Source organism: Myxine glutinosa, chromosome 8 (genome assembly GCF_964187855.1).
Source record: "Myxine glutinosa chromosome 8, kmMyxGlut1.1, whole genome shotgun sequence".
NCBI classification, from domain to species: domain Eukaryota; kingdom Metazoa; phylum Chordata; class Myxini; order Myxiniformes; family Myxinidae; genus Myxine; species Myxine glutinosa.
Genome location: NC_136268.1, coordinates 148,747,689 through 148,819,777, shown reverse-complemented (window position 1 = coordinate 148,819,777; position 72,089 = coordinate 148,747,689). Strand labels below are relative to the sequence as shown.

The window sequence follows — 72,089 nt, the reverse complement described above, 5'->3', positions numbered from 1 at the left end:
GAAAAGGGATCCCTACCTCAACAATCAACTGAACAGACCAGGTAGGCTCTCATATATAGCTGAAGTGAGTTTTTAAAGATACTCCAACTTTAGCTTTGCATGTAGCAGATGGGACTGACATTTTTTCCCGTGCCATCCCTACAGAGAGAGTACCAGCGTACTCTCTGATTAAAGCGTAATATACTGTCGTGTGGCCGCCTGTGATGAAAATCAGGCGGTCACGGAAGCCGATCGCGAAGGCCTTAGCTCTCGAGGCGAAAACTCAATGGCGGATTCGAAGACAGAAAGCTATACGAATTTTTGCGTGGGGTGGAGGGGCAGCGCAAGACCCCTGCAGTCTTACCTGTTCTCGGGGCATCTCCAATGCTGCTGCAAATTAAATAAATCACGTGGAAAACTGCGTTCAAGTATATACAGAAAATAATACAACGATTTATTAACGGTTCCGAGAACAAAGAAATGTGATGCTCTAAACCCCCTATATGGAGTACTCCCACTCGACAGAGTTATTAAACAAACAACAGGACAGACACGAAATGAACAAAGAGTGTGTGTGTGTATGTGGTGCGTTCTTAGCTTTGCTCGCGAGCGTGGCGTGGAGATAGAGCAGGCCTCAGACAGCTAGGCCCCGACACGTGGACGGGAAGGGGGTCTCCCCGACGCGACTCGCTCGCCGGCCCCGGCCCTCTCGCACCGTGACTCTCGAATGCTCACCCCGTCTGAAGGACCACGGTTCCTGGGGCTGTCGTCTCTGCTCGGCGCTCTGGAGATGGTGGGTGGTTGGCGATGGTACACACGAGGCCACGAACGCAGCCACCAACGGGGCAAACCTCGGCACAACAGCCACCCACGCAAGCACGCGATCCGATCGCAGGGAAGATGGGAGGGAACGAAGGCAGGAAGGAACGAGAGGGAAATGTCCAGCGCACTCGATCACTACTGAATTCTCTCAGCTCCCCGGAATGGCGTCTGCTCTGCCTCGTGTCCAACTCTGAACTCTTCTTCTTCTCCTTCGTGTCGTCACTTCCCTCACGTCCCGGTCCCGCCCTCCCGTGACGTCCATTGGTCCGCCCTCCCATGACGTCCATTGGTCCGCACTCCCCCATGACGTCAAAAGATCCGCCCCCTTTTTATCGTGTCTCGGAAGGGCGTGTCTCAGCCTGCCTGTTTTGGTGGGTGTTGTTTTATTGATGTGAAAGGGAAAGGAATTAATTAATGTGGGTGCTCTAGGGGCATGAATTCCTACTGTCTACGTGCGGTGCCGAAAGGGACATTGGATTGACCACAGAGGTGGGAAAACACACAAAGTTACCCTTATCGCCTTGACTACTTAGCACTTCCTGTCCCCGTACAGGAAACACATACGCAATTATCCCGGCATATGCCTACACATACTAACTTAAAGGTACATAGTGGGTTCTAGCTATCGCGACATCCCGGAGCATTCGACCTACACAGATCTACCTCCATCTATGTATTCCTCTACCCCCCTGACATAATACTTATGACTTTGTTGTTATCTAATTCATGAAGCTCATTCTAACCACTCACTCACCGACTGATATTAATGCTCGGTACCTTTCTGGTGACGTAGAAAGCTGAAATTTGGAGTGCCAACGGACATTGAAGCAGCTACACCGGGAAAAATCACAGAAGCATCGGAAAGCATTCGGAAATGAAAATTTACATAAACAAGACCGATAGTTTCACAACGGCGTGGCCAGGCCCGTTTGATAATGAATTTTGGGGTAGAGTGATACATAGATTCAGGTAGATCTGTGTAGGTATCATGCTCCGACTGTCGTAAAGAAGAAGAACCATCTCACTGTACATACGCAGGGACCTGTCTAGCCCGGATGTCAGATTAAGTGTATCTTTGTGATCATACAAGGATGATCCTTGTGCTAACGAGAGTAGGGATTATGCTCATTCCCCTGTTCGTGAGACCTGTGATCTATCCATTGTCCCTAATGGCACTACACCATAGACACCAGGTAGGCCCATTAGCACGCACACTAATTAAATCCCCCCCCCCCACAACAAAACTCACCAGAAGCCAGTTCAGGGCACTGCCGATGGAGACGCTGCCAGCTACATCACCAACTTGCATAGCAACACTCATTGCACCGGCAGGCCGGGAGCCACGCCCAGAGGGACTCGCTATTGGGCAGGAGTCGACCAACCAAAGGCTAAAGTAAGGAAGGACTGGTGATTGGCCAGCGGCAGGGCAAGAAGCTTCCCTCGGATTGGTGGAAGGAAGGGAGCAAGAAGCGACATACTGATTGGCCACCGACCGATGGCATGAGGAGAGCGTGAAGCGCTCGGACAATGGTGAGGGACTGACGCCAGAAGAACATGCTAGAGGTCGAGAGGCGACGGACTGATTGGTATGGAGGACTGGTGACGTCAGACCACGAGCAATAAAATAACTCGCTGGCCGGCATTTTGTCCCTTTTTGTTATGGTTCCCTGTCGTTTGGACTTCTTCTTCTCGTTTTGGATCCCTTTGTGCCCGGACCTCTTCCCTCTGCTGCCTCTTGGATTCCTTTGCCCTCGACCTCTTGCTCCTCTCGCCCACCTCTGCCCTCGGCTCTTGCTCTGGTGCCTGCCTGCGAGTGTGTGTTGACGATCTGCTCCTGGCATTCTGGACCTAGGCGCAAGTGGTTGTGTGCCGGCGTCGTCTCCTCGATCCCCTGACATTCATTTGACATCTGGGATTGAAACAGCTGATGGGAGAGGCGGCACGTGGCGAGAGTACAAGCGCTGCAGCGTGTGAGGACATCGAGGCCTGGTTCCCGCTAATGCAACCTTCACATACACGGATTATTCTTACGAGTCCTTACGGATCGCCAACTCGTAGTCAATCACAAGCATCCGTAAATAACTCGCTGGTATCCGTAGATAACTCGTCACAACTCGCAACAACTTTTGACATGTCAAAAATCATCTTCCGTTATTTACGGATGCTTGCGATTGACTACGAGTTGGCGATCCGTAAGGACTCGTAAGAATAATCCGTGTATGTGAAGGCACCCTAACAGAGGCCTGTTTCGCGCCAACGACTGGAGGTTCCCGCCAATGCCACGGACGACTTTTGGCGACCCTGATGAGACCCCACAAGCCGCTCGCAGCTAAATCACACATAAAATCCTAACCCCTACTTATTTTCTTCGTTTATCCCCTGTGCATGTGTGTGTCTGTAATAGGAGCGCTCCAGTTAGAGGGATTAGTCCACCGCATTTGCCTCGTTGTTACCGGCCTTCCATTTCAATAAAGCCGGCGTTTATTTTTGTACATAAAATCCGGTTGGTTTGACTTTATTTCCTGCAGGTTTTGAAGGCTGCCGCCGGACTGACAGGTAAAAGCTTCCCGCTTCTTCTTCTTCTTTCTTTTACCCGCACGTAGATATAAAATCCGTATTTGAACTTCTTTTTTATTTTTATTTTTTTTGTATACTGAATCGAGGCTCGTGAAAGAGCTAACATTTACTTCACAAACAAATCAACCAGACAAACAAAATATATAAAAAGAGGGAGCGGAAGACAAGATGGGGAGAGAAGGGGAAGCACACAAACACAACATTTGAGAGCAGGGAGATGTGTGGAAGGCAGAGGGCTTGGGGGGAGGAGGCGTGGGAAGGGGAGGGGGGAGGGGGGGAGGGAGAAGTATAAAACACAAGGACACCAAGGACTTCCAGGACAGAAGTTGCTATTTCAAAAAAGTGGAATTGGGGTGAAATTAGCGGGGGTAGAAAAGATCAAGGTTTTGGATGGGGGAAGATAAGAGATGGTGGTGAACAGCTGTTTTAAAGACCTGGAGGGTGGAGTGGGATTGAAGAGAGTGAGGGAGTTTGTTCCAGAGGCGGGAGAAAAGAGGAATGAAGGAGTGAAGGTGAGCAGAGAGTCTTGATTTTGGCAGTTTGACCATAAGAGGGTTGCAGGCAGATCTTGTGCGACCTGTAGGAATATTTGCGGGACAGAGCCCAGAGAGAGCTGGGGGGGCACGGCCAGAGAGGAGTCGGTAGAAGACGGAAAGACCACCAACCTGCCTGCGGTGAGTGAGTGAGAGGCCCTTGGAGTTAGCTTCATCGCGGGAGATTCCAATGATTCTGAATGCTTTGGTTTCAACAGCGTGAAGACGAGCTAGGTGTGAGGCAGGAGCACCAGACCAGAGGGGAGAGCAGTATTCCATTGAGCTGCGGATGAAAGCCTTGTATGTGGTGAGGAGCTCAGGTGTGCCAAGGAAGGACTTCGCATGACGGAGGATGCCCAGTCGGCGACTGGCTTTGGAGGCCAGATTTGAAATGTGGTTTTCCCAGGAAAGATCGTGGCAGATAGTGAGACCCAAAAGCTTGAGTGACAGAACTTCTTGGAGAGGATTATTCAGAAAGTGGATGGGAGGGTTGTCCAGTCGGTCTTTTCGGAGAGACATCGTAAGAGTGTGAGATTTGTCAGGATTGAAAGACATGTTCCACTTGTTTGCACAGTCTGTGATTTTGTCCAGGTCTGCAGAGAGTGAGGAGGCTGCAGACTGCCGATCTGAGGGATGAAGAATGGAGCGACAGAGAGTAGAGTCATCAGCAAAGAGATACAGAGGATTTTCAAGAGAGTCAGAGAGATCATTGATGAAGACCAGAAAAAGCACAGGGCCCAGAACACTGCCTTGTGTGCTGAACACACTGAACTGAACGCCTTTCGAGTTAAAGCTGGCTTTGACATCCGTGATTTCCCGGTCTTCACCGAGGGGAATCACGCGACAATACTTTAGTTGAAGAGGATAGTATGACTTGGGTGGGGATACCAGTTAGCAGTTAGCAAATAATGTATTTATTAATTTTTCTTGACTTCAGGCATGGACAGTCAGTTCGTGAATGACTTGGGTGAAAAAATCAGCGAATGGCAAACGATGAACCAATAAATTCCACATTCCTGTGCCGCCATCAGTCGAACATCATGCATTGACAGCACGTTCTCTATATTTTCATTCCAAACAGCATCATTCATCATTCCAATCACGATTAATACTATATTATTAATCTATCTAAATATAATGTTAAATCACGATTGTATTGAGATGTATATTGCCTCGTCCTTCTCTTCCCCAGACCTAATATCCATTATCGCCCTGCGTCACGCTCCCCGAGGGAGTAAGTTCAACTCACTGGTTCGCTAACTAAATGCTCGATATCCACTAGAGGAGTGAGCCGAATCACTCGATACCGAAAGAACCAGAAGCACCCTTGACCTTAGCGAGCCGTCCCCCACACCGAGACCTACTATGCGCCTACACCGTACCTGTGTACGTATTCATAGTGATGGTCTTTTTGATCTGCTGGTAGGCCCGCCCATGATATGCGATGATAAAAGAGCTGCGAGCATGTCTTGCGGCTGCTGTGGTTTTGGCTTCAGTGCCTGTCTGGTCCTGTGCTCTGTTTGAGGTGTTTCAAGGGATAACGAATGGGGCTCGAGAGGTGGCACTCATGTTTGGCGGGTCAGAGCTCGGAGCTGGAACGGTGGGCGGATGGGGCAGATGCCGTGCGGAGCGCATGTTCGGGCTGAGCCAAGCCACATGCTGAGCCAAGCCACATGCTGAGCCAAACCTCATGCTGAGCCAAACCACATGCTGAGCCAAACCACATGCTGAGCCAAGCCACATGCTGAGCCAAACCACATGCTGAGCCAAACCACATGCTGAGCCAAGCCACATGCTGAGTCAAGCAACATGCCGAGCCAAACCACATGCTGAGCCAAGCCACATGCTGAGCCAAGCCACATGCTGAGCCAAGCAACATGCTGAGCCAAACCACATGCTGAGCCAAACCACATTAAGGCATCTTGCTCGTTATTTTTCTTTCCTTTCTCTGAATCATTCTACTTGAACTCAGGAGCAACAAAGATTAGAAAAAGCATCAACAAATTGTGGCTTTACTCCTCCAGAGAGGCCAATACTGATACGCACCTCTTCACAGTCCTCTCACACCACCCGCACCACAGGCACCCCGCCGCACTTCTATGATCACACACCTGAGACACCTTCAGTATTCTTCCTTTTAACCCCTCCCTTTAGCATTTGGGTCACGTCAGCACGATGGCCTCCACCGGTAAGACAAGAGGCTGATATCCAACGTCCTTTCTCTATCTTTCTGTTCTTATCTCCCTTTCATGGATGTTTGATTTGGGTACCCATGCATCGTGTTTAGATGGTCGGAAAAGCATAGAGATAAGTTCTGCACCTCGTCCATTTTGCATTTCTATACATCGCTGCACTCTCAATTGCTTGCGGCTGTCATTCTTTTGTACATTATCCTTGAATCCCCCTTTTTACCTTCGCAAAAGCGGAAGGTTATGTTTTGATCGCTGTGTATTTATTTGTATGTCTGTGTGTGTGTGTGTATGTTATTCGCATAACTCAAAAAGTATTCAACCGAATTGCATGAAATTTGGTGGGATGATTGGTTATTATACGGGACACATTTGATTAGATTTTGGGAGCAATCGGGTCAAAGGTCAAGGTCAAGGTCACGAAAAGGTCAAAATCGTATTTTTGTTGTTCTGTTCCCTACACTCCCATGCCAAGTACAGAACAGTAGCTGCGGCGAAGGTATGCGCTCTACCGAGTGCCCGTTCTAGTTTGTACATTAAAGTCCTTGAGTTCACTTCCCCCCCCCCCCCCCCCTTCCTTTCCTGCACATTTCGCATTACACTTTTGGTTTGTAAGTAATAAATTCCCTCTTGTTGATCATTTCCGATGTGTCTGTGTCCGTCCCTTCCTACATTGGTCCAGCACTGTCTGCACCTAGGTTAGCTTGGGAGGTTATAATTCCTCAATTGATTCGCTCTCATCCAAGTCCTGTATGCACTAGCGGTTGCTCGGCCGCCCCAATTAAGTTCTCTTCAAGATAAACAGTGCATAACTGAGGCCGTGTCCACCCGGCAGGAGACCATGTGACCTCCAGTTAAACGGCAACTAGCAGAAGACACTGGACCACGTGCTTAACTATTTGGCTTTTGTGGTTGCCTAGCAACCCACCCTGACAGGGTTATTTGTGCTCAGTGGTGGCATCAGGCTAGGTAAGTCTGAGGGGATCCGAGGATCCCCCTCATAGTAGACCCGAAACCCGTCTCTGTAACAGTATATTGTTTTCAAAGCAAAATGTTTTATTTTTCATATTGTTACGGATTTATGTGAATTTATGTGAATTACTATTCCGGTCATTGCTTATGAATGTTTATTCTATTAAAGCTTGTTGTGGTTAAATGGTTAGAGGCGCTCTGGATAACAGGAGACCGGAAACGGGATGGTGAACCGGAAGGAAAGAAGAAGACAAGGTCCGGGGAGAAGCAGCCATCTTCTTCCTCGCCGAGCTCCGACGCGAGCGGTGTCGATATTGAGCAGCGTGGGGAACGCTGCGTTTGAAAGCCCGTCTGGCGAGAGGAGTTACCTGCGCGGGGTAATTACCGGTTACGCGTCAAGTTGCCGTGGGTTCGTGCACGGAACCAAGCGTCCGGCACAGTTCGCCTCAACGTCTACAAGGACACGTACGGGTCGCAGCTTGGGCCTCGCGCGCTTTGCGAGCCCGCTTTGCTTTGCCCGCTTTGCTTCGCAAGGAGGTGTGCGCTGCAGCAGCTGTTCCCGGTACGCGACGTGCACATTTGGAGCACGTCAGCCAGGGGTTCGTTCAACCGTCCGTGTGCGGAGAAGTCGACCTTCACCTTGGTCTGGAGGGGCCCAGAGACATTGTGAGGGACATTGGCCATTGAGGGGTCGTGAGTGGGGAAAGGGGGGAAATATATGAGATGGCCATCTGAGTAATATTGTTGATTGATTGTTGAGTGTGGTTGATTGATTGGGAATATATTATCCATTAATCCGGATCCTTGGTGTGGTGGTTTCTTCTTGACTTGAATTGTTGTGTCTTTCATATTGATTGCGTTACGAAAGCGTATAAATCATATATCTTTCTGGCGGCGTCCCTCCCACGGTCCGGGGGTCACCAAGACCAGGTAGTTACCGGGAGGACCACGTAACAGAATTGGGGGCTCGTCCAATTGAATTCCGGGATCTAAAATTGTATAACATAATAAAATAATAATTTTTAGTAAAACATTTATTAATTAATTATTAATTGGTAAATTTTTGAGACATTGTGGTAAAGTCTTGGGTGAAGGTTAACAGGTGTTAACGATAGTCACCATGGCGTTTGTTGCACAGAACTTTGCGGTAACACCTAGTGAGGCACAGTTCCGAGCGTTACTAAAAGCGGACCTCTTGAAATTGGCCAAACATTTTAACTTGGAAGTCCGAACTAATTTGAGGAAGGCAGAGTTGCAGACCACGGTGATACAATCTATGGTGGGATTAGGAACATGGGACGAGTTAGCCTGGCAGTGGCTACCCGAAGAACCAGAAGACATTGAACTCCGGAAACTGGAGTTGCAATTACGGAGCCAGGAACGGATCAAAGAAGAGGAAAGGAAAGCAGAAGAGAGGAGAGAAGAGAAACAAGCAGAGGAAAGGAGAGTGGAACGAGAACTCCAGGAACGGATCAAAGAAGAAGAAAGGAAAGCAGAAAAGGAAAGAGCAGAAGAAGAAAGGAAAGCAGAAAAGGAAAGATCAGAAGAGGAAATGAAAGCAGAAAAGGAAAGAGCAGAAGAAAAAAGGAAAGCAGAAAAGGAAAGAGCAGAAGAGGAAAGGAAAGCAGAAGAGAGGAGAGAAGAGAAACAAGCAGAGGAAAGGAGAGTGGAACGAGAACTCCAGGAAAGGTTAGAAAGGATGAAAACAGAGGAAAGGAAAGCAGAAGAGAGGAGAGAAGAGAAACAAGCAGAGGAAAGGAGAGTGGAACGAGAACTCCAGGAAAGGTTAGCAGAAGAAGAAAGGAAAGCAGAAAAGGAAAGAGCAGAAGAAGAAAGGAAAGCAGAAGAGAGGAGAGAAGAGAAACAAGCAGAGGAAAGGAGAGTGGAACGAGAACTCCAGGAAAGGTTAGAAGGGAGAAAAGCAGAGGAGAGGAGAGCTGCCAGGGAACTCGAAGCAGAGGAGAGAAAAGCCGAAAGGGAGTTGAAGGAACGTGATCTGGCGCTTCAGCAAGAAATTAAATTCAAGGAGCTGGATTTAATGAGAGAACGGGGAGAGGTACCACCCTTGCTGACTGGGCCGACACCTAGCCAGAACACCTGGAATGTGGGCAGACATGTGAGGCTGGTTCCACCCTTCAGTGAAAAGGAAGTCACTCAATTTTTTCCACACTTTGAGAAAGTGGCTCGACAGTTAAACTGGCCGGAGGAGGCCTGGACCATACTAGTGCAAAGTGTGCTGGTGGGTAAAGCTCAAGAGATTTATTCGGCGCTACCAATGGACCAATGTGCAGATTATGAGGTATTGAAGAAGCACATCCTCAAAGCCTATGAGTTGGTTCCGGAAGCTTACCGGCAAAAATTCAGGAATGTCAGGAAGAGGGAGAGTGAGACCCATGTGGAGTTTGCCAGAGTGAAAGAAAACATGTTTGATCGGTGGTGTGAGTCAAAAGGAGTCGGGAACGACTTCGAAGCATTGCATGACTTGATCCTGGTGGAGGAATTTCAACAGTGTGTCCACGAGGACATCAAAGTGTACCTGCAGGAAAAGAAAGTACCGAAGTTGTGGGACGCAGCCACCATGGCAGATGATTATGCCTTAACCCACCAGATAGGGGTCCACGAACCTAACTCCTCGCCTAGATTTCCGCAGGGGAGTTGTGGAACAGCAGGTGCAGAGAACGACAATACATGGCGGCGGCCTCGAGATGATTATGGGGACAACGCTGATACCCGAACTGTTCGAAATCAGAGGGCGACGGGCCCAGGACAAACTTATTTTTCGGGTGGCCCGAGGCAGACCACGAGTTTTTCCTCCGGACCTACTTGCGCTTTTTGCAAGAAACCTGGACACTTGATGTCCAGTTGTTACCTCATGAAAAGGGAAAACCCAGAGCGGAGTCCGACTATTACAACTCCGAATGCGATGGCAAGCGTAAGAAATTGCCCACAGAAGAGTTACCAACCATTTATTTATGAGGGGTTGGTCTCACTCGAGGGAGACTTGACTAACCCAAGACCTGTTAGGGTATTGAGGGACACAGGAGCCCATCAATCCTTAATGCTTGAAGGCATTTTGCCATTGTCAAAGAGTACCGCAACTGGTGATAGGGTTCGGTTACAAGGGATCGGTGGCTGTGTTAGTGCCCCACTTCATGCTATCCATTTGGAATCCGATTTGGTGTCAGGACCGGTCACCGTCGGTTTACAAGCCACGCTTCCTGTAGAGGGAGTATCTGTGATTATCGGGAATGATTTGGCCGGGGGGCAAATGTATGGTAACCCAAGGGTGGGTAAAGAGCACCGCAGGGGAAATAACACCACCCCAGCTCGGGATGGCGACAAGTTCCAAGTTATTTGTAGGGGGACTGAACTTCAACACAGAGGAAGAAGTTCTGACCTCTGTCTTCAACAGATATGGGCCGCTGGTGGAAGTGCGGGTGGTAAAAGACCGGGAAACGCAACGGTCAAGAGGGTTCGGCTTTGTCACGTTTGCAAGCACAAGAGACGCCAGGGAGGCAGAGAAGAATTGGAATGGTAAGGATTTGGAGGGTCGGACCATAACAGTAGGGAAGGCATTTCGTAGGCGTCGAGAGGTCTACAGAAGAGGACCACTGGGCGGTAGTTTTGGTGTTGGCAGCAGCCGATATTACTATGGAGGCTCCCAGAGTTACGGCATCTCCCGAAAGAATGATTGGCAGAGGACTGGCCGAGAAGGAGACCGCCAGTCTGGTGACTGCTGGGACAAGGGGTCCCACCGTAACTGTTAGGAGTCCAGAGAAGTTGAAGCACTCTATATACGGTGGAGCCGCCGAGCCTGGGCTCCTACACGGGCTAACCGTGAACGCCACGTTCTTAAAAGGCGTCCCGGTAGGGAACGTTCCTACACGGACTAACCGTGAACTCCACGTTCTTAAAGGCGTCCATGTAATGAACTTTCCTCCCCGGACTAACCGTGAACCCCACATTCCTTAAGGCGTCCATGTAGTGAGTACTCAGCTGGGCCTCCATCCAAGAGCAACTAGAAGTTGTTGACGCTTTGTCCAGAGTGAATTAATCTGGGGGTTGTGAAATTTTGTTGCTTTATTTTTAAGTGATAATTGTGCCCGGGGGGAACTGAGGATTTGGGGGTGCGAGTTATCGGGTTTGTTTATCAAAGTTGGCCGGCAAAGAAAGTTTTCGCTGGGTTCAAACTTTCTTTCTTGAAGGGGGGGAGTGTTACGGATTTATGTGAATTTATGTGAATTACTATTCAGGTCATTGCTTATGAATGTTTATTCTATTAAAGGTTGTTGTGGTTAAATGGTTAGAGGCGCTCTGGATAACAGGAGACCGGAAACGGGATGGTGAACCGGAAGGAAAGAAGAAGACAAGGTCCGGGGAGAAGCGGCCATCTTCTTCCTCGCCGAGCTCCGACGCGAGCAGTGTCGATATTGAGCAGCGTGGGGAACGCTGCGTTTGAAAGCCCGTCTGGCGAGAGGAGTTACCTGCGCGGGGTAATTACCGGTTACGCGTCAAGTTGCCGTGGGTTCGTGCACGGAACCAAGCGTCCGGCACAGTTCGCCTCAACGTCTACAAAGACGCGTACGGGTCGCACCTTGGGCCTCGCGCGCTTTGCGAGCCCGCTTTGCTTTGCCCGCTTTGCTTCGCAAGGAGGTGTGCGCTGCAGCAGCTGTTCCCGGTACGCGACGTGCACGTTTGGAGCACGTCAGCCAGGGGTTCGTTCAACCACCCGTGTGCGGAGAAGTCGACCTTCACCTTGGTCTGGAGGGGCCCAGAGACATTGTGAGGGACATTGGCCATTGAGGGGTCGTGAGTGGGGAAAGGGGGGAAATATATGAGATGGCCATCTGAGTAATATTGTTGATTGATTGTTGAGTGTGGTTGATTGATTGGGAATATATTATCCATTAGTCCGGATCCTTGGTGTGGGGGTTTCTTATTGACTTGAATTGTTGTGTCTTTCATATTGATTGCGTTACGAAAGCGTATAAATCATATATCTTTCTGGCGGGGTCCCTCCCACGGTCCGGGGGTCACCAAGACCAGGTAGTTACCGGGAGGACCACGTAACAATATAAAGATGCAAATTGAATTTGTATATAACTAAATTGAATATGAAGTTGAATGATTTTGAGTTTATATACAGGTAGTGGACAAAAAATAGAAACACCAATGAAAAGTCTCTTAATAGAGCATTGGGCCACCACGTGCGGCCTTTATGCGCCGTGGCATAGCGTCCACCAGTGTCTGGAGCATAGCGTCCACCAGGAGGGACGAGGCACTATTTTTCCACGACAAAGTCAATCAACTCACCTCCATCAAATTTGATGGATGTGTAAAATGCTGTCTCAGGCGTCGTTCCAGAATATCCAATAAATGCCCGATTCGGTTCAGATCTGGTGACTGAGAAGGCCATGACATATGGATAACATCAGTGTCATTCCCATCAAACCATTGGGCTCTATGGATGCTCTGTGGATGGCGGCATTGGGTAGGGGTCTCCTTTTGCAGCCATGCTATCGGCAACCAAACCTGTGCAACATTTTTATGCATGACCCTAAGCATGCTGGGATGGTATTTGCTTAATTAACACATGGGCCACACCCATATGGAAGCCGTTGCTTGGGGTCCCTCATTTATTCATGTGTTTCCATTTTTTTGGTCCACTAGCTGTATATTGTTCCAACTCATTTGTAAACTTGCCTTCCAATTTTACTTCTGCTGTGTACCATGTGTGTACACAACCCTTTTTTCCGTAATTATAGAAATGTAAGAAATGCCAAACCAGTCTATTGACCCAGTTATAATAGAAACTTTCAGTTTATTACCATCAAATCATTCATGTCTAACATTTCTATATTTCTGGTTAGAGTTGAGGTTTGATGGCCTCGCCTTTTGAAGGAACAATGTGAACAAAATATTCGAACTCCATACACAGCTGTGAATCGAAAACAAACTTGTTTTTTCAATTTCAAATACAGTAAATGCAGTAAATGCGTGCATGATGTGAGTGTTTCTTTTCCTTGGAATAATTCATCAGAGTCGAAGCGATACCACAGCATGTTGACGTTTCAGGAGCCTTTTATCAAAACAATAAATCAAAGGGTTCATCTCCATATCATACTGATGTCTCGTTCAAGGAACATTGTGATGGCCTTCTCATCTAAAGGCAAGGAAGATTTCAGCATGTTTAGGCCCCATCTACAAATTGCCAATGCCAAAATTAAAATGGAGAAACAGAGAATAGAGGATGACGGAGAGTGAGAGTATGTTGGGTAAAGGGGAAGGAGTAGGGAGAAAAGGGAAAGTAGTTTGGGAAAAGATAGGTGTAACAGGAGGATGTAGGAAAAGAGCATGCATTCTAGGGAAGATGGCAGAGTAAGAGCAAAACTTTATGCCATTCATCCTAACATAGAGAGGCCCCTAAGTTTTTACAGTACTACTGCCACATACACCTGACCAAGCATGGCCGTGCGTTTAAACAGAATGGCAGTACAGATGAGATAAAAGAAGCAAGCACACAAAAGGAGTGTCGGGAAGAAGGAAAAGCAAAATTGGCAAATGAAAGAAAAATCAGACTACCCAAGGAGAGACAGACATGAATAATCAAAACCAACTACCCAAATGACAGCAAGCATACATACCAGCAATGCACCAACAATAGACTATTTGGTATTCCATATAGAATGTCGGGGAGGAGGAGAAAAGCACATATTAAAACAGCAATTCAAATTTTTCATTTCCATAATTTTATTTATATCTAATAATTCGATTTATATCTAACAATTTGATTTATATCTAATAATTCGATTTATATCTAATAATTCGATTTATATCTAATAATTCGATTTCTATCTAATAATTCGATTTATATCTAATAATTCGATTTATATCTAATAATTCGATTTATATCTAATAATTAGATTTCTATCTAATAATTCGATTTATATCTAATAATTCGATTTATATCTAATAATTCGATTTATATCTAATAATTAGATTTATAGCTAATAATTCGATTTATATCTAATAATTCGATTTATATCTAATAATTAGATTTATATCTAATAATTAGATTTATATCTAATAATTCGATTTATATCTAATAATTCGATTTATATCTAATAATTAGATTTATATCTAATAATTCGATTTATATCTTAGAATTCGATTTATATCTAATAATTCGATTTATATCTTATATTTCGATTTATATCTAATAATTCGATCTATATCTAATAATTCGATTTATATCTAATAATTCGATTTATATCTAATAATTCGATTTATATCTAATAATTCGATTTATATCTTAGAATTCGATTTATATCTAATAATTCGATTTATATCTTATATTTCGATTTATATCTAATAATTCGATTTATATCTAATAATTCGATTTATATCTAATAATTCGATTTATATCTAATAATTCGATTTATATCTAATAATTCGATTTATATCTAATAATTCGATTTATATCTAATAATTCGATTTATATCTAATAATTCGATTTATATCTAATAATTCGATTTATATCATAATTCGATTTATATCTAAAAATTCGATTTATATCTAATAATTCGATTTATATCTTATATTTCGATTTATATCTAATAATTCGATCTATATCTAATAATTCGATTTATATCTAATAATTCGATTTATATCTAATAATTCGATTTATATCTAATAATTCGATTTATATCTTAGAATTCGATTTATATCTAATAATTCGATTTATATCTAATAATTCGATTTATATCTAATAATTCGATTTATATCTAATAATTCGATTTATATCTAATAATTCGATTTATATCTAATAATTCGATTTATATCTAATAATTCGATTTATATCTAATAATTCGATTTATATCTAATCCCACAAGTCAAATTCGAATTTGTTGTTTCTAGCACGTGATTGAGAGAGAGAGAGAAAAAAAACGCTTTATGTTACAAGTTCTTATCTACATTTTTATTTCTTTCTTACCAACTAGTTTGTTTCGACCAATCAGCTGTCTTTGTAAATATGGCATGGCCAATAAGGTTGGTTCCTACTTCAAAATCACTTCACTCAATATCTGACTATACAGGTGTAATTTACTCTTTTGTATTTTCGTGTGTAATTAGTAACATAGGTAAACACTAAAACAGGTGGACTTCGGGATATATCAGTTCAATAGTTCCTGCATTGATCGTGCTGGAATACCGCTACACGTGGTTGTTAACTTAAGGTTTTGCTTGCTGACATCTGTTGAACCGAGGAGGTGTCCATCTTCAGAGGTGTCCATCTTCAGCCTTTGGTCACACCTGAGACGACGTCCTGTTTAACCGAAACGATCTCATCATTCACAATCATCTGGGTGATCACCCTTACTTGCTTCTTCCTGGTTAGATCTGCGGTGGTTTTCAAGCAAGAGAAGCAATATCCACATTTTACACATCGTCGAAGATCATGGATGAGTAAGGAAACAGCAGAATAGAACAGCATGGAAAACTGGGAAACGCTGACAACAGGGTGGCAGGACATGGCAGAGGGGGACTGCAATGGAAGAGTGGATTTGGGGAGGGTTAATGACGGTAGAAAGGATCACGAGTAGTATATTAGCCGGCGAAGCTGGTGTTGTGAATGAACGCGTATTATGTTGAAAAGCCAGATTTTGCTGGATCCTTTGAGAATTTCGAAGCTTTGACGCACCAAATCGCTCCATGCAGGCCGCCATCTTGCGGATGCGGAAGTATGCATAAACAATAATTGTTTATGCATACTTCCGCATCCGCAAGATGGCGGCAAGATGGCGGCAATTATTGCGAAAAGGTTCAATAGAGGCTTTGGCTTCGCCAGCTCATTGCGGCTTTGCAGTAGGGTCATATTATTTTAAAATGGCCATCTATGAGGTATGATTGTCCATTTTCATTCGCTTACATTCATTTTTCCTTCCCCGAAGTGACCTTGAACAGCTCAAACTTATCTTCCCCCATCCAAAACCTTGATCTTTTCTATCCCCGCTAATTCACCCTAGATCCACTTTTTTTTTGAAATTCCGACTTCTTTCCTAGAAGTCCTAGCGGTGTGTACCCTGGTTTAGAATAGGTACACCGTACCCCTGCGTGTCGTAAGAGGCGACCAAGACAGTTGGCGTCAGGAAGGGCATCCGGCCATAAAAATATTGCCTCAAAAAGAGAACCATGTTGTTTCCTGGAAGTCCTAGCAGTGTCCATGTGTTTTATACCTCTCCCACCATCCCCCTCCCTTCCCATGCCTCCCCCCCCCCAAGCTCTCTCCCTCCCACAGATCTCCCGATGTCCCTGCTCTCCATCTTGTTCTCCCGCTCCCTTTATCATATGTTTTATGTGTCAGTTTGTCTTTTTTGTGATTGATGTTAGCTCTTACACGAGCCTCGATCTCGTACACACAAAAAAAAAAAAACATCAAATGTTATGATTAAAGGTGTGATGAAATGTTAACATTCATTAACATATAGACATTTTACACCAATTCCAAGACAAGCAATCTGTATTCAAACGTATTCAGGTGGCTCACAATGCGATGCGTAGCTCACACGGTGATGCTATTGCTACCTTAGCAATGGCGGCCAGTCACGTGATGCGCAGTCTATACCTATTATTCGCCTCGCTACTTCCTGAAGTGTGTGTGTGTGTGTGTGTGTGTGTTCGCATACAGATCTTTTATATAGATCATTCATTCTCAGATATAGACTGCAATCTATATATGCCACTAAGAGACTGCATTGTTAACCGTTCAGACTTGTTATGTCAGTGATGCCGATGATCTTTCTTGAATTGCAGTAAAGGAAGGGAGCAAGAGGAGGGAGGAGGGAGGTGTAAATTTTGATGCTGATAACATAGCGGTTTGTTGAGGCAGCGTTGTATTTGTGAGAATGCCAAATTATACTCCACCTGACTGTTCGTCATCATCCTCTCTATCCGATTTGTACTCGCCATCCAAGCAAACAAAATGGCCAGTTGGTGAAGGACTTGGACTGGTCATGAAAAAAAAATTGGTATAGGTCAAAAAATAAAGTAAAAATAACATCAGTTGTATGTCGATGTAATAACACCAACGGGGGATTTTAAACAGTGATCTCGAGCCATGTCATCGCTGCGCTACAATATTTTTGCACTTTCAACTGAACAGTCATACTTTGATATCACTGCTATGTCAAGTAGATATGTATATCCAGAATGTGTGTGGATCAAACACCAACAATGGCAGGAATTTTTATGTATTCACATCCTGATTAGCCATACACTGTACGATGAATTACCTGAAGATGCTCAGATGCAAGATAGGTCCACCAGGTTTTACCCATATTGCAAAGTTTACTCACAAAAAGCATCTCGTGTTTAACTTGCAGGACGCGCAACTTGCATCCCAACCAACCCAACACTTTATAGCCAAACATTCTAAAGGAAAGTTACAGTATACAACTAGAAGGGCACTCGGTGGAGAGCATACCTCCACCTGGTGAACAGTTTATGTTTGTATCCACTGATTGGCCGGATCTGGATTCGGACCTGAACCAAAATCTAATCGGCTTGTTCTTGTCCCCTAACCAACTCGTCCACCAAGTTTAGTCCATAACTTTTTTTTTAATATCATGATACGGTATGCGCTTTTCACCTGATCTTCCAATGGTGAAGAATCACTTAAAAATTAAATAATTCTCGTATCCGAATCCATATTCAGATCTTCACCAAAATCGAATCTCTTTGTCCTTGTCAGACACATAACTGGTCCACCAAGTTTCGTCCAAATCCATCCATAACTTTTTGAGATATCCTGCTATTTATCGTTTTTGGCCCAATCTCCCAATGGTGAAGAATCACTTAAAAATTAAATAATTCTCGTATCCGAATCCATATTCAGATCTTCACCAAAATCGAATCTCTTTGTCCTTGTCAGACACATAACTGGTCCACCAAGTTTCGTCCAAATCCATCCATAACTTTTTGAGATATCCTGCTATGTATCGTTTTTGGCCCGATCGCCCAATGATGAAGAATCTCTTTAAAAACTTATCTTAGCCGGATCCGAATCCCGATCTTCACCAATATCTAATCATTTCATACTTGTCACATACGCTACGTCTCTGCCAAATTTTATCCGAATCCGTCCACAACGTTTTGAGATATCTTGTTTACAAACAGACAGACAGACAGACAGGGGTGAAAACATAACCTCCATCCACCTTTGGTGGCGGAGGTAACTAGAACGGTACTCGATAGTGTGAATACCTCTGCCACGCTAAACAATTTACGTTTTGTATCCCACTGATGGGTCAGATCTGGATCCGACCTGAACCAAAATCTAATCGGCTTTTTCTTGCGACTTACCCAACTCATCCACCAAGTTTTGTCACAAGTCGTCCACAACTTCTTGAGATATCGTGATATATATGTATATATATCGGTTTTGGCCCCATCACTACAGTGAAGAATCACTTAAAAACTTCACGAATCCAGATCCGAATCTTCACTAAAATCGAAGCATTTTGTCCTTATCACACACCCAACCCGTCCACGAAATTTCGTACGATTCTGTCCACAACTTTCTGGGATAACGTGTTCACAACCAAACAGAGAGACAACAAACAAACAAAATGACAGACAGACAACGGTGAAAACATAACCTCGGCCACCGGAGGTTGATGGATGTTATGTTTTCACCGTTGTCTGGCTGTCTGTTTGTCTGTCTGTCTGTAAGCAGAATAACTAAAGAAGTTATGAGCCGATTCGGACAAAACTTGGCGGACAGGCTGGGTGTATGACAAGGATGAATTCATTCGATTTTGGTGAAGATCCAGAAAGGAGAATTTGAAAGTGATTCTTCACCATTGAGAGTAGGACCAACAACGATACACTGTACAGCACGATATCTCAAGCAGTTGTGGATGGATTCAGACAAAACGTGGTGGACGAGTTGGTTAGGGGAGAAGAAGAATCCGATGAGATTTTGGTTCAGGTCTAGATCTACATCCTATCAGTGGGATACAAAACGTTAAATGTTCAGCCTTGCGGAGGTATGCGCTCTACCGAGTGGTGTTCCTAGTTTATAAAATTATCAGCGCCACGTCTTACCTGAGAATGCGATCTTCCTTCATTCCTGAAACACAAGGACAACGAGACATACTGATGTCGTTACCCAAACATCAAACGATTTCCTTGGAAAGTTGCATGAATTTATTTGCACATTGAAGTGATGCAGTGAGTGTAGCAGGGATTTGCTTTAAAGCGAATCATCGGCGTGCAAACGATATACAACTCGGTCGCAGATGCCACTTGTCATTACTAATGGGACGCCAGCTGTAGTCGGTGTCTATGGGACGAGTCCAAGCTTGAGCAGAGCATCACACAAAGCTTTAAAGATGCTAGTTAAAGCGGTGCCTTGTGACTGCAGGGTTGACACGCCGAGAGATAAAACCCAAAGGTCTCGGAATTCCTATGCGGTATTAAATGAGGGCACAAACAATTTGGAATGCATCTCCTGTCTTGAGTGTAGTTTGATCATTCAAGGCTGCAAGACTGGTGGTGGCTTAACGGTTAAGGTACCGTGAATTGGGGTGAATACGGACAGCAAGGTGAATAGGGACAGCAAGGTGAATAGGGGCAGCAAGGTGAATAGGGGCAGCAAGGTGAATAGGGGCAGCAAGGTGAATAGGGACAGCAAGGTGAATAGGGGCAGCAAGGTGAATAGGGACAGCAAGGTGAATAGGGACAGCAAGGTGAATAGGGACAGCAAGGTGAATAGGGACAGCAAGGTGAATAGGGACAGCAAGGTGAATAGGGACAGCAAGGTGAATAGGGGCAGCAAGGTGAATAGGGACAGCAAGGTGAATAGGGGCAGCAAGGTGAATAGGGACAGCAAGGTGAATAGGGACAGCAAGGTGAATAGGGACAGCAAGGTGAATAGGGACAGCAAGGTGAATAGGGGCAGCAAGGTGAATAGGGACAGCAAGGTGAATAGGGACAGCAAGGTGAATAGGGACAGCAAGGTGAATAGGGGCAGCAAGGTGAATAGGGACAGCAAGGTGAATAGGGACAGCAAGGTGAATAGGGGCAGCAAGGTGAATAGGGACAGCAAGGTGAATAGGGACAGCAAGGTGAATAGGGACAGCAAGGTGAATAGGGGCAACAAGGTGAATAGGGACAGCAAGGTGAATAGGGACAGCAAGGTGAATAGGGACAGCAAGGCGAATAGGGACAGCAAGGTGAATAGGGGCAGCAAGGTGAATAGGGGCAGCAAGGTGATTAGGGACAGCAAGGTGATTAGGGACAGCAAGGTGAATAGGGACAGCAAGGTGAATAGGGGCAGCAAGGTGAATAGGGACAGCAAGGTGAATAGGGGCAGCAAGGTGAATAGGGGCAGCAAGGTGAATAGGGACAGCAAGGTGAATAGGGACACAAACTGAAAAAAAGTTCGGAAACGTTTTTCGCTGAAAATTGATAACCAAACTGATTTGTTGATATTTGGGTTGAAAGTGTTCTCTTGTTTTTTAAAAAAGCAACTTATAGTCCCTATTAACCCCATATATGGGTTAAATAGGAATAAATAGGATTTTTATGGCTGTCCCTATTCACCCCGTTTTACGGGTGAATAGGGACAGTCACTAATACAAAAAAGTAATAATCAAGAAATAGGGAGTTTGGAGAAACTTTTTATCCCATATGTTTTTTCATTGGCACCGTGGTTTATATTATGGGTGCATATTATGTGCATCCATCTGAGCTATCAATTTAGCAATAAGTTGGAAACTCAGGATTGTTTCTTGATTATTATTTTTTTGTGTTAGTGACTGTCCCTATTAACCCGTAAAACGGGGTGAATAGGGACAGCCATAAAAATCCTATTCATTCCTATTTAACCCATATATGGCGTTAATAGGGACTATAAGTTGCTTTTTTTTAAAACAAGAGAACACTTTCAACCCAAATATCAACAAATCAGTACGGTTATCAATTTTCAGCGAAAAAAGTTTCCGAACTTTTTTCAGTTTGTGTCCCTATTCACCCCATTTTACGGTAGCTGGCTTAAGATCTTAGGTTCTTGAGTTGGAGTCCCTGTCGTTCCGTTGAAATGTCACCGGGTGGGTTGACTTGGTCAGTCATCCTTCGGAAGTTGGCAAAATGAGTTCCCGGTAACTGGATAAGCCATTCAAGTATCCAGGAATTTACTTCCTTAGCCAAAGGAACTGCTTCAGCAACCCTATACGCATCACGGCGTGAAAGGAAAGGTTCTTATTTTTATTCAAAGCTCCTCTATATCTCGCTAAAAGCAGACCAATAAATGGGTTTCTAAAGATCATGAATGGATGTAAAACACAAGAAGAGGATTTACCCGGTGATGGAGATCTGGCAATTGCTCTTGCAGGTGTCAAGCTCGGACTTGGACCCCTGGGTGTTCCCGTATTTGGACTATGTGAGGGACCATCTGTATAATCGCTGACCTCCACCATGATCCTAGTAGTACAGGAGTACAGAGAAGCGATGGGGTATGGCAGATAAGTACATACAGCAAATGATAACATAGACATGATTACATGTTATAAAAATTTGCAGAGGCAACTAAGGGACGGAGAAATGGTGTTTGCACATCTTCGGAAGACAATGACTGGGAGAGGCAAAAGCGACCAGATGATTGCAAAATATAGCAAACACAGTACTGTATCAATATTTATACCATAGATCAAGGGAAGTTGCAAACCATAATTACAAGCCAGTAAAGATCAACTTCAATAGTAAAGACGATCATTATTAATGTAGTTATAGAATAAATTAAAGCAACAACTCGAAAGGTTTGATACATTTTGGGCAAGTCGAGACAAAACATGTTCAAAGGTAGATCCGGATGGAATTTTGAAGAGAACCTGATGGATGGAGAATGATAGTGCAGTAGATTTGTCATATACTCGTATAAGATATCGGGAAATCTTTTTATCATGGTTCCATATAAGTGTCAAAAAGAATTGGCTACCGGGTGTGGTATTAAGTGAGGAGTATGAGAAAGGTCATCTACAGGTGTGACAGATCAGAAAGGTCGGCTAAGGATGTGGCATACAAGAAAAGTCGGCTAAGGGTGTGGCATACAAGAAAGGTCAGCTGCAGGTGTGGCATACAAGAAAGGTTGGCTGCGAGTGTGGCATACAAGAAAGGTCGGCTGTGGATGTGGCATACAAGAAAGGTCGGCTGTGGATGTGGCATACAAGAAAAGTCGGCTGTGGATGTGGCATACAAGAAAGGTCGGCTGTGGATGTGGCATACAAGAAAGGTTGGCTGCGAGTGTGGCATACAAGAAAAGTCGGCTGGGGATGTGGCATACAAGAAAGGTCGGCTGCGGATGTGGCATACAAGAAAGGTTGGCTGCGAGTGTGGCATACAAGAAAAGTCGGCTGCGGATGTGGCATACAAGAAAGGTTGGCTGCGAGTGTGGCATACAAGAAAGGTTGGCTGTGGCTGTGGCATACAAGAAAGGTTGGCTGCGAGTGTGGCATACAAGAAAGGTCGGCTGTGGATGTGGCATACAAGAAAGGTCGGCTGCAGATGTGGCATACAAGAAAGGTTGGCTGTGAGTGTGGCATACAGAAAAATCGGCTGCGGATGTGGCATACAAGAAAGGTCGGCTGCGGATGTGGCATACAAGAAAGGTCGGCTGCGGATGTGGCATACAAGAAAGGTTGGCTGCGAGTGTGGCATACAATAACGTCAGCTGCGGATGTGGCAATTTGTGGCATACAAGAAAGGTCGGCTGTGGATGTGGCAAAAAAGAAAGGTCGGCTGCAGGTGTGACCTACAAGAAAGGTCGTATACGGTTGTGGCACACAAGAAAGGTCGGCTGCAGATGTGGCATACAAGAAAGGTCGGCTGCGGATGTCGCATACAAGAAAGGTCGGCTGCGATGTGGCATAAAAGAAAGGTCGGCTGTGGATGTGGCACACAAGAAAGGTCGGCTGCGGATGTGGCATACAAGAAATGTCGGCTGCGGATGTGGCATACAAGAAAGGTCGGCTACAGGTGTGGCATACAAGAAAGGATTGCATGCAGCATGTGTGGCACACAAGAAAGGTCGGCTGCACGTGTGACATATCAGAAAGGTCGGCTATGGGTGTGGCGTACAAGGAAGGCCGGCCATGTGTGTGGCACAGAAGAAAGGTCGGCTGCGGGTGTGACATATCAGAAAGGTCGGCTGCGGGCAGGCTGTCTCCCTTGACATATCACGTGCCTTCGATACGGTCTGGCACCCAGCTCTGCTCACCAAACTCTCCTCCTATGGTATACATGGAAATCTCCATGCATGGCTTGCGGACTTCCTCTTTTGTTGGAGTCAGCGTGTGGCCCTGAATGGATTTCTCTCATCTCCCCTTCCTGTTCTGGCTGGAGTTCCCCAAGGTAGTGTTCTGGGCCCTGTGCTTTTTCTGGTCTTCATCAATGATCTCTCCGACTCTCTGGAAAATCCTCTCTATCTCTTTGCTGATGACTCCACTCTCTGCCGCTCCATTCCTCATCCCTCAGATCGGCAGTCTGCAGCCTCCTCACTCTCTGCAGACCTGGACAAAATCACAGACTGGTCAAACAAGTGTAACATGTCTTTCAGTCCTGACAAATCTCACACTCTTACAATGTCTCTCTGAAAAGACCCGACTGGAAAACCCTCCCATCTACTTTCTCAACAATCCTCTCCAAGAAGTTCTGTCGCTTAAGCTTTTGGGTCTCACTATCTGCCATGATCTTTCTTGGGAAAACCACATTTCCAAGCTGGCCGCCAAAGCCAGTCGTCGACTGGGCATCCTCCGTCGTGCGTAGTCCTTCCTTGGCATACCTGAGCTCCTCACCACATACAAGGCTTTCATCCACAGCTCAATGGAATACTGTTACCCCCTCTGGACCCGTGCTCCTGCCTCACACCTAGCTCGGCTTCACGCTGTTGAAGCCAAAGCTTTCAGAATCATTGGAATCTCCTATGATGAAGCTAACTCCAAGGGCCTTTCACTCACTCACCGCAGGCAGGTTGGTGGTCTTTCTGTCTTCTACCGACTCCTTTCCAGCCTTGCTCCCCCAGCTCTCTCTGTGCTCTGTCCCCCAAATATTCCTACAGGTCACACAAGATCTGCCAGCAACCCTCTTATGGTTAAGCTGCCAAAATCTAGGCTCTCTGCTCACCTTCACTCTTTCATTCCCCTTTTCTCCCGCCTCTGGAACAAACTCCCCCACTCCCTCCAATCCCACCCCTCCCTCCAGGTCTTGAAAACAGCTGTTCACCACCATCTTTTATCTTCCCCCATCCAAAACCTTGATCTTTTATACCCCCGCTAATTCACCCCAGATACACTTTTTTGAAATTCCAACTTCTTTCCTGGAAGTCCTTGCAGTGTTCATATGTTTTATGCCTCTCCCACCTCCCCCCAAGCCCTCTCCCTCCCACATTTCTCTCGATGTCCCTGCTCTCAAATGTTGTGTTTGTGTCCTTCCCCCTCTCTCCCCATCTTGTCTGCCGCTCCCCTTATTTTGTGTTTTGTGTGTCGGTTTGACTTTTTGTGTGATTAACGTTTGCTCTTTCACGAGCCTCGATCTTGTGTACAAAAAAAAAAAAAGAAAAAAAAAAAGGACTGCTGAAAGTAAAAAAAAAAAAAAACGCCAAAGTTTAAGTCAGAAAGGTAATTAACAAAAATGGAGTGAACGACAAAGGTCATTTCTGGATACATTGTTATTGGGAATGTATTTTAATGATCAGATGAAGAGGTGGGAGTTAGGAAATCTACATTTTCAGATGAAACAAAGCTTCAGAGTGAAGTAAATAATCTGGAATAAAGGAACAGATGCATGAAAGTTGAGATTATCTGAGAAAATGGGACAAGTTTATCAAACGGGCTTATTGCACGTGTTTTTGTCAAATAATCAAGAATAAGCAAGGTATTAGAGACTATTTCATAATTGTGAGATTTATTAAAGGGTATATGAGGACAAGAAAATGCGGAAATGAGAGTGGACAAGCCAATTAGGCATAAGCGCAGTGTCAAGCTATGATAGATATTGAATTTTGGGATGAATGAAGGCTCAAATGGAAGGATGTAGTGCTATTATTATTGCCTGATAAGCCATTAATAAGCCTGTATGGTTGAGCAGAATAAATTGGAAATTCAAGAAATTCCCAGAGATCGAAGAATTGGGATGAAGATGGAGTTTGGTAAGACGGAAGTCTCTTTCGAATTCCTTCCAAGTCGTGCTTATTATTCCCCATTCGTACGCACATTAAAAAACCCGCTTTGCTACAAATACGTTGACTACAACAAGGACTGTACATAAAATACGTAACTTTTTTTTTGACCCCTCCGTCTCCACTGTGACGCTCGGTGACACTTTTCCTGATCCCCACCCGAGAAAATATGTCCATTATGAAAGTTTTTTTTCCGTTCTTTAAGTTGGTGGCATCTGACAGCTCAATCAATCAGGTAGTGCTCACCCTAACCCTAACCCTAACCCTAACCCTAACCCTAACCCTAACCCTAACCCAAACAACTTCCAGGTCCCTCGAAAGTTTACCAACTTCTAGTTGAACTTCCTGCCTTCTCCTTTTTGGAAATGCCCTGCCGTAGCTTGAAATTAATGATTTGAACAGCACCTCTGCCGTTTTTGGATGAATTCAACTGAAAGCAAGGTCGTTCTAATTTGAAATGTCCTGTCATGGTGAACGGAAATTCAAGATGGCTGCACCCATGAAGATGTGTCACGTGACCGTGACTCTGACACCCTTCTGGGCCTATGTGACACTCAGTGACGCTACAGGAAACCTCACCCCCAAAGCGTCACGTATTTTGCGCACAGCCCCATACTGCAGCGTGCAGTCATTGGAGTACAAAGAAATATTTCATATTTTGGAGTCGGAATGTTCCCGAATGATGGGATGAGCCATCTCCCATTGGGTACTACGGCCTTTTCTTGGATTTACTTTTTTCATCGCATATACTCTTATGTACTGAAAAGCACTTATAATTCATCATCTATCATCAAAGCAAAACATGAAGATGTTACCTAGTTTATGGAAGGTTAATCACATCCTTACCGTAGATCCTTTTATTTAATAGAGCACACCTTGCCATTTCATCTTCAAGTAGTCGCCGGTAGGTGGCGATCTCTTGTTCCAGACGCATTTTCTCATTAAGGAGTGCAGAGTAAGTTCGCAGATGGCGATCGCGCTCATCGTTTGCCGTTACCAACTCCCCCTCGAGACGGCCAATCAAACGCAAGAAGTTTCCTAACTCGCGCTCCTTGCGATTCTGCGTATTGGCGTACTCTGACTCGAGGGGTTCAATCTGCTTGGGTCGTGAGAGAGTGATGAACACAGTAAAGCATTTATCCTGTATGGACATCTTGTACTTACAGCAACAACCATTTGGTCATCTATCTATAATTCCAGTAATCTCTGTGTGTATGTGTGTTTGTCCGTGTGTGTGTGTGTGTGTCTGTGTGTGTGTGTGTGTGTGTGTGTGTGTGTGTTTGTCTGTGACCGCTGTTTCTCGACAACTACCGGTCCGATATACTTGAAACTTGCCAGGTATATTGCTGGGGACCCGAGGATGTGCCTTTTCAAGGTTTCATATTAATCGGAGAAGTAGTTACCGAGCTATGGCGATTTCTTTACCAAACTCCGCAAGCCGTTCGCTTTGGACCAAACCATTTCATGTAAATAGAGGGGGGGGGGGTTGTCACCGTACTCGCAAGCCGTTCGCTTTGGCTTTGCGAATGGACCAAACCATTTCATGTAAATAGAGGGGGGGGGATTGTCACCGTACTCGCAAGCCGTTCGCTTTGGCTTTGCGAATGGACCAAACCATTTCATGTAAATAGAGGGGGGGGATATAATTTTAGATATATATATAGTACGGGCATGCCCTAGTCTATCTATAATTCCAGTAATCTCTGTGTGTATGTGTGTTTGTCTGTGACCGCTGTTTCTCGACAACCACGGGTCCGATATACTTGAAACTTGCCAGGTATATTGCTGGGGACCCGAGGATGTGCCTTTTAAAGGTTTGAAATTAATCGGACAAGTGGTTCCCAAGGTATGGTCACCGTACTCGCAAGCCGTTCGCTTTGGCTTTGCGAATGGACCAAACCATTTCATGTAAATAGAGGGGGGGGGGTTCTACCGTACTCGCAAGCCGTTCGCTTTGGCTTTGCGAATGGACCAAACCATTTCATGTAAATAGAGGGGGGGGGGTTCTGTGGTCGTTACTGCCACGTGGTTTCAAAGTTTTTTTTTGTTGTTGTTGTTTGCACGCATGTTTTTTTGCACCCACGTACGGGCACGCCCTAGTTTATATCAATAAGCAGTTTTTAAACATGCGTTTAGTCATATCTTCAGTGTTGAGCGGATGTACTGAAGACTACCACAGGATTAACAGGAAAGAAGAATGATAATTCAGAAAAGAAAGAGGAAAAACAACTGGACAAGCCCTGCCAACTCCACCGGAGCACACATTTGTGTTTTCCTTGAAGAAAGCTGAAACATTAGGCCACCAGTCTCCATAAACCAAACGTAGTTCGCAAAACTACGGTGTTCTTCTGCATCAAGAAATGGGAATATTGAGTATTTTGCAGTTGTAAACATATTTTATCAGCACTCCAATTTTGGCTTTCTTGGATATTTTAGGGTTAGGCTGCACATTCAGAATTATTATTCTTACTCGTAAAAGCCTGTCAGAAATGACAGGTTGGAACAGTTTATTCGACGGTGCAGCCTCGTGAGTGTGCCAAAGTCTGAGCCTCGGCCTAGTGTCAGATGCACTTATTTCTTTTTTATTTATTACACATCATATGGATCATAGAAGATGGCAGTATATTATACCTGGTGTTGGCCTAATGGTTATGGTGGTGGGCTTGGGATCCTAAGGTCCTGAGTTTGAATCCCGTTCAGCTGTTGAATTAATACTAGTAGGTGGGGTTGACTCAGCCTGTCATCCTTCTGACGTCAGTGAAATGAGTACCAGGGTACTGGGTCCTTTCTCAAGGCGGTTGGTGGCAGGATTTGCACTCTGGCCGCTGTAAAAAACACCTCATTCCGTAGCACACACAGTGGTGTTGGGTTGGTGCTGAGGAGTTGTCCAATGATGCAGTGACGTGCTGATCCAGCATATGCTCCCATATATGTATGTATGTATGTATGTATATTACATACATACATACATATATGGGAGTGTGGCTCGATATGTACATATATATTGTTGCGGTTTTGACAACCCCTCACTTGTAAATACTTGTAAATAATAACTCTTGTAAATATCCCATCATTTAATAAGGTCAAAGGTCGCACCCATAGTTAGTACATATGCCACACGTAGGACACCATAGGACTTTAGTTATTTCCTTAGTATGTGTTTCAGATAAGGCTGTGTTCCCAATAGTTGAATCTGCGTTGCATTAATCAAATAAGGTAGGCCCCATTCATCACATTCGAACCTATCTCTCTCTCTCCAAGATACACCATCATGCCCACCTACAGTCGACGCTTGTCCCTCCCAATTCTACAAAGCGCCTTCGCTTGCCAGCAGCGTTCGCTGCATTGAGCCGTCATCGCTGCCTTAAGCCCTCGCCCCGGCCGCCATTACGCACGCGGTCAAGCTGGAGAAGAAGGGGGCGGAGTGCCAAGAACGAGGCGTGGCCCTGTCAACGTTCTGTCAAGGGCTGAGCCGGTGAGCCCTCGCTACCCAATCAGGGCTGAGGTGAGCTCACTGATAGGCATGGCTCGATGAAGCGCGCATTGATTTCTAAGCGCGTTATATAAGCGCAAGCGCGAGGACTGCTTTAACGACTGCGCAGGGGACCGTTGCTGTTGAGAGAACACCAAGAAGAGAGGAGGGAGAGAAGCTGAGTAAGGAGTTCATGAGCAGATTGAGTGGGAGAGCCGCGCCAACAGAGAGGGCACGGACAGAGCTGCGTTAGAACGAGCCGCGCTGGGGAACTCCTAATTCATATGAATTCATAGGAACTGTGCATACGGACTTGCGAAGGACTCCCCCCCCCACCCCCCCCCGCCATATGCAAGGTCCGGTCGCGAGCCAACGATACGCGCTAGCTGCCTGCCATTCTTTGCCGTGGACCCGGAGCCTGGAACCATCTGCTTGGACCTTCTCCTCCTACCACTACCATTCCGTGTGAGTCTGTCTGTTTGTCCTGGGGTCGTGATAAGTTAAGACTGTTTAGGTAAGCCTGCCCTGTGTCCTTTTGTTTCTTCTTCTCCCTGTACATTCTTCCCTTTCGTTTCCTCTTCGGGTTTGGTTGTACATTAATTAATAAATTCACTTGTTCTTCCTTTACTCTGGTTTCCTCTCCATCCGATCGCATCCGTCCTTTCTTTCAATTGAGGACATGTGGCACGATAGGAACCGCTTTATTCGGGTTAGTCCTTGTTAATAGCTCGAATCGTGGGTTGCTAAACCGCTCGGCAATTTCCATCTTATCCGTGGTTCGAGCGGGAGTTATTTCCCTGCTCGCGGTTGGGGTTAGTACGTAGGTATTTGGGACGTCATTGACCAATCACCCTAGCTAATTCCGACCGGGAGGAGCATCATAATTTCCAGGATTGGGGGACGGCCAGCTTAAAAGACAAGGGGATTAACCCTGCCCCTTGATAAGGGGAGAGCCGACCCCCAAATCCACAACAATTGGTGTCTGGGAGTGGGATTGGACCCGAACCAAATTTTAATACATCTGAAAAAAATTTGGTCAAAATTACGAGCGGCCAAAATTTTTGTTATAACATCTACATTTTACATCGTGCCATGGATAATCAAGGCGATCGGATGCCGGTGGGGGGAATAGAAGAAGAATTAGAGGCAACACAGGACCCCAGGGAACAATTGGGAGAGATGGAAGAGGAAAGCAAGGAGGGTGCGGTGGAGGGGGTTGCAGGCGCGCAAAATGGCGGCACCTCGCACATGGCGACGAGGACCGCACCCGCTGCGCTAATGGGGGTGGGCGACATGCAGGCCCTCATGGCACAGCTGCAGGCAGTCATACAAATGGAATTGGGAAACCAAATTTAGGGATTAAAAAATGATTTGGGAAGCCAAATTGGGGGATTAAGGAAAGAGATGGGAGAAATCAGGGCCGATAGTGAGGGAATGGAAAATAGGATGGGGGAGCAATTGGGAAGTCAAATTGGGGGGCTAGGAAGCAAATTGGGGGGATTCGGAAGCAGATTAGAGGGCCAGTTGGAGTACGTAAATGGCCAAGACCGAGAAATTAATAAGGGGCTAGCGAGGGGGCAGGCCAGGTATGAAGCAAAGGAGTTTGAGAGGGAGAGAGACGGCGAGTTGCGCGGGAAGAGCACACGGGTACGCGACGAGGTAACGCGGCTAGAGGAGCGCGGGAGAAGCGAGTTGGAGCAAAGCGAAGATACGTGGACGAGTATAGAGATCGCGACGCAGGGTATGGGAAAGCCGGCGACCGCCGAAGTCGAAGAAATTTTATTAGTGCCAGCAGTCGTTGAAAATAAAGAAATCGAACCAATAGTGGTAATTGGGGCGGAAGAGACGGAATTAGAAAAGCACTCGCGGGAGGAAGAAATGGAATGCACGCAAAGTCTGTATTCGCATTGTGATGCCGTGCTTAACCCCAATTAAAGTTTGCAGGTGTTGGAGCAAGGAAGAAGAAGCGCCAAGGTGAGTCGGGCTGTATATGGCGCGAAAAGATTTTGCGGGAAAGTGTTTAGCGCCAAAATAATTTTCGCGCGCTTGGGATTCCAGCGTAACCCGGGTGTTTGTGGGAGGTCGGTGGTGCGCTGTGTGAGTGGAAATGGTGCGCGTGTGCGAGCGGCGCCGGAGCGTGGGTGTGCGCCGAGGAGTGAGTGTGTTACAGAGTGTGAAAGTGAGGATGAATGCACATCGGAGTGTATGTGTGATGAATGTGATACAGAGAGTGAGTTGGTTGTGGCGAGTGTGCGAGAATGCACACCTGAGTTGGTTGTGGAGTGCGTGATTGGGTGTGTGACAGGGGATTGCACACCCGTGGGTAGGTGTGCGCTGAGCGGGTGTGCAAGAGAGTGCACACCCGTGAGTGTTACGGAATACGTAATGGGGGAGAGGTGTGCAACTGAGGAGTGGTGTGTAACAAAGAGTGTGGTGATCGAGTGCAGGGAATGTATGGGTTGCATGAGAGGCATTGGAGCGCCGAGATGTATGAGTGTAGAACGGAACGCGTGGTGTGAGAATGCAATCCGAGCATCGGCGTTAACCGGGACAGCGTTCAGGCCGACGTTTAGCCGACACGAGCTCTCGGGGCGTGGTTCGCTTTGTGTGCTGCGGGGGCCGGCCGGGATTATGGCCGCGTCGCTCATGCACGGGGCGCCATGCACGATTCGTGCCGGGCCCCGCCCTGTCCGGTCGGTGCCGCGTTTTGCCAGGCAAGGCGACCGGCCCGGTTCGAGGGGAGGTAGAAGGGGTCGGAGCGGCGCCCCCTTGTGGTGGCGGTGCTCCGGCCGGGCAAGGCTGGGCCATCGCGCTTGGGAGCGCATGGCCCTGCGTAGGGATGGTGCTTGGAGCCTTGGCCCGACGAAACCTCCTACCCTGAATCATAAATGCCAGACGGACCCAACCTACAGTAGACCAACCATCCGCACAGATAGCCGGCTTTTCGAAGTGGAGCTATGGAGATGTATTTCCCGCACCGAGGCTCAAGTATAGTGGGAATTTGATGGTAGCAGTAGTGATGGCGAATGGTAGTTTTACCATTCACCTCACCTGTTTTGGCACATGAGCTTTAGTTTATGGGGTATGGTGGTGAAAACCTAGCCAGGGAGGGCTTGGATAATCATTAGGGACCTAGAGATGACAATAGGTGACCAAGATTTAAGTAGTGACATTGTACAGGTAGTGGGGACGTAGAATAGGTTAGATGGATGTTAATGACGTGGGATGTGCATAGTTTAATGGGATGACTGGGAAGCACTAATTTTAGAAGGGCAATAGTTAGCCAGATGATGCTGTGTGCATGAGAATTTTTGGGGTTGAGGTGTGTGAGCACAAAAGGTGTGCAAGAAAAGAGGTGTGTGGAATGAATGGTGTGGAGTGAGTATTGTGGAATATGTGGAGTGGAGTGTATGGTGCGAAGGAGTGGATGGGGAAAGGATGGACCCCTTCACGAGTACCCGGGGAGGGTAGTTTAAAAGTAGGTAGAGGGAGTAGGTAAATTGTGGTTGGATATTGACATCTGTGGTGCTGAAAGTAGCAGAGTACTGCTTGGATGGGTGCATTACTGGAGTGAAATGGCTGGGCGTGTGGCCTGTTAGTGAGAATGGTTGGTTGGGCACTCCGCCACTGTTAGTCTGTCGGCCAGGTGAGGCCACAGGTAGGCTCTGGGAGCCAGGTTTGGAGGTCAGAGTTAGAGTTCAATGGGGCCCGAGGATCCAGAGGAGGACACGGGTAGCCCGACGCCAGAGAGGGCAGTAGTGGGGTAAGGGAGCCAGAGGGCCTTCCCCAGGTAGGTAAGGGTGAGGAGCAGGTAAGCTCGGGTTGCGACGTACAGTGGCGGAGGTGTGCAGGTGAGCGGACCTGCTGGTGAGCCACATGACCCAGCCCCGAAATTGTGCGAGGGCACAGGGGGAAAGAATCGGGGGAGTGAGACCCCAAATTTGGTGAGCGCCACTGTATGTTCAATGGGAATTGGTTTTTTAGAACCGCATAGAGTAAAGTGGCCAATGGTTTAGCAGGGAAAGACCCCGGGTAGAGTAAAAGTGTTAATGTCATTTGGAGTATAGATAGGAGAAAGTCTCTTCGCACCATCTACGTCCACTCACCGAGGTGATAAAACACCACACCAGATTTTTGAGCAAATGTTTGGTTGGTTGAAAGACGCATCATGACGTGGGGGTGAAATTGTTGGGATTCCATCTCTTCCTCCTTAGGAGGGATTGATGATGAATTTGGCATTAGGGGAGATATGGGGGACGGGACATAGCGACGGCTTTGATAAATGTGTAAATTGTGTAAATACGGGGGAGGGGCAAGGGTAGAGTAGGTGATGGGGGGGACGTACGTGAGGGACGAGCTTTCTCGGCTCGCTCTCCTGCGCACCTCACCTTGCATTGCCTGGTATGAATGTGTACCCTTGTGCCCTTGCCCCGCTGGTTTCCTTCCCCCACTCATGGACTTGTTTTGTTGGGCCCGGGGGGAGTGCGCAGGTGGCCGCAGTTGTGTGCCCGCACCTTCGCTGCCTCCGGCCTGCACTGATGCACCATATGGACCACACTGGCACTACATATGGACCACACGTTCTGTGGCCTGGCACCACTTTGGACCACACGTTCTGTGGCCTGGCACCACTTTGGACCACACGAACTGTGGCCTGGCGTCTCTGCTGGGACCAACCATTGCTGCCAGCAGCCTCTTGCTTGCGGACCACGGTTAAGGTGGCACCTATGCCCAGCAGGTGGACCACCTCAGTTGGCCCTGCTGGCCGTAAATAAAAAGCGGATGCGGTGTGTGCCCTTTTTAATTATTAAATAGACGGCAAGCAAGAAGGCAGCCAGAACCAGCGGCCCAGCAGCCAGCCCAGCAGAGGAGCAGAGAAGACATCACAGGACGCCATTATTATTGTGTTGAAATGTGTTTGGTGCATTTTCTTTTGTTATGGTGCTTTTTGGTGCTCTTTGGTGCTTTGTGGTGCTTTTCATGCATTTTGTTTTATTGGTGCATATGGTATGGTGTATCAGTGCAGTGCATGGCAATGATCTTCTTCTTTTCAAAAGTTTCTGCTTTTGTTCCCACCAAAGACAGGTCCTGGGTGTAGTTGTAAATAATCAAAATAGTAGTGTCTTTGTAAATAACATGCTCCCCACCGGTTAAATGTTTAGTTTCAAGACCATTCCGCAATTCGGTTAGTCTGTGGGAATGCGTCTGTTAGGTAGAATGCAACGCAGCAGGCGGGACATATTTAGTGTTAAAACTGTCGCACTCAGGGGGAGGTTAAAAGTAGAGGGTAACCACACCTAAGTGCCACACTAAGTTAAAGTTGTTTCGGCCCGGGCTGGCCCTGGAGGAAAGGAGGGTGTAGTGTTGCGGTTTTGAGAACCCCTCACTTGTAAATACTTGTAAATAATAACTCTTGTAAATATCCCATCATCTAATAAGGTCAAAGGTCGCACCCATAGTTAGTCCATATGCCACACGTAGGACACCATAGGACTTTAGTTATTTCCTTAGTATGTGTTTCAGATAAGGCTGTGTTCCCAATAGTTGAATCTGCGTTGCATTAATCAAATAAGGTAGGCCCCATTCATCACATTCGAACCTCTCTCTCTCTCCAAGATACCCCATCATGTCCACCTACAGTCGGGGCTTGTCCCTCCCAATTCTATAACGCGCCTTCGCTTGCCAGCAGCATTCGCTGCATTGAGCCGTCATCGCTGCCTTAAGCGCTCGCCCCGGCCGCCATTACGCACGCGGTCAAGCTGGAGAAGAAGGGAGCGGAGCGCCAAGAACGAGGCGTGGCCCTGTCAACGTTCCGTCAAGGGCGGAGCCGGTGAGCCCTCGCTACCCAATCAGGGCTGAGGTGAGCTCACTGATAGGCGTGGCTCGATGAAGCGCACATTGATTTCTAAGCGCGTTATATAAGCGCAAGCGCGAGGACTGCTTTAACGACTGCACAGGGGACCGTTGCTGTTGAGAGAACACCAAGAAGAGAGGAGGGAGAGAAGCTGAGTAAGGAGTTCACGAGCAGATTGAGTGGGAGAGCCGCGCCAACAGAGAGGGCATGGACAGAGCTGCGTTGGAACGAGCCACGCTGGGGAACTCCTAATTCATATGAATTCATAGGAACTGCGCATACGGACTTGCGAAGGACTCCCCCCCCCCCCCCCCGCCATATGTAAGGTCCGGTCATGCGCCAACGATATGCGCTAGCTGCCTGCCATTCTTTGCCGTGGACCCGGAGCCTGGAACCATCTGCTTGGACCTTCTCCTCCTACCACTACCATTCCGTGTGAGTCTGTCTGTTTGTCCTGGGGTCGTGATAAGTTAAGACTGTTTAGGTAAGACTGCCCTGTGTCCTTTTGTTTCTTCTTCTCCCTGTACATTCTTCCCTTTCGTTTCCTCTTCGGGTTTGGTTGTACGTAATTAATAAATTCACTTGTTCTTTCTTTACTCTGGTTTCCTCTCCATCCGATCGCATCCGTCCTTTCTTTTAATTGAGGACATGTGGCACGATAGGAACCACTTTAATCGGGTTAGTCCTTGTTAATAGCTCGAATCGCTGGTTGCTAAACCACTCGGCAATTTCCATCTTATCCATGGTTCGAGCGGGAGTTATTTCCCTGCTCGCGGTCGGGGTTAGTACGTAGGTATTTGGGACGTCATTGACCAATCACCCTAGCTAATTCCAACCGGGAGGAGCGTCATAATTTCCAGGATTGGGGGACGGCCAGCTTAAAAGACAAGGGGATTAACCCCCCCCTCCCCCCCCCTTGATAAGGGGAGAGCCGACCCCTGAATCCGCAACAATATATATATATATATATATATATATATATATATATATATATATATATATATATATATATATATATATATATTAGGGTGGTCCACAGATATATGTAATATTTAATACTATTAAAAATCCATGCTCCACAAGGCTGCCCTTGTTCCTGTTTATAAAGATCATGTGAACCAAATATGAGGTCAATTGGAACTTATTTAGAGGTTGCTCAGAAAATAACATTTTTTATTTATCCTGTTTTTTCCAGATGGCAGAAACTCGCAGCTCTTCCCCAGTTTGGTTGCTGGGCAAGTCTGAAAAGGAAATAATATGTGGGGGACTACCAACAAAGGACACACATTGCAGAAAATGGTGTACCATCACATACAAGAACACCATACAGTTCGTGAAAGTGCCAAACTTAGTGTACAAGCTGTGTGTGCATACTGGGAGAAAGCACGAATTCCAGTGCAGAGAGTAGATTCCTGTGAGCGCCAACTTTTGAAGTTGTATGATGCCTACAAACTGGTAAAGAAAAATAGAACCAAGACATTCGAAAACTATAGAGTGAAGGAGCAGATGTTCAAAGATGATTTTCAATCCCTCTTCGATATCTCACCAAATGATGCGCTTGAGAAAATGACGAATGAAGAAGACAAAGCATTGCTTATCATGCAGCGTGAGGATCCCTCATGTTCACATATGGGATCTGTGGACAACACTCTGGCAGTGAAGGAGAACAGAAAGCGTATCAGGCTTGAGAATGAAGATAAAAGAAAGAAGAACCATGCTGCTGAGACTCTAACAGCAATGCAATCTGTTCCATCAACATCGGCTGTGGTTGATGATGATGATGAGTCTGAGATTGAAAGCTCCGATTCAGCGGACAATTAATTCAAACTCCAAAGACCATCTTCTGCCAAACAGGCGAAAAAGGCTCCCATCAAGGTGATCACTCCAGCAATAATGGCAACTCTGGACAGAGTAAATCTCTCAGATCGGCGTGCTATGTTTGTGGCCAGTGTTTTTGCACAATCTCTTGGTCATACCATTGAAGACATTTCTCTGTCACACAGTGGAATTTGTCGTGCTCGAATTCGTGGAAGGGAAATAATGGCCTCTGAAGAAAAGGCAAATTTCTCATGTAATAGCCCACTCCTACTACACTGGGATGGGAAACTGCTCCCTGATTATACTGGCAATCACAAAGAATCTGTTGATCGGGTAGCGATACTTGTAACTGGTACGAATACCGAGAAGTTGCTTGGAGTCCCAAAAATTCCCCAAGGCACTGGTGTAGCACAAGCAAATGCATGCATACAACTTCTTGAGGAGTGGAATGTCAAACAGTTGGTGAAAGGCATAGTGTTTGACACCACTGCATCCAACACAGGGCTGAGAAACGGAGCATGTACCCTCATTGAAGCAGCTTTGGATGCTAAGCTTGTCTGGATTGCATGTCGTCATCATGTGTTTGAAGTAATGCTCTCTGATGTTACAACTAAAGTCATAGGACCCACTAGCGGAACTGAGATCAGACTGTTCAAGAGGTTTCAGAAACAGTGGCCTTTAATTGATAATATAAATATAATAATAATAATAATAAGATAAGATATAAGAAGAAGAAGATACAGTAATACCCCGGCCTACGTCATTAATTGGTTCCATAAGCCGTGACGTAACTCTGTTTTTGACGTAAATCGGGCGTAATGTCTTAAAAATGCCTTACCACACCACTCAATCCACACTACTCACTCCACACACCATTTATTCCCACACACCAAGTATTCTCTCCATTTATCCACTTGCACCCCATGCAAGTCAATCACTCAACACCATTACACATGTCCTCAATACACCACTCATACACTTTCTCCGGTCATCCCAGACCATTGCCTCATTTCACCAAGTTCAACGATAACCAGATTCTCACACACACAACCATTCTCGACCAATGCCTCATTTCACCAAGCCCAAGAGGCACCGACAATTACACACACACAGCATCATCTAACTAACTACTTCCCTCTAATACTTGTGCTTTCCCTGTCTTCCCTTATACGAAGCACTTCCCTCATCATTAACATCCTTCTAATCTGACTACGTCCCCTCTACCTGTATCAATGTCTCTACTTAAATCTCGGTCTCCTATTGTCATCCTTCTAAATCCCAAACAATATCCTAGCCCACCCTTGGCTAGTTCACACTGCCAAACCCCATAAATCTACTGCTCCTTTGCCCCAACGTGAGGGATGGTAGAGCTACCATCCCTCCACATCGGATACTATCTCCCACTATCACCCCCCAGTCCTCTCGCACTATGAGCCCCCGTCATTGGAGGTACTGGGTCCTGCCTATATATATATACAAACGTATACTGTACGTCCGAGCCGTCATCGTCATGTTTTGCCGTTGCCACGTTACGTTGGTTGTTTTACACAGTAAAGGAACCTTTACACAGCAAAGGAATAATCACAAAAATACCAGGGAAAGGCAAAGCAAGCACGCGACCGCAGCACAGGACAAAATGCATATGGTGTCGCCTTTGTTTTGAATGAGAACCAGCCGCTACGCATACGTATACTGTACGTACATTTTAAAAATATTTTTAATGTGCTTTTTATTGTATTTTAAATTGTTTCGATCGTTAAAACATCAACGTTAAAACAACGATCAACGATCGTTAAAACGTTAAAACATCCAATTGTATAAATTGTTAAATTTTTTCACGTCCGTAGGAGTGACGTAAAGTCGCACATAATAACGTTCGCTGAACTGAAATTTACTCTAGAAGAGTGGCGTAAAGTCGGATTTGACGTAGGTTGAAATGGCGTAAAACGGGGTATGACTGTATATATATATATATATATATATATATATATATATATATATATATATATATATATATATATATATACATATATATATATATATATATATATATATATATATATATATATTGTTACGGACCGCGGATAAGATGTTGTTTTGCCGAGCGGATGGCACCGCGGTCCTAACAGTTACCCCGACTAACCCGATTCCTGAACGTTGGCCGAATCGCGCCACAGATATTCAATGGGGAAAAGACTAAAGCGAAGGATGTGAAGAAGAAGAAAGACAAAGGGTAAGGAATACAAATATAATTTATTTACTATTTACAGGCTCAAAAAAAACCAAGGAGAAGGAAAGATAATAAAATAATATACAGAAGAAATCAGAGACACAGTGCAATGCTAGCTTAGCTACAGTCTTAATTAATACCCTGGGACAGAACAAACAAAAGACAGACTCACGCGGGGAATGATGACAGGAATGGCAGGAGGTGGATGGCTGGAGGGGGAGGAAGGTCCAGCTGGAACCGCAGCACGGTCGGGTCGGGGATGATCAGCCGCCGCCCTCTCTCGATCGGCGCGTTTAGCAGCCGCCGTTCCTTCGCGGCCTCGCTCGAAACTGCCGTCAAGGCCCCGAAGCTGCTGGGGCTGAAGCTGCAGTGGCTGAAACTGCTGTGGCTGCTGCTCTTTCAGGGATCCCCTTACTCAACTCTTCTCGCAACTCCCCTGGGGGCGTCGGGGCCGCGGGTTATATAGGCCACACCCTCGAACCTTCGAGAACCTCCCTGAGCGTTCTCTCTCCGCCCTCTCAAGCCAAACCCCCTTGTACTTGGTTGGTTGTTCGGGGCTGGCTCACTCCTCCCCTCTATGACGAGGTGGAGACACGCCTTTCTTCTCCGAGATTACCTCGGGTGATGGCGGCAAATGTAGTTGGCAGTAGAAGTTTTGGGAGTGGGAATGGGGAATGAAAGGGGATCTATCTATTTCACTTGGTGCAATGGAGTATTTCAATTAATGGAAGACACAGCCTTACACTAATACACATAATAAGGATATAACTGTCAAAAAAGATATATCGTGTCCTGCATGTATGTTTTATGGACTAACTACGGGAACGCCCTTTGACCTTTATACAACCACAAACGGAGGGAGGAGGGCGATATTTTACCACAACCTTTTACAACAACATTTTACCACAACAATAAAGAAAACAACATTCTCATATCCACAACAATATATATATATATATATATATATATATATATATATATATATATATATATATATATATATATATATATATATATATTACGATAAAGGAAGATTTAATGTAATACCGGCTACCACCATAGGTGGTGCTATTTCCACCACATGTCATTTTTGGAGTTTTGGTGATGTCGGTATTATAAAATAAAGGAAGATGATATGTAATACCGGCTACCACCAAATAGTAAGATTCACTGAATATTGGACATAGATTCGATTTTCAGTTCTGCTCGCTGGTTGCATCACTACTGAAGTGCAGCTATGCTGATGCCGTGCCCTTGAATATTAGGACAGGTATTCGGCTGTTTGCCAGGGAGTTGGCTGCAAATAATGGCCTACTCTTGCGAAAGGTAACTTTTACATCCAACAATAAATATGAGCAGATAGAACAAGCCTCACATCCCTCCAAACGACATCACACTTGGTGTTCTTGTGCTGTAGCGTTTCTTATCCTTGCAATAGGCAGGCTGCAGCCTGATCTTTGTCTGCTGACCTTCAGAAGGTCAAAGCTTGGTCCACCACATGGAACATGTCCCACAATATATTCACAATATCTATCAGTAAGAATTGCATGTGAAATACTCCAATCATTATGTTTAGCCAAGCACTTGGAGGTTCATTCTTGACCTCACCATTGGCCTGCTTGAGTGGACCAAATTTCAAAGCTGGCCTCAAGAATAGGCACCACTCTTGCTTCCACTGGAAACTCAGATCATTCCTTGGTTATGCTTCAGTCCTTAAATAGAAAGGCATTCAGGAGATCTATGGAGTACCTAATAAATCTGTCGTTCCAAAATGCTTCCAGCTGGAAGCGCTTGGGTTGCGCAGGTGTTGGCTTTTGTGCAGCAGGCTGACGCGCACTCGGTGCTGCGTGGAAACGCGCCACTGCATGCGTCTGCTTGTAGCTTCTTTGAAACAAGCAAATCGATTGAATCCCACAAGAGTTCGGAAATACAGATGATCTTGCTCGACCTCAAAATGAAACTACAGAATTTACACACCCTACAGGAGGGCATCCCAACAATCCCTCATCACAAGGAAATTCTATCTGGGATCCAAAACCACTAGAACTCTATTTTTGTTGCTATCTATTTGATGAGCACGACTCAAGAGATGGAGGAAAATAAAGTAAGGTGATCATTCAGTTGAAAGGTGAGAATATTCATAACTAGGACTATGTCCACAAGTTACAATCGTTAATAAATAATTATGTAAGGGCATTGCCTTAATATTAGCCCCATGCTAGCTCCCTGGAGGACATGAAAGAGTTCACAACAGGCAGGTAGCCTTAAGGTAAAAAACAGGACTTGTAAGGCTTTAATGATGAAATTATCTGCAGTTACGTTGCTAATGTTGATTTTATATTTAGCAAGCTCCTTAATTATATATATATATATATATATATACATATAAAACACAGTTTGTGTGTGTGTGTGTGTGTGTGTGTGTGTGTGTGTGTGTGTGTGTGTGTGTGTGTGTGTGTGTGTGTGTGTGTGTGTGTGTAATGTTACCGATAGACTCCTAAACGGAGAGGCTTACGTGCTTGATATTTGGCATAGACATGGCCATTGAGCATGGGACGAACATGGCCGAACTCAAAATATTTGACGATCCATATTTTTTATTCATATTTACCTCAGCGCATTTCAGCGCACGGAATCAACGGAATCAGAGCAGGTGGGCGCTGATTCGCTCAGAGCGATCACGTGATGACGCTATGACGCTATGAACGCTATGACGCTATGAACGATATGACGCTATGAACGCTATGACGCTATGAAAAAAAAATCGCTATGACGCTATGAAACGCTATGACGCTATGAACGATATGACGCTATGAACGCTATGACGCTATGAAAAAAAAAATCGCTATAACGCTATGAAACGCTATGAACGCTATAACGCTATGAAACGCTATGACGCTATGAACGCTATGACGCTATGAAAAAAAAAATCGCTATGACGCTATGAAACGCTATGAACGATATGACGCTATGAACGCTATGACGCTATGAAAAAAAAAATCGCTATGACGCTATGAAACGCTATGACGCTATGACGCTATGAACGCTATGACGCTATGAAAAAAAAAATCGCTCGCTTTGCCAAGGGGCTCGCTCCCCCCCCCCCCCCTCCCCCCTGCCCTCCCCCTGCCCTCCCCCGCTTCTGTATACTTCTGCTAGTATATATATATATATATATATATATATATATATATATATATATATATATATATATATACAGACTTGGCATTTAATATGGAATATTTTTTTTGTGGGGGGTGAACTTACTTTTCAAGATGACTTAGAACCAAAAGTTCATTGGAATTATGTTGAAATTATTCTAGATTTTGTTAATGTGACCTTTAAAAGAAATAAAACCACATTTGACATTTCGAAGCAAATGAATTGATCCTTGAAAGTGATGTCAACTGATATCGAACTCAATTCACGGACAGTACTGTGATAAACTTTTGTACGTTTTCCAGAAGTATCTCTTTATTTTGCACATTAGGCAAAAAAAATTTCAACAAAAACAAAAGCTAAATTATGACTGGGATTAGGGGCAGTAAAATTACAGTTCAGTACTTCGTGTAACCCCCATGAGCATTCAGGAGAGCACGTACACGTCGAGGCATGCTGTTCACGAGATTTGCCAAGGTTTGGACAGGAATCGCTTGCCATGCAGTGACAATAGTCTGCTGCAATTCACGCACAGAGGTAGGCTGCTGGTCCAAGTTGTCGATTTGATGCGTTAATTCTGCCCACAAGTTCTCTATCGGATTCATATCCGGGGACATGGCAGGCCACTCCATATGCTCTACACCACGGTCAGCAAGAAAGTGTTGGATCATGCGAGCACGATGAGGCCGTGCATTGTCATCTTGGAAGACAAAGTTTCCTCGAAGGCGGCACGAGCAAATGGAAGCAATGTTTCTTCCAGAATGACCCTGTACTTGAACTGGTTCAGGTTTCCATTCAGAACAACCAGGTCAGTTTTGCCCCCTGCATGAAAAGCAGCCCAAATGGTCACCCCACCACCTCCAGCTTGGACTCTTGGCACTATACAATCTTCGTTGTGGGCTTCATGCACTTGTCTGCGCATTCGGACGCGGCCATCTTGATGATAGACCAGAAATCTAGACTCGTCACTGAAGGTCACGTGATTCCAGTGTCCTGGCTGCCATTGATGGTGCTCTCTGGCCCACTGCAATCGGCGCTGGCTGTGTTGTCTGGTCAGGCGTGGCTTTCTCAGGGGACGCCTGGCACGATAGCCTGCTTGAACCAGTCGTTGGTTGACTAGCCTTCTGGATACAGGCACATTTGTCAGTTGTTGCCACTCAGCCCTAAGCCGATTAGCTGACTTGGTACGGCCATTGCAGGCTAACCGGTGCAGCTGGCGATCATTTCTCCTTGTGGTTCTGCGTGGACGTCCTGGCCTCGGTATTGGAGTAGGGATACCCCTCTGTGCATTTCGTTTCAGGAGCTTTGACATCTGACCTTGAGTGATGCCATACTGCCGAGCAATAGCACGCTGTTTCATGCCAGAATTTCGTAAAGCCACCACTCCATGACAAACAGCATTGTCAAGTTGACGGACCATCTCCAGAGGAAGCGGCAATAACTTTTGTAGACGTGCAGCAGTTGTTTTCCACTAATACAGAACGCAACATCCCTTATATACCCGATTGTGAAGCCAATCGTCAAATGTACCTGTCCTTACATTTTGTCATGCCACCTGTGATATAATCCTGTTATTGACTTCTTGCTGCGAAAGACAATCAGTGACATGGTTCTTTCAACAAAGACATCAACGAAGGGTAAAAGAAACTCACCAGATTGATACACTGATTTCAGAAAGTAAACCCAAGTCATGAAAAAACAAAAATTCCATATTAAATGCCAAGTCTGTATATATATATATATATACATATATATATATATATATATATATATATATATATATATATATATATATATATATATATATACATACATACATATATATATATATATATATATATATATATATATATATATATATATATATATATATATATATATATATATATATATATACATAGATACATATATACATATACAGTATATATATATACATAGGTACATCTATACAATATACATATATACATACATATAGATACATATATACATATATACATATATACATATATACATATTGTTGCGGATATGAGGATTGTGTTTTTTTATTGTGTGTATTATTATTATTGTTATTATTATTCTGCGCCTCCTGCCTCCGGAGCTGTGTAAAGGTCAAAGGGCGTCCCATAATTAGTCCAAAAGCATGCACGTCAGCCAATCATAGAATACCCCTGTTCGATAGTTATATCTTATTATGTGTTTTAGGGTAAGGCTGTGTCTCCCATTAATTGAAATACTCCATTGCACCAGTGAAAGAGATAGATTCCCTTCATTCCCATTCCCAAAACCTCCATTCCCCCTTTTCTTCAATTGCCATTCGCATTGCCAGCCAACAATTGCCGCCATTGGCCACGAGGCAGGGTTGGTGAAGAAAGGCGGGTCCCCACCTCGTCATAGAGGGGAGGAGTGAGTCAGCCCCACTCAACCAACCACGACCAAGGGGTTGGACTTGGAGAGGGTGTGGAGAGAAACATCGAGGAGGTTCGCGAAGGTTGAGGGGCGGGGCCTATATAACCCGCAGCTAGGGCGTTTCCCAAAGAGATGAGCTTTTACAGAGAGACGAGAGGAAGTCCAAGCGGTTGAGTCCAAGAGAGGCGCTTTGGGTTGAGTCCAAGAGAGGCGCTTTGAGTTGAGTCCGAGAGAAGTCCAGAGTTGAGCTGCAGCTCGAGCCACCGAAACTGCATTTACTGCAGCTCGAGCCACCGAAACTGCATTTACTGCAGCTCGAGCCACCGAAACTGCACTTACTGCAGCTGGAGCCACCGAAACTGCAGCCACAGCAGCGTGAGGCCTGGACGGCAGTTTGGAGCAGGGCCGCGAAGGAGCGGCGGCTGCCCAACGAGTCGATCGGTTACAGGACCAGTTGGACCTCCCTATCCCGCCAGCCATCCATCTCCCGCCAGTCCTATCATCATTCCCCGCGTGAGTCTGTCCTTGTTTGTTCTGTCCCTGGGTTAATTAAGACTGTAGGTAAGCTAGCGTTGCACTGTGTATCTAATATCTTCTGTAAATAAACGTGATTGCTTTCTTCCTGCTTATATGTGTTAATAATAAATCCAATTACTCTTCTGTATGTCTTCTTCCTCTTTGTATTCGGTCGCTTTAGAGTTTTCCATATTGAGCAGCCGCGGTGCGATACGGCCAACGTTTGGGTGGAATCGGGTTCTAGTCGGGGAATAACTGTTCGGTCGTGGTAATACCACCGCTCGGTAAAATAACATCCTTTAACCGCGTCCGTAACAATTGGTGTCCGGGAGTGGGATACGAGGCCCGAAGCGCGCTTAACGCGCTCAAAATTACAAGCTGCTGGAAATTTGTTTTGTGTTTTAAAGAAAAACCCGAATTTTGAAATCGCGCCATGGCTGGTCAAGGCGATCGAATGCCGGTGGGTGAGCTAGAGGAGGGGTTAGGAGTAACCCAGGATCAGAGGGACGAAGTAGAGGAGAACATTGGCAATGTGGTTGAGGCAGTAACAGACGCACAAAATGGCGTCCTCGCGCACGTGGGTGTAGCGGCATCAAATTTTGCCGCGCCCGCGACCGTAGCAGTGCCACTGGTGGATTGGAATCTTTTTATGATCCAAATGAAGGCCCTTATGGACAAGAATAGTGAGCAATTGGAAGCCAAAATGGGGAACCGGATGGATGCTCAGAGTGAGCAAATGAAGGCTCAGAGTGAGCAAATGGGGGCAATGAGGGGCGAAATGGGGGGCAAAATGGGTGAAATGGGGGGAAAAATGGGAGAAATGGGGGAACGGCTAGAAGCTAAATTTGAGGGGTTAGACAATAATTTTAAGGGATTAGACAAGAAATTTGGGAAGTCAGACGACAAATTTGAGGGGTTAGACAACGGGATAAAAGAGGTAAAAAATGGGTTAATGGGGTTAGAAAATAGGATGGAAGACAAATTGCGGGAAATAGTGGAGCAATCCGTCCGGGAAATCGAACGGATGGGGAACCAGATAGAGGAGGTGAAAATCGGGTTAGAAAGTAAATTGGATGCTCAGAGGGATGAATTGGGACAGATGAGGGTAGCATCTACAAAAGAGAGGGAGGAGATGAAAGAGGAGATACGACGAGGTGTAAGTGAGGAGGTCTCGGGGATTCGCGAGGAGGTAAAGCGAGGTGAAAAGCGTATAGAGAAAGAGGTGAGAAATGGAACGGCTAGGTTACAAGGGGGAATAGAAGATCTGACGGAGGAGGTGGAACAGCTGACAGAGGGACAAACGGAGTTAGTGGAGCAGGTTCAAAGGAACACTGCGGTACTAGGAGGGTTAAAGGCGACACAAAAAGAAATTAAAAATGACTTAATAGCGACACAGAGGCAATGTCAGATGGTACGTGAGGGACTGACAATGAGGTTGGACGAGGTGACAGAGGTAATGGAGACGAAGGACCGAGAGGTGAGGACGCACATAGAAACGGTTAAGGTGGCGTTAGAGGAAGAGATAGAGGGGGCGCACCGGGAGATGAAGGAAGTAAAGGAAAAATTAGAGGAGGTGGAAGAAGGGGTGAGTGAAATTAAGAAGAGACGAAGGGAAACTAAAAAGGAAATAAAGGAGGAGGTGATGGAATTGGTACAAGGTCTGTGCTCGAATCGTGATGAGGTGCTCACTAACCAAATAAAGCGTTTGCAGGTGGCAGAGGAGGTGCGGAGACGAGGTGTCAAGGTGAGTGGCGATATATTCGGAAATGTACATGATGTGAGGGGAGCTTCAGTCGGCTTGGGGGTTGTTGTGGACCCGGGTGTTCGTGAGAGGCCGTTGGTGAAGTGTGCGACAGGTCTGGTGTGCGAAAAAAGAGGTGTGCGAGAATGTCCGACCATGGGGTGTGTGAGGAAAAAGTGCGCGCCGAGGAGTGAGGGTGCTGTCGAGAGTGAGTCGGTCATAGCGCGTGTGCGAGGGAGCACATGGAAGCGCGTAGTGAGAAGTGTTACAGAGGATGTAACGGAAGCATGCACGCCTGTGGTGGGTGTTACGAAGGAAGTAACGAAAGAGTGTGCGCAAGAGCATGCGCGAGAAAGGTGTGTAACGGACGGGTGCATGAGGAAAGAGTGTGCTGTCAAGAGTGAGGGAGAATGCATGCCTGCGGTGAGTGTTACAGAGGGTGTAACGGGAGAGTGTGCGCAAGAGTGTGCGCGAGAAAGGTGTGTAACGGACAGGGGCATGAGGAAAGAGTGCGCTGTCGAGAGTAAGGGTGAGTGCGCTGTCAAGAGTGGTGGTGAAAGTAGTGAGGGTGACACGGAGCGTGAGTTGGTTGTGGCAAGTGAGCGAGGATGTACACCTGGAATGGAAGGATGCACACCTGGAATGGTAGAGGGTGTGTGGGAATGCACACTTGAGTTGGTCGTGAGGCACGTGGTTGGGTGTGCGAGTGAGAGCATACCTGTGATTGTCACAGAGGAGGTGACCGAGAAGGGGGCGCGAAGAGGTGTGTTGGTGAGGTGTGCGAGCGACGAGTGTGTGCAAAGGTGCTCGGTGGTCAGGTGTGTGACCAAGTCTGTGAGTGGAATGAGTGTACCTGGGTGTGTAAGAGAAGGTGCAATGACCAAGAGCAGGGAAACAGCTGGATGTATGAGCAAGGAAGGGGTAGCGTATGCGTGTAAGCATGCAGGTGAGGCATCGACGGTAACCGGGTTAGCGGTTAGAGCGACTTATAGCCGAATCGGGCCCTCGGTGCGTGCCGGGCTTCGCGTGCCGCGAGAACCAGCGGGGATCCGAAGCATGGCGGGTTCGAAAGGACCGCCGTACATGATCCACGCTGGGCCGCGCTGGGAACGGCCGCGTCCGTGCTCCGCAAGGCGGAACGGGCAGCCCGATAGGAAGGGTCGTCATGGCGACCCCTTTTTGTTAAGGCGTTCCGGCAGGTCGAGATCGGGCAATTGGATGGCTCCGCGCCGAGGTGGTGCGTGGGATCTCGTCCCGGGTAAACCTCCTTCCCTGCACCAAATGTCGGACGCATCCAGCCGCCGGCACCAAACAACCCGCATCCAAACAACCCGCATTCATTGCGTGGCTTTACGAAGCCGGGCTTTGGACAGGAATTGGCGCACCGAGAGGCATTAGTGAGTAGACTGTGTGACGAGAATAGTGTTTTGGCCCCGAAATTAGAAAAACAAAATTTGATGATTGGCAGAGTGATGATTGGTAATGGTACGGTGATTGGCAGATGACTGGCAAAATTTTTGATTGGCTGAAATTTGGTGAGCAAAATTGATAGTGGGACCTCCCCGATGTGGTGGGATGGGCAATCCACCATCCCTCACAGACGGGGGGCAAAGGAGCACTAGCTTATGTGGTTAATGGCAGTGTAAGCTCGCCGAGGGAGGGTTTGGATAATGTGTAGGGACCTAGAAGATGACATTAGGTAACGTTAAGGTTAGTTAGTGACAATGATACCTGTAGTGGGGACGCAGGTAGTTTAGAGTGGATAATAATGACGTGGTATGTGCTTAGTTTAAAGGGAAGACGGGGAGCACTAAGTTAGCAGGGCAACAGGTAGTTCAGATGATGCCGTGTGAGTGTTGGAGGTGTATTCAAGTGGATTGAACAGGTGTGATTGAACAGGTGTGATTGCACAGGTGTGCAACTGAACAGGTGTATGGAGCAGTGTTTGAGTGATGGTAATGGTGATGTGTGTTGTGTTGACCAAATGGTCCAGGAAGAGGAGGAGGGTGCAGGTGGCACCAGGTGTGAGTGCACAGGTGTGCACCAACAGGTGAATGGAATAAATGGTTGTGTGGAAGACATGGGTGTGGAATAAATGGAGTATTGGAGTGGATGGTTGTGGAGTGAGTATGGTGGAAGCTATGGAGTGGAGTGGATGGTGCGAAGGTGTGAATGGGGGAAGAGTGGACCCCCATCACGGATACCCGGGGCGGGTAGTGTAAGTGTTAGGTAGAGGGTATAGGTAAATTGTGGTTGGATATTGGCATCTGTGGTGCGGGTGAGAGAATGGTATTTGGATGGGTGCATTAGTGTTGTGGAAATGGCTGGGTGTGTAGCCTGTTAGTGTGTGTAGTTGGTTTGGGCACTCCACCACTGTGAGGATGTCGGCCAGGTGAGGCCGCAGGTGGGCTCTGGGAGCCGGTAGAGTTGTTGTGGATGGGGCCCGAGGATCCGGAGGACGGACCCGGGTAGCCCAGTGCCAGAGGGCACCAAGGGGTGACAGAGCCAGGAGGGGCCTTCCCCAGTTAGTTAGGTTAGGGTGAGGAGCTAGGTAAGCTCGGGTGGCAACTGCAGTGGTGGAGGTGTGCAGGTGGGTAGACCTGCTGGGAGAGCTACACGTCACAGCCCAGAAATTGTGCAAGGGCACCGGGAGATGAATCGGGGGAGTGAGACCCCAAATTGAGAAGCACCACAGTTTGGTCAATGGGAATTGGTTTTTAGAACCCATAGAGTAAGTTGGCCAATGGATTGGCAGGGAGAGACCCCGGGTAGTGTAAAGTGTGTTAAAATCATTTAGAGGATAGTTAGGATTAGGAAGTCTCCTCGCACCATCTGCATCCACTCACCTGAGGTGACAGGTGCCTCCACACCATGCCATGTTTTGATTATTTTTTATGATGCAAATGTTTGGATTGTGAGACGCATCATGACGTGGGTGTGACATTGTGCTTGATGTTCCATCTCTTCCTCCTTATGAGGATTGATGATGAATTGGGTGATGGCAAATTTTGGTTAGAGGGATTGTGGAGACGAATTTGGTATAAGGGAAATATGGGGAGACGTGACAGTAGTGACGAATTTGTAAATGTGTAGATTTTTGTACATATGGGGTAAGGGCAAGGGTAGTGTAGGTGACAGGGGGGTGACGTACGGTAGGGACGAGCTTTCTCACTTCGCCCTCCGTACGCATTTCGCCTTGCATTGCCTTATTGATGTGTACCCTTGTGACCTTACCCCTCGCTCATTTGTCTCTTTTGTCTCCCACATGACCTGTGCGCCATTGGGCGCCGAGGGGAGCGTGCGTGAGTCCTCCATTGTGCGCCGGGAATTCCCAGAACCAGCTGTCTGCATCGATGCACCACATTATGGACCACATGCCTGTGGCCGAGCACCACTGATGGACCCCATGGGTTGGGGCATGGCCTCTCTGCTGGAACCGGCCATGAGGGCCCGAAATCTTGCTGGCGGACCTTGGCCACAGGGCACCGATGCCCAACAGGTGAACCACACATAGTCGGCCCCTGTGGGCCATAAATAAAATAAAAACGGACACATTAGGTGCATTCTTTTATTGCAAATAGGCCGCCAGCAAGGGAAGATGACAACACCAGGAAAATAATGATAGCCAGCAGAGGGAGCCGAAGAGCAAGAGACCACCTACAAGGTTAGGGGTTGTTGATTTTATTTTTATTGAACATGCATTGAACACTGATGAACTGTGGTGACTGCACCGATTGGTGCTTGGGGGTGTATTGGTGTGTTTTTGGGTGCTTTCATGGTGCGTCGATGCAGAGCAGACTGTCTCTCCCCCCCCCCCCCCCCCCCCAGAAAGAACAATTACAGGTCCTGGGTTAGTTTTGTAAATAAAAGCAGAGTCATTGTAAATAATGCTCCTCACCGTCACTGTGTAGTTTGAAGACCATTCCGCAATTCGGTTAACTGTGGGCATAAGTCTGTTAGGCAGGGTGCAATGGAGCAGCGGGACACATTTATTTATGTTTTAAAACTGTCGCACTCAGGGTCAGGTTAAAAGTAGAGGGAACTACACCTACGTGTCACACTAAATAAAAGTTGTAGGCCCGGGCCGTGCCTAAGAGGAGGAGGGTGCAGTGTTGCAGATATGAGGATTGTGTTTTTTTATTGTGTGTATTATTATTATTGTTATTATTATTCTGCGCCTCCTGCCTCCGGAGCTGTGTAAAGGTCAAAGGGCGTCCCATAATTAGTCCAAAAGCATGCACGTCAGCCAATCATAGAATACCCCTGTTCGATAGTTATATCTTATTATGTGTTTTAGGGTAAGGCTGTGTCTCCCATTAATTGAAATACTCCATTGCACCAGTGAAAGAGATAGATTCCCTTCATTCCCATTCCCAAAACCTCCATTCCCCCTTTTCATCAATTGCCATTCGCATTGCCAACCAACAATTGCCGCCATTGGCCACGAGGCAGGGTTGGGGAAGAAAGGCAGGTCCCCACCTCATCATAGAGGGGAGGAGTGAGTCAGCCCCACTCAACCAACCACGACCAAGGGGTTGGACTTGGAGAGGGTGTGGAGAGAAACATCGAGGAGGTTCGCGAAGGTTGAGGGGCGGGGCCTATATAACCCGCAGCTAGGGTGTTTCCCAAAGAGATGAGCTTTTACAGAGAGACGAGAGGAAGTCCAAGCGGTTGAGTCCAAGAGAGGCGCTTTGGGTTGAGTCCAAGAGAGGCGCTTTGAGTTGAGTCCGAGAGAAGTCCAGAGTTGAGCTGCAGCTCGAGCCACCGAAACTGCATTTACTGCAGCTCGAGCCACCGAAACTGCATTTACTGCAGCTCGAGCCACCGAAACTGCACTTACTGCAGCTGGAGCCACCGAAACTGCAGCCACAGCAGCGTGAGGCCTGGACGGCAGTTTGGAGCAGGGCCGCGAAGGAGCGGCGGCTGCCCAACGAGTCGATCGGTTTACAGGACCAGTTGGACCTCCCTATCCCGCCAGCCATCCATCTCCCGCCAGTCCTATCATCATTCCCCGCGTGAGTCTGTCCTTGTTTGTTCTGTCCCTGGGTTAATTAAGACTGTAGGTAAGCTAGCGTTGCACTGTGTATCTAATATCTTCTGTAAATAAACGTGATTGCTTTCTTCCTGCTTATATGTGAAAATAATAAATCCAATTACTCTTCTGTACGTCTTCTTCCTCTTTGTATTCGGTCGCTTTAGAGTTTTCCATATTGAGCAGCCGCGGTGCGATACGGCCAACGTTTGGGTGGAATTGGGTTCTAGTCGGGGAATAACTGTTCGGTCGCGGTAATACCACCGCTCGGTAAAATAACATCCTTTAACCGCGTCCGTAACAATATATACATATATACATATATACATATATACATATATACATAGATACATATATACATATACACATATATACATATATACATGTATGCATATATACATATATACATAGATACATATATACATATACACATATATACATATATACATATATACATATATACAGGGTGAGTCAAAAGTAGCGCCCGATTTCTGTTTATATATATATATATATATATATATATATATATATATATATATATATATATATATATATATATATATATATATATATATATATATATGTATATATATATATATATATATGTATATATATATATATATATATATATATATATATATATATATATATTTCTGTCAGTTGATTGTTTGTTTGACATTTGTATTACAGTGTACAAGAAGGTATAAATAAATGAATGACATGTTTATCTAACCATTTATTCGGGGGAAAATTATTACGGAAGTGTACCAAGCTGTTTTACTTGCAATTTTCAAAGTGCCCTCCCTCGTGATCGATGCACAATTGCAGCCGAGCAGGCACAGAGTGGCACACACGCTTGCACAGTTCGATATCAATTTCCTCAAACTTTGCAGTGATTTGAGCCTTCAATTCCTGAATGGTATGAGGCTTTTCACGATAAACAAGGTCTTTCATGAGCCCCCAAAGAAAGAAATCTGGAGGTGTAAGGTCTTGGGAGTGTGCCGGCCATTCGATCGGACCGCGGCGGCCGATCCACTTTCCGGGAAAGTTTTCATCAAGCCACTGACGAACATGACGTCCATAATGAGGTGGAGCTCCATCTTGCTGGAAATAACAGTCCTGATCTTGTACCCTGGGTCAAAAGAAGGTTTGCAGCATATCCAGGTAAATTTCTGCAGTGACAGATCCCTCAAAGAAAAAGGGTCCAATTATCCCTAATGGAGATATAGCTGCCCAAACTGTCACACCAGGTAAATTTACCTCCTTCTCAACTGTCACTCTTGGGTTCTCCGCTGTCCAGTAGACACAATTGTGTCTGTAATTGTGCCGTTAAGCTTAAAACATGCCTCATCTGACCACCAGATGTTGTCTAGCATTGTGTCCTCTTCGTCAAGTTTAGCTAAGAACTCTTCGCAAAATTGAAGACGGCGGTCGTCATCTCCATCATGAAGGGCATGCAGTAAGCGTGGAATGTAAGGTTTCCATTTTTTCTGGTGAAGGATACGGATAACACTTGATTGGCTCACTTCCAACTCTGCAGATAAACGGCGAGTTGACTTTTGCGGACTTTGTTCTAGTCTCCCGATGGCTTCTTCAGCCTTAGCTACATTCGTTGCCGTTTCGGACGACCGGACTTCTTTGCAGTGGCTACCGACCCTGTTGCTTCAAATTTCTCGACAATCAATCGTATGTTTCTTCCCTGGGGTGGGTTAATATCGAATTCCTGTGCCAAACGGCGTGCCGCCATCGTTGGTTGTTCATTACGTTTGTAGTAATGTTTCACGGCCGCAATGCATTGATTCATTGAAAGGTAATTCATGGTTCAATTTGGTGCAAATTCAGTAACTTTCCAAACTCTCAGCAATAACCTGCAAAACAAAAACAAAAATAAATAAACTAAGAAAATTAATAATCTGCAAGACAATTAACAACATGACATCCCAGAAAGAATCTGACAGCCGAAAAAACAGAAATCGGGCGCTACTTTTGACTCACCCTGTGTGTGTGTGTATATATATATATATATATATATATATATATATATATATATATATATATATATATATATATATATATATATATATATATATATATACTGTATATATATATATATATATATATATATATATATATATTATATATATGTATATATAAATCAACACAACAATGATGCCTCCGCTAGCCTTTATCAGGAGTGAAATCTCTATTTACATCCTCCCATATTAAGCAGGGAATGGGGAAGTTGGGGGGTGCAAGTCAGATGACCAATCACAAAGCTGTAGATACGATTAGACTTTGTGACAATTGTCCAATTACAATTGTAAATTGATCAGCCAATGGCAAGCCTGTACTGCCAGCAAGGCAGTAGCTGTTAAAGGGGTACAATATGATTTTGCATATTTTCGATATGCAATGTTCTCGAAGTTGGAGTGCTCATCGATATCTACACAGAGACACCAATTCTAGAGAGGGAGGAGATGGTCTGGACCACAACATTTCCTTTTCAAGAAAAACAAACTTAATCAAACTGTCTTCCTCAAGCTTAAAAACGTTAGTAAAATGTGATTATCATCGCAGACTTGTATGCTGAATGCCAAGAGGTTCACTCAGAGGCAGCATAGGTATCTGATAGGTATCCCGAGTCATCCTGGTGCTCTATAGGTAGGGGGTCATACACATACACTGTTCTTCAGAGATGTTAAGATGGCTGTACCATATGCTGGCATTCCCTTGTGGATAGTAAAGATCTGACGACACCTTTCACAAAGAGTAGGCCATTTTTGTGCTGGTACCCTGTCCAAATCCCCAAATCCCAATTCCTGCTCCGGTTGGGAGCTGCTCTGGAAACTTGCTGCAAAAAAAACTTCCAGGGGATAAATTCTCAGCTAGAAAAACGTTCAGGACCTGGTATCGGATGTTCCGATTCACCCCAAGAGGAATGGGAATCAAAACCACCGATAGCACTGGGTATGTATTTTCAAATAGTTTCATTTTTATGAACATGCTGGATATCCATATAACAGGAGAGTTTCTGTCTCCATGGGTAAGGTTCATTTTCGATTTGCGACTGAATTCTTGATGGTACGCACAATAAATATTCACAACTCGAGTGAGGATCAATAAAGTTGTCACTTACCGTTTTCCTCAGGGATTCCAAGTCGTTTTGAAGGATCTTGTAAGTGCGACGGATTTCCTCCTGCTCTTGTTTTGTTTCGCTCAAGGCCTTGTTCTGATGCTCATCTTGAGGACTCACGGTGGACACCTGGAGTACGTGCAAGAGATAATTTCCTCATAATTTGTATTTGAAATGGCAGGTGGCATCATTTTTCAAACATTATCAAACACATTTTAAAATTTCAGAATTACTACATCCAATCATAATCAACATTTCAGGAAATTCACAATTAGAAGCAGGAGAAGCAAATCCAACAAGTCGAAGTATTTTTGTTTTAATGGAGGTGACCGCTCAATTCAGGATCACGCAGATTTTAACTTCAGAGCAGTATACAATGAGGTGTAGTAACAATTACTTCCTGCCATTCGCAAAGTATATGAACAGCCAGTGTTCACCTATATTACAGAGAAACCACCGCATCACACCAATGGTCACCCACGGATGTGAGCAGGTGCAGTTGCGATTTTAAAAGGTAAAGTATATGTTCTTGAGCTTGAAGTTATGCAGAGTTCTTGAGGAAAGCAACTGCAGCCTAACACACAATCAGCTCCAAACTGATGATGTCCAAATGTTGAATCGGATGTCATCGGATGACTCCAAATTGATGATGTCCACAGGGTGAATCTGAAGTCCTTGGATATCTTCAAACTGATGATGTCCACATGGTAAATCTTAAGACCTTAAATGGCTTCAAACTGATGATGACCACATGGTAAAACTGAAGTCCTGGATATCTTCAAACTGATGATGTCCACAGGGTGAATCAGAATTCCTTAGATAGCTCCAAACTGATGATGTCCACAGGGTGAATCTGAAGTCCTTAGATATCTTCAAACTGATGATGTCCACATGGTAAATCTTAAGACCTTAAATGGCTTCAAACTGATGATGTCCACATGGTAAAACTGAAGTCCTGGATATCTTCAAACTGATGATGTCCGCAGGGTGAATCAGAATTCCTAAGATAGCTCCAAACTGATGATGTCCACAGGGTGAATCAGAATTCCTTAGATAGCTCCAAACTGATGATGTCCACAGGGTGAATCAGAAGTCCTTGGATGGCTCCAAACTGATGATGTCCACAGGGTGAATCAGAATTCCTTAGATAGCTCCAAACTGATGATGTCCACAGGGTGAATCAGAATTCCTTAGATAGCTCCAAACTGATGATGTCCACAGGGTGAATCAGAATTCCTTAGATAGCTCCAAACTGATGATGTCCACAGGGTGAATCAGAAGTCCTTGGATAGCTCCAAACTGATGATGTCCACAGGGTGAATCAGAATTCCTTAGATGGCTCCAAACTGATGATGTCCACAGGGTGAATCAGAATTCCTAAGATAGCTCCAAACTGTTGATGTCCACAGGGTGAATCAGAATTCCTTAGATAGCTCCAAACTGATGATGTCCACAGGGTGAATCAGAAGTCCTTGGATAGCTCCAAACTGATGATGTCCACAGGGTGAATCAGAATTCCTTAGATGGCTCCAAACTGATGATGTCCACAGGGTGAATCAGAAGTCCTTGGATAGCTCCAAACTGATGATGTCCACAGGGTGAATCAGAAGTCCTTGGATAGCTCCAAACTGATGATGTCCACAGGGTGAATCAGAAGTCCTTGGATAGCTCCAAACTGATGATGTCCACAGGGTGAATCAGAATTCCTTAGATAGCTCCAACCTGATGATGTCCACAGGGTGAATCAGAAGTCCTTGGATGGCTCCAAACTGATGATGTCCACAGGGTGAATCAGAAGTCCTTGGATGGCTCCAAACTGTTGATGTCCACAGGGTGAATCAGAAGTCCTTGGATGGCTCCAAACTGATGATGTCCACAGGGTGAATCAGAATTCCTTAGATAGCTCCAAACTGTTGATGTCCACAGGGTGAATCAGAAGTCCTTGGATGGCTCCAAACTGTTGATGTCCACAGGGTGAATCAGAAGTCCTTGGATGGCTCCAAACTGATGATGTCCAAAGGGTGAATCAGAAGTCCTTGGATGGCTCCAAACTGATGATGTCCACAGGGTGAATCAGAAGTCCTTGGATGGCTCCAAACTGATGATGTCCACAGGGTGAATCAGAAGTCCTTGGATGGCTCCAACCTGATGATGTCCACAGGGTGAATCAGAAGTCCTTGGATGGCTCCAACCTGATGATGTCCACAGGGTGAATCAGAAGACCTTGGAATTCTTCAAAGTGATGATGTCCACAGAGCCAATCAGAAGACCTTGGATATCTTCAAACTGATGATGTCCACAGGGTGAATCTGAAGACCTGGGATGGCTCCAGACTGATGATGTCCACAGGGTGAATCAGAATTCCTTAGATAGCTCCAAACTGATGATGTCCACAGGGTGAATCAGAATTCCTTAGATAGCTCCAAACTGATGATGTCCACAGGGTGAATCAGAATTCCTTGGATATCTTCAAACTGATGATGTCCACATGGTGAATCTGGCATCCTTGGATATCTTCAAACTGATGATGTCCACATGATGAATCTGAAGACCTTGGATATCTTCAAACTGATGATGTCCACATGATGAATCTGAAGACCTTGGATATCTTCAAACTGATGATGTCCACATGGTGAATCTGGCATCCTTGGATATCTTCAAACTGATGATGTCCACATGGTGAATCTGAAGACCTTGGATGACTCCAGAATGATGATGTCCACATGGTGAATCTGAAGGCCTTGGATGGCTTCTTTGTTAACCTGTCCAAATCATATGGGTCTCCACCACTGGGTGGTGTTTAGGTTTGCCATACACAAAAGTATTAGGGATGGGTTTCCATTGGAAACCTTTTATTTATTTTAAAGAGATCAAACGTATATTTATTTATCTATTCATTCATTCGTTGTTTTGTTTTTTTTGAAAATGCTTCAATCTATCATTTTTCTAAAAAAAAAAAAAAACAATTCCGAGTTTGAAACTAATGCAAAAATTAGATAACATTCAACTACGAAGGAAACACATTTTAATCCAATCTTGAAATAATTCTCAACTTTGAAATGACCAGATCATGTGAAACTAAGAATGAGTGCATGTCAAAATGTCTCACCAATTTGCGAAAGTTATCCTCCGCTTCATCGCGGATCTTATCAATGAAGGTTTCGTACTGCGAGCGCAAGTTGCTCAGAACGTCCGTCAGGTCATCACCTTTCATCTCCGTCACATTGAGGGTTGTTTCCAGGTGACTTCGGAGCTCAGACAAATCCTGCATTGCATACACATTCAAATCTTAAGTACCTGGTGTCGCTGCAACTGGGTAATATTAATTCCTTCAGGCAATTTGTCTGTCAATGGCATATCAAAAAAGTTTTTTTTATAAACAAATCATATATCAGTTTAAAAAAAAGAATTTAAACGAGACCAAACAATAAAAGAGTAAAATTAATCTGAGGGTCCTAATGTTCCATTGCAAGTGATATCAATCCAAATAGGTCCCACTCGTCTTAATTTGGGAAGCTTCTTGGCCAACTTTACTTCCTATAACATATTGACTGATAATTTTTGCGAATTTGTTTTCCAGACAACTTTTGAAATTGATCGCATCGCTGCTCTGTTCTTCAGGGTTGTGACCGAGGTGAGTGGCAAAATGGTTAGAGCGTCTGCTCCGAGTCTGGGAGGTCGGCGGTTCTAACCCTGGCCGAGTCATACCAAATACTTTCAAAATGGTATGTGCTGCTTACTTGCTTGGCATTTTTAAAAGGACAGAGCATGAGTAAACAACCATAAGTTAGTAAGGGAACTTGTACAGGAATTTTATCCGAAAGGTCTTCATATCTGACAGCAAACCAAAGGATTGGTCATTCACCGGTTTGGAGATCAATTATATGATAGGATGGTGCAGAGGTAGCAAACTTACCTAGTTGAGCTGTCTGATCGAGGTTTGATTAATGACTCGACTACAAACTGTCAAATTGGTGCTCCGCAGGCAGGGCGTTTCATCACAAAGTGCGCCGTTCATTGGTTACATGTTAGGCAAGTGGTCCCATCTGCTAACACTACTTGATGGACATGAAAAATTCCAGGTGTCTCTACCTCTTGACTCTGGATGGTAATGCTGCAGTAGTAATTAAGTCGTAAACACCACCCCCATGTCAAATAAATAAGATCCTCCAGCACGGCACATATAGATGGTATTTGGAGGGAGAGGTGTACAATAATTGATTGATTAATTGCATAATTAAAATCAATAAATAATAATCATAAAATATTTTCTTAATCAATTGGCTAATAGCATACCTAAACCACCAGTGTTTCATCCGAAACTGTAACTTTTGGAAAAGTAATTAAATAAGTCATTAATCGGAAAAAACAAATAATTCATTGATTAATTGATGAATCAATAAATAATTAATCAATTAATTGCTTAATCAATAAATCAAAAATATCCTTTATAGCCACATAACTTGGGCACTGTCGTGTCTGAATATCAGCTTCCTAGCTCAAAAGGTGCCTGAGATATTGTGCAGATGAGAAAGAAAATAAATAAATGATTAATAACGAAAATAAATAAATAATAATTATCAAGCAATTCAATTATTAATCAAATGGTTAATAGAATACCGAAACCACCACCGTTTCATTTGAATCTGTAACTTTAAGAAAATTAAGTCATTAATCAAATAATTAATTGATTAATTTATTAATCAATAAATCAAACAAGTACAGCAGATACATTCAAAGTACACCGCACCTATGCCAAAAAAAAAAAATCCTCCAGCGTGGCATTGCCGGGGCACCTTCGGCGTCCGGCAATACCGCCATGCAGCTCGTAAAGACTGTATTGGGTGGGAGCGGTGTACAATAATTGACTGATCAATTGCATAATTAAAATGAATAAATAATCATAAAATATTTTCTTAATCAATTGGCTTAATAGCATGCCTAAACCCCCTTCATCCAAAGCTGTAACTTTTCGTAAATTAATTAAATAAGTCATTAATCGAAAACATTAAATAATTAATTGATTAATCAATAAATAAATTAATCGATTGATTGATTGATTAAACAATAAATCAAAAATATCCTTTATAGCCACATCACTTGGTCAATGTCATGTCCAGATATCAGCTTTCTTGCTCAAAAGGTGCCTGAGATATTGCCCAGATGAGAAAGAAAATAAATAAGTGATTAATAATGAAAATAATTAAATAATAATCATAAAATAATTAAATTATTGATCAATTGGCTAATACAATACCTAAACCACCGAATCCGAATCCGAATTTCATCCGAATCTGTAACTTTAAAATTAATTAATTAATCAAGTCATTAATTGAATAATTAAATAGTAAATCGATTAATTGATTAATCAATAAATCAAAAATAGCCTTTATAGCCAAATCACTTGGTCATTGCCAAGTCCAAATATCAGCTTCCTAGCTCAAAAGATGCCTGAGATAATGCCCAGAAGAGAAAGGAAATAAATAAGTACTTAATTAATCGATTAATTGATAAATCAAAAAACAAAAAATAAAGTTTTTGCCAAAGGCCTTGTTCACTATTGTGCCGAATTTTAAGCTTCCTAGCTCAAAGGATGGCTGAGATATTGCCCGGAAAAGCAAACAAGAAAACAAACAAGAAAACAAACAAACAAGAAAACAAACAAACAAGAAAACAGGAAAGAAACCAGAGTGAAAACTAGGTACTCCCTTTCAGCGCACGTCATTGCCCGGCCCTCTTCGGTGCCCGGTAATGACGTCATGCAGCGACTGGAGATGGAATAGGAAAGGAGCGGTGTACCATGATCAATCAAATGACATTAAAGCGTCAATCAACTGAATTAATAAACCTGTGTTACTGCATTGTTTATGCAGCTCCTTTAAAACTCGTCGACATTTAGCTTGAAAAATCACCCTTATTTTATTTTATCCCACCACAAGTCATGGGTCACATGCAATTTCACTGACAAATCCCAATAAAACCATTAGTTTAGCATGTACGAAGAATTGTTGATAGATTGGAGGTGATATTGATTCTTGACCATACCTCACTAGTGTGTCCCTTAGTTCTTCATGATTTTCTACTGCTCCATCTTGTTGAGCTCATATTTAACGTGGGTGACTGGACTGTTCAATTTTCAAAACGAAACCTGTTTCCACATTGACCACACCGGTGAGAGGTTTCACGATCATGACTGATGATGCAAAGTTGCAGACGAATCGGAGAAGATTAAATGAATAGAGCTGGAGCTTATAGGAGAAGGAAATCATCCTCCAGTGCAAAGCGTACTCAACGCATAAAGCATGGGGGACTAACGGTACAGGAGAAAGATTCATGAACCAGTTGAAACAAACAAAGCTGGCAGCCATGGCCAAAAATGTTTAAAGAGCCCTTGGAACGAAGCTATGAGAATGAAGTTTCACAATCTGGTTCATGAATAACGATCCCTTACCGAAAGAGGAGGTGGATATTTTGAGTTCTGGGAGCACTTCCGCCCACCTTCTGAAACCCACAAATGGAGATAACAACCAATGAGAGGTTATGTGTTCACAAATTGCTTTACCCTGATATTTCTGGCTGGAAATAAATGGCTCTCCCAACTGTACGGGCACTTGTCGGACAACGATTTCCAGACTCTTTTGTCGCATCAAGGAGATTTAATGCGACAAAAGGGCCCTTAATTTCCATCTTGGAGTTCTCTTCCTTCTTGACGGTACCACCTCGGCGATCAGGGTACGTGACACTACACAATGCAGATCAAATCAGAATCACGTGTGGACAATTCTCACAAATGGAAAGGGTGTCCCATGACTATTGGGAGGAAAATGTATTTTTTACAGGGCCTCTTACATATTATTTTAAGGATATTGAAATATATGTCCCTTTTCATCCTTCTCTCCCCAACTTATTTTATCTCTTTCCTCCTCCCCAATTCCCTGACCAATTTGACTCTCACCTACCTTACCACCTCATCTGCATTTCTCAATTCACCTTCCTCCACCTCACCCTTCCATAATGCCAGCCCTTTTTACCTCCGTATGGCTCTTCTTAATGTAGGCCAGTTCATCCTTCTGTCCCTCCACGTCTGTCTCAAGCTCAGTCCGTGCCAGCGTGTACTCGTCCAGCAACGTCCTCAGGTTAGAAATGTCTGAGGCCACAGAGTTGCGCACACCACATTCTGTATCCCATCTGGTAACGGAGTAAAAGAAGCAAACAAACAACAATTTACCTGGGAAATAAATACAATAAAAGAGACGACGTGCATGTGCAGGATTATCAGCTCGTCCATCTAGGAAGTCAAAAAATGAAAGCAACAATTATTAATCCTTTTACTCCTTTTACAATCTGAACTGATGGATGTTTGTGTTCCACAATCTTTTACATCACAGTGTTAACCTTGAACGAAACAATATCCTTTATTTTAGTTGTCTACTTATATGTTAAGTAACGGAAGTTTTGCTCAATCATAGATCATCGGAAAGCAGAATATAACAGTGGAAAAGGAACAAAAGAACACCTGCCATAGTACACAATATTTCCATGTATCATGTATCAAAAGCAGTCACATGACTCAGATCCATCAATGTTCCCCCATAACAATCTACGATATAAAACACGTGTGTTTGTACAGATGTCTGTCCCCCTTCATAAGGGTAGGTTTTAAAGGCCAATCTTTTAACATCAATGCATATTCACTATTCTTGAGGATTAAAAAAACTCGAAAAACATTTTCCATAAAAGAGTAATTACGTCTCTTCTAATGGAAAAGTAGACGGCGGCTTGCCAACCGAGCCTCATGGGCGGTGTACAGAAGGATTTTTTTTTAATAATAATAAATACAAGGCCGAAGGGAGGTGAAATTCATTGCACGTGATGTGCAAAGCAGGCAGAGTAAAATGAGTCTTCATTTACGTCCGTAGGATTCTAATAACAAATAAAGAAGATATAATTACACTTGACATAGGCCGGAGCTTCAGACTTTGGCACGCTCACGAGGCTGCACAGTGCACAGTCTCATAAAATGTTCCAATTTTTCACTTTGATGGGATTTTTACTAGTAACAATAATAATAATTTATTACCTCTGTCACCGAAGGTGGATGGAGGTTATGTTTTCACCCGTATTTGTTTGTCTGTCTGTGAGCACCATATCTCAGAAAGTTAATGGACACATTTCAATGAAATTTGGTGGACAGGCTGTTTGAGTGACAAGGCCCAATCGAATTTAGTGAAGATCAAAATGTGGATCCGGAGACTATAGAGTCTTTAAAGTGATTCTTCACAATGGAGAGATAGGGCCAAAAACGATATATATATATATATATATATATATATATATATATATATTATATATATATATATATTATATATATATATATATATATATATAATCGTTAGATTAAATAAGACGCGGACGTAGCTTCAGGACGTCGATCTTTAATTGTCGACCAAGCTTTCGACCAACAAAGGTCTTCTTCTGAGTCTACAAAAACAGCAGGCATGTATATCAGCCAAGCGTGTATGGTGATATGTGTGTGAGATGTGTGACGTGTGTAGAAAATGCATACAGAAGGAAGAGCCACGCCAAAGCTCACTCACCAGCCCCAAGTTCAACGGAAGTGACCGTTTGCGTTACGGTCACTTCCGTTAGGGTGCACGTGCATATACAAAATACAGTATAGAGATATACATACATAAACACACAAGCATATATTCATATCCCATTTATATTCATATAATATATTTATATATTTATATAAATGACATATAAAGGTAGAATGAATGAATGAATGAATGATGAATGAATGAATGAAGGAATGGGTTACGGTTAACAATTTGATTGGGTTGATGTGGGAACATGCTTTAGTCATCAAAATTTGAGGCATAAATTTTGATGACTAAAGCATGTTCCCACATCAACCCAATCAAATTGTTAACCGTAACTCATTCATTCATTCATTCATTCATTCATTCATTCATTCTACCTTTATATGTCATTTATATAAATATATAAATATATTATATGAATATAAATGGGATATGAATATATGCTTGTGTGTTTATGTATGTATATCTCTATATTTGTATATGCACGTGCACCCTAACAGAAGTGACCGTAACGCAAACGGTCACTTCCGTTGAACTTGGGGCTGGTGAGTGAGCTTTGGCGTGGCTCTTCCTTCTGTATGCATTTTCTACACACGTCACACATCTCACACACATATCACCATACACGCTTGACTGATATACATGCCTGCTGTTTTTGTAGACTCAGAAGAAGACCTTTGTTGGTCGAAAGCTTGGTCGACAATTAAAGATCGACGTCCTGAAGCTACGTCCGCGTCTTATTTAATCTAACGATTATATATTCAATACAAATGAGACGCCCTGCTCGTACTTTGGAGTTTCTACTATTTCTTACAGTTATATATATATATATATATATATATATATATATATATATATATATATATAATATACAATGCATTCAGAAAGTATTCAGACCCCTGCACTTTTTTCACATTTTGTTATGTTGCAGCCTTGTGCTGAAATCGTTTAAATTCATTTCCCCTCATCAATCTACACTCAATACCCCATAATGACAAAGAGAAAACAGGATCTTAGAAAGTTTTGCAAATTCATTAAAAAGAAAAAACTGAAATATCACATTTACATAAGTATTCAGACCCTTTGCTATGACACTTGAAATTTAGCTCAGGTGCCTCCCATTTCTCTTGATCATCTTTGAGATGTTTCTACACCTTGATTGGAGTCCACTTGTGGTAAATTAAATTGATTGGACATGATTTGGAAAGGCACACACCTGTCTATATAAGGTCTCACAGCTGACGATGCATATCAGAGCAAAACCCAAGCCAGCAGGTCGAAGGAACTGCCTGCGGAGCTCAGAGACAGGATTGTGTCGAGGCACAGATCTGGCGAAGCCGACAAAAAAAAATCTCTGCTGCATTGAAGGTTCCCAAGATCACAGCGGCCTCCATAATTCTTAAATGGAAGAAGTTTGGAACAACCAGGACTCTTCCTAGAGCTGGCCGCCCGGCCAAACTGAGCAATCGGGGGAGAAGGGCCTTGGTAAGAGAGGTGACCAAGAACCCGATGGTCACTCTGGCTGAGCTCCAGAGATCCTGTGTGGAGATGGGAGAAACTTCCAGGAGGACAACCATCACTGCAACACTCCACCGATCTGGGCTATGTGGCAGGGTGGCCAGACGGAAGCCTCTCCTCAGTGAAAGACACATGAAAGCCCACAGAATCTTGTTTCTCAGTCTGAGAGTCCTTTAGGTGCTTTTTTGCAAACTCCAAGCGGGCTTCCATGTGCCTTTCACTGAGGAGAGGCTTCTGATTGACTCGAAACTTTACATAAACATAAAGAGACATAAACTGTTCCGCCTGGCAGAGGTTTGCGGTCTACCGAATGTCATTCCAGTCTTCATTCCTATTATTATTATTAGGATCATTAGTATGATAATTTCTTATTATGTAGAAGATTCTGGAAGGAACTTGGGGCAAGCCTGTGAAATAACACGAACAAATGGCCGGCACAACAACAACAACAACATGCATTTTAAGGCCATTTTCCCTGATAGAGCGGGGGTTAGCCTTGCGGTCCCCATGACAATCTTCTCCATTTTGCCCTATTTGGAGGAAGAAAATAAAAAACAAAGCAAAGAAAATGGAGTAGAATGTAATAAGGAAGGAATACTTAATGTAAAAGGTATTAAAGCAATCAAGAAAAATGACAAACAGAAAGACGTCTGGGATAGAAGTGGCCCGATATATTTAGGTGAGGGATCGTCCTTGTCGAGCAAAGGTTGTAGAAGAAAACCGAGTGGAAAAAGAGCAAATGTTCATAAATATGATATATGTCATTGGAAACGAAGACAAACCCGTGCATGGCAGGGATGGACTGTACCAATACCTGGAATATACCAAAAGCTGGAATACTGTTCACCAGTCACGAGTTTTGAAGAGCTGTAATTTGCACGTCGAAGAATGTGGGAAGTCGAATGGAATTTCGTGTAGGGTGGGATACACAGTTCACAATTTTTTGGGAAATTCTCGGCAATGTCAGAATAACTAGAGCAATGCGACTGTGTCGCCAATATGCCTCCGCATAGCCCCACAACGCATAGATGCCCTCCTTCACTGTCCTATAAATAAACAAGTTTGATTTAAATCCCCTCAGCTGTTTTAAAGTATCACATTTTCACCAGCCACGACAGGTTTCACATCGATCGGTGAAGCAGTTTCAGAGAAGTGATTTTTTTTAATCTTGGCTTTCAAGCTAATATGGCTGCCATACCACATGACATAGGACCTTAAAATGTACACTCTGCATATGTATGGGAAGGGGATCACGTTTGTTAAGTTTCGTGTTGATCGGATAAGGTTCGTTTTTCTATCCAAGATGGCTGCCAAACCATGTGACCTATGATGTCATAAATTTAATATTTCAGTACAAATGTGTCATAGATCATGTGCATGGGCACATGTGCATGTGCATATGATCATGATCATGATCATGTGCATGTGCATATGATCATAGATCATGTGCATCATAGATCATGTCATAGATCATAAATTTAAGATTTTTAGGATGAGGAATTAGATTAAAACATTTTTGGCTGGTATACCACTTTGGCTGGAGCCTGGCGTTTGGCTTAGCGGTTAGGGTGCCAGCTTAGGATAAATCCAATGGATACCTAGGTTCGAATCCCGGTCAATCACTGAATTAACGCCAGGGGGGTTGACTCAGCCTGTCATCCTTCCGAGGTCGGCAAAGTGAGTACCAGTTCACTGGTAAATCCCTGCTTGTCGTAAAAGGCAACAAACAGGGTTGGCAGTAGGAAGGGCATCCGGCTGTAAAACATTGCTTCAAAAAGGGGACCAACAAAAACAACAACAACCACGGTGCTTCGAAAAAGGCCAACCCCTGCTTTGTGGGGAAAAATGGCCTCTAAAGTTTTTTTGGGGTTTTTTTTTTTATACCACTTCACCTATGATGTCATCATTGTCATGCTATTGTTCCCCATTGGGAGTACTTGACAATGTGTCAAGTTTCAAAATTTTCAAATTTTTCCATTCAGCGGTTTCCGAGAAATATGTTTTCAATTATTTGCATTTATTCCAAGATGGCTGGTATACCACATGACCCATGACGTCACAATTATCATAAAAAACATTCTGCATGGGTGTTACTCTTACCCTGAAAGTAAGTTTTCAGATATAAATCATATAAAGATATTATATAAAGATATTTAGAAAGATATAAATTATTTATTTATATATATATATATATATATATATATATATATATATATATATATATATATATATATATATATATATATATATATATATATATATATATATATATATGTATATATACATATATATATATATATATAATATTATATATACCACCAAATTATCTAACTATAATTCACCAAATGTCTGTCTGTCCGTCTGTTCCCAGGTACCGCAAAAACGGCTGAACCGATCGTAACAAAATTTTGGGTGGGTAATCCTGGGACCCCCTAGAGTAAAATAGACTATATTGTTTTTCCAATTTTTTTCCCAATTTTCCAATTTGTCCAATTTCCAATTTTTCTAATTTTTCAGCTTTTCCAAACACGATGGAATAATATTTACCGATATGAACAGTGATGTGGCTTTTATTGAAATTCTACAAATACTGTTTAGATTTAGATGATTTGCGTGTGATTATGATTTAACGGATGTTTATATAAATCGTTTAAAATAAAAAAAGCCTTCAATTTCTGATATTTTGCCTTTTCATTTGGGCCTCACAATTGAAGCCCCGCCTACAGGGCAGGTACCGTTGCTAGTATATATAATTTCACTATCCAGGTGGATGTATGGAGCATGGAGTTGTGAAGATAACATCGGTCCTTTGGCCATTTATTTACTCACTTGGACTTGAAGTCATCTGCAGCGAGATGTGCGTTATCGATCTTGAGGACGATGCTCTCGTTTTCCAAATGTTTTTCCAAAAGCTGCAAAAGAGCACATGGATCCTTTTCAGGAAAAAAAATCCCATTCCCAAAATGAAGTTTCAAAGTAATCAACACATTTGAGATAATCCAATTCGGCTGAACTCGGTGACATCATTGAAAAGATCGTTTTATTCCAACCTCTGCTCTCCATAAATTATCGCAAAAACTGCTCCAACCTCGTTTTACAGCAACAACTTTAACATCCTGCAGTCGAAACGAACATCCATGGAGTTCTTGTGACGTCACGACAAGATACCTGCCTTGAGGATTAAATATGTTTTAATGTCATAACAAGGATTTTTAATACATTTTATCCAATATGATATTTATTAATTCAGGTAATTAAATAATGTCACTTTAATTTCTTATGTTGTTCCCAAAATCAAAGGATTTTTTGTGCAACAGGTAATCCAACATCCAACCGTGGCTTGCTATGATATGACGTCACTATCGACCTTATTGATATATATACAAGATCGTGAGGATTCGTTGAATTGGTGAAACGATCCATTTTGTACGATTATATGAGGTTTGTAGGCGGAAATGGTGAATGCAGGTGCGTCGCACTCATACCTTCTTCTGCACATCTTTGACCATGTCGTAGTAGTGCGTGTAGTCGGTATTTGTCGCCGCGTTGCGATTGACCAGCAATTGCTTGATCTTGAGCTCGAGCTCGTCGTTGCTGTGCTCGAGCGTGCGCACCTTGTCCACGTACTCGGCGAGACGAGAGTTCAGATCCTGCATTTCCATCTTGGGGTTCACGTACTGCAGGTCGCCCATCAGGTTCCCGCGATACGCGGCTCCCCCGGGGGTCGTCCCGAAGGTGCTGCTGCTGCTGCCCCGCCACGAGGTGGCGCTGAAGCTGCGGCTCGCTGTTCCTCCGCAGCCGCTCGCGCTGCGCTCTCCGGCGGCTCTTAGGGAGGGCGAGCGAGACATGATGTGCGCGGCGTCTGGGATCTGCTGCTGCCGTTTGATGGGAAATCGAGTCGCGAATTGCGCTCTTCGGCCACCGGAGGCACATTTATAATCTCCCGCACGTCGCTTCTTGCGTCCTGGGTAATGCGCAATGCGCATATCAATGAGCGGGGACGAACCGCTCGAGGGGGAATTTCGTATTCGCGTCTACGTGAGCCTCGTGCTGAAACATGTGTGCAAACTGATCGCTCGGTTCATTTTCACCTTTATATCGATGTCGCGCACACGTGCGTCCGTCCCAGTGCAGGGCGCACCGTTGGCATGAGCGCACTCACTTACATAGCTGGCATGAGCACACTCACTTACATAGCTGGCATGAGCACACTCACATAGCTGGCATGAGCACACTCACTTACATAGCTGGCATGAGCACACTCACTTACATAGCTGGCATGAGCACACTCACATAGCTGGCATGAGCACACTCACTTACATAGCTGGCATGAGCACACTCACTCACATGGTTGGCATGAGCGGACTCATTTACATCGCTGGCACGAGCACACTCATTTAAATGTCTAGCACGAGAACACTCACTTACATAGCTGGCATGAGCGCACTCATTTATGTGGTTGGCACGAGTGCACTCATTTACATGTCTAGCACGAGAACACTCACTTACATAGCTGGCACGAGCACACTCACTTACATAGCTGGCATGAGCACACTCACTTACATAGCTGGCACGAGCGCACGCATTTACGTGGTTGGCATGAGCACACTGATTCATGTGGCTGGCACGAGCGCACTTACTTATGTGTCTGGCATGAGCACACTCATTTACGTGGTTGGCATGAGCACACTGATTCATGTGGCTGGCACGAGCGCACTTACTTACGTGTCTGGCATGAGCACACTCATTTACGTGGTTGGCATGAGCACACTCACTTACATAGCTGCGTGAGCACACTCATTCATGTGGCTGGCAAAAGCACTCATTTACTTGTCTGGCACGAGACCACTCACTTGTGTTGACTGGAAAGTGCGCACTCACTTACTGAAAATAAATAAAGTTCGAGGAGGACCGCAATATAATTATAGGCATGTGAGCGTACCTGGAGTGCGATGGAAGGGTGTGGAGGTAGCGCATGTGTGAGCTGTTCGGGTTAGGGTTCGATTCCCGACATGACTGAAAACTGTCAGATTGGTGATTTGCGGGGTGTGTTTCAATTTTCATCACAGAGTGCACTGTCCCTCGGATCCAGGTCAATTGCCATTTCTTTACCTGCTCTGAAACATTTCCATTTCATAACATTTGCTAAAACGGGAGAACGAAATACATTTTGAATTATGCTGATCAATAAGTCCTTAGCCTGACCTCAAAAAAAGGTTGATGTGAAGTATTCCCACCTCTTGTTGCATTGTTTCTGTCATCGACAACACAAGCGCCTCGTAACTGAATTAAACATCACGCACAAACATTGCACCATATGACCTGCCTCCTGGCCCAAGAACAGCTGGAGTGTTTCATAACAGACAATTTACAAGACAGGTCATGTTGACATCTACAATGGTCGTTTGCCAGAGTACACACACACACACACACACACACACACACACACACACACACACACACACACACACACACACACACACACACACACACACACACACACACACACACACACATATATATTGTTGTGGGTTTGAGAATTGTTGTGGTTTTTTTTGTATTGTTGTCAATGTAATGAATTGTTGAAAATATCACCCTCCGTGTTATGTGTAAAGGTCAAAGGTCGTCCCTTAGTTAGGCCATATACAATCACGTAGCAAATCATAGATCTCCCTGTTCAGTAGTTATCTCCTTATTCTGTGTATGAGGTTAAGGTTCTGTCTTCCATTAGTTGACACTGCATTGCACCAAATGAAATAAGGTAGAATCCCCTTTCAATTGCCACCAAAACGAAATTGCTGGCAGCGTTCGCTGCCCTTTGGCTGGGGCTCGCTCGAATCCCCCCAAAACCTCCATTACGCACATGGTTAAGCTGGAGAAGAAGCCGTCGGATCATGGGCGTGGCACCACCTCGTCATCAAAGGTGGAGCCAGCGAGCCCCGACCAGCCAACCAGGGCTGATGAGATACCATCATGGGCATGGCGCACATTGATCTTGAAGCGCGTTATATAAGCGCCCGCGCAAGCCTTTTCACGGCAGATGCGTGACCCAGCTGAGTTCTGCACAAGAGAGATTTCTGCAGAGAGCCGCTTCAACCAGCCGCGTGAAGCCTTGACGGGGCAGCGAGTGACCATGCCGGGGTGCGGTGTAAAGCCGAATACAAGGAACTGCCGGCTCTTCGCTTCCCGCCCAGAGCGGACCCGCTTGCTGTGCCTTGTGGTCCCACCTTTGCATCCTTCCCGCCATTCCTGCCTGAGAATTCCCCATTCGTGTGAGTCTGTCTTTGTTTGTTCTGTCCCTGGGTTAAGTAAGACTGTTTAATATAAGCTAGCGTTGCACTGTGTCCTTCTGGTCCGTCCCTCTTTCTGCAATTATTTTCTTATTCTTCCTTCTTCCTTGGTTTCTTTGATTGTGTAAATAATAATTAGTAAATAAATCATATTCGTATTTCCTACCTTTGTTCTGCTTCTTCTTCACATCCGTGTCGCTTTAGTGATTTCCCCAATTGAATACCTGCGGCACGATTTGGCCAACGTTCAAGAATCGGGTCTAGTCCTTGTTAATAGTTCGTGCCGCGGTTGCTAAAACGGCTCGGCAATTAACATCTGTCCGCGGTACGAACGGGGCTGCGCACCTGCCTTTCCGGAGGTAGCTGTGTAGCGTCAGGAGCGGAGATGGCCAGTGGAAATAGAAGGGGGGGTTTAAGCCCCCCCTAAGGGGAGTGCCGTACTCCGGTTCCGTAACAATTGGTGTCAGGAGTGTCGGATTCGGACCTGAAGCGCGAATAGCGCGCTCAAAATTTCGAGTGGCCCGAGATTTTGTTTTTAACATCCTAAATTTAAAAATCGTGCCATGGATGGTCAAGGCGACGGGATGCCGGTGGGGGAATTAGAAGAGGGGTTAGGGGTAACCCAGGACCAGAGGGAAGAAATGGAGGAGGAGAGAAATGGTGAGGTGGTTGAGGGGGTTTCAGGTGCACAAAATGGCGCCCTCGCGCACGTGGTTGCAGCGGCACCAAATTTAGCCACGCCCGTGACCGTAGCAGCACCGGTGGATTTAAACCTTTTTATGGTGCAAATGGAGGCCCTTATGGCCAAGAATAGTGAGCAATTGGGAAACCAAATCGGAGGTTTGGAAAACAGAATGGAGGGCCAAATGGGGGCAATGAGGGACGAAGCAAGGGGTACCAGTGAGCAATTTGGGGCAATGAGGGACGAAGCGAGGGGTACCAGTGAACAGTTGGGAAATAAATTTGAGCGATTAGAAAATCAAATTGAGGGATTAGACAATAAATTT

At 44.7% G+C, this 72,089-nt stretch overlaps 1 protein-coding gene across 2 annotated transcripts; it reads right to left on the bottom strand.

Moving 5' to 3' along the window:
- Window positions 1-15,310: 15,310 nt before the first annotated feature.
- Window positions 15,311-68,832, bottom strand: LOC137433005 (keratin, type I cytoskeletal 19-like). Of its 2 annotated transcripts, none has more exons than XM_068125372.2 (10): window positions 68,278-68,832; window positions 67,622-67,704; window positions 61,700-61,856; window positions 57,778-57,933; window positions 54,672-54,797; window positions 26,183-26,406; window positions 21,435-21,556; window positions 19,178-19,202; window positions 16,997-17,079; window positions 15,311-15,472 (listed from the first exon to the last, which is right to left on the bottom strand). In XM_068125372.2, exons 1-10 carry the CDS (start codon window positions 68,776-68,778, stop codon window positions 15,369-15,371), a joined length of 1,581 nt encoding a protein of 526 aa, XP_067981473.2. In that variant the 5' UTR covers window positions 68,779-68,832; the 3' UTR covers window positions 15,311-15,368. The 2 variants fall into 2 exon arrangements, with proteins under 2 accessions (XP_067981473.2, XP_067981474.2); XM_068125373.2 differs by having other exon boundaries at window positions 26,183-26,403; window positions 68,278-68,830.
- Between the last annotated feature and the right edge of the window lie 3,257 nt (window positions 68,833-72,089).

Bases quoted from the DNA above. Each gene is read 5' to 3' on its own strand.
- LOC137433005 (XM_068125372.2), bottom strand. From the start codon at position 68,778: ATGCGCATTGCGCATTACCCAGGACGCAAGAAGCGACGTGCGGGAGAT. The intron at 17,080-19,177 runs GTAAGACGTGGC...TTTCATGACCAG, and splicing joins AAGGAAGATCGCATTCTCAG to TCCAAGTCCTTCACCAACTG. The intron at 15,473-16,996 runs GTGGAGTATAAT...AAACCACCGCAG, and splicing joins GGATGATGACGAACAGTCAG to ATCTAACCAGGAAGAAGCAA.